General features: G+C 46.8%; 1 long non-coding RNA gene across 1 annotated transcript; it reads left to right on the top strand.

Annotated features, from left to right (window-relative positions):
• The first annotated feature begins 7514 nt into the window (after positions 1 to 7514).
• Positions 7515 to 52686, top strand: LOC135056805 (uncharacterized). The gene is made up of 3 exons (XR_010244077.1): positions 7515 to 7763; positions 47143 to 47393; positions 52554 to 52686. It is a non-coding gene; the product is annotated as an uncharacterized LOC135056805 (long non-coding RNA).
• The last annotated feature ends 19403 nt before the right edge of the window (positions 52687 to 72089 follow it).

Here is a 72089-nt window from a genome sequence, read left to right on the forward strand (position 1 = left end):
TTAGAATCTGTGCCCGGCCAGAGCTGGAAGCACCTAGTGGGCTCTCCTGAGCTTGCTAGTAAAGAAAGTATTTGTTAGGTTTTTATTTTCAGTGAGATCTGCTGGCAACAGACTCACTGCTACGAGGGACTGAGGGGAGAGAAGCAAACCTACCTGCTTGCAGCTAGCTTGTGCTTCTTAGGCTACTGGACACCATTAGCTCCAGAGGGTTCGAACACAGGGCCCAACCTCGATCGTCTGTTCCCGGAGCCGCGCCGCCATCCCCCTTGCAGAGCCAGAAGACAGAAGAAAAAGATGAAAAACGGCGGCTGAAGACTCCTGTCTTCATTAAGGTAGCGCACAGCACTGCAGCTGTGCGCCATTGCTCCCATAGCACACCACACACTCCGGTCACTGTTGGGTGCAGGGCGCTGGGGGGTGGGGCGCCCTGGGCAGCAATTTGATTACCTTTTGCCACAAATAGCACATAAAACAGTATATAAAACTATATGTGCAAAAAAAACCGCCATTAACATTATAAAAACGCGGGAGAAGCCCGCCGCTGAGGGGGCGGGGCTATCTTCCTCAGCACACCAGCGCCATTTTCTCTTCACAGCTCCGCTGGAAGGACGCTGACGCTCCTCAGGCTCTCCCCTGCAGTATCCAGTACATCAAGGGTAAAAAAGAGAGGGGGGCACATAAATTTAGGCGCAAATTGTGTTAATAAGCAGCTATTGGGAAAAATCACTCAGTATAGTGTAAATCCCTGCATAATATAGTGCTGTGGTGTGTGCTGGCATACTCTCTCTCTGTCTCCCCAAAGGACTTTGTGGGGTTCTGTCCTCAGTCAGAGCATTCCCTGTGTGTGTGCGGTGTGTCGGTACGGCTGTTTCGACATGTTTGATGAGGAGGGTTACGTGGAGGCGGAGCAGGAGCCGATAAGTGTGATGTCGCCCCCTACGGGGCCGACACCGGAGTGGATGGATATGTGGAACGTATTAACCGACAGTGTCAACTCCTTACATAAAAGGTTCGATGACGTAACAGCTGTGGGACAGCCGGCATCTCAGCCCGTGCCTGCCCAGGCGTCTCAGATGCCATCAGGGGCTCAAAAACGCCCGCTAGCTCAGATGGCAGGCACAGATGTTGACACGGAGTCTGACTCCAGTGTAGACGAGGATGAGACAAATGTACAGTCCACAAGGGCCATCCGATGCATGATTACGGCAATGAAAAATGTATTGCACATTTCTGACATAAACCCGGTTACCACTAAAAAGGGTATTATGTTTGGGGAGAAAAAGCAGCCAGTGACTTTTCCCCCATCTGATGAGTTAAATGAATTGTGTGAAGAAGCATGGTGTTCCCCAGATAAGAAACAAGTGATTTCTAAGAGGTTACTGATGGCGTACCCTTTCCCGGCAACGGATAGGTTACGTTGGGAAACATCCCCTAGGGTGGACAAGGCGCTCACACGCTTATCAAAAAGGGTGGCACTGCCGTCTCAGGATACGGCCACCCTAAAGGAACCTGCAGATAGAAAGCAGGAGGCTATCCTGAAGTCTGTATATACACACTCAGGTACTATACTGAGGCCTGCAATTGCTTCAGCATGGATGTGTAGTGCTGCAGGAGCATGGTCTGGTACCCTGTCAGACAATATTGATTCCCTCGACAGGGATACTATTTTGCTAACCATAGAGCATATAAAGGACGTCGTCTTATATATGAGGGATGCACAGAGGGACATTTGCCGACTAGCATCTAGAATTAATGCAATGTCCGTTTCTGCCAGGAGAGTATTATGGACTCGGCAGTGGACAGGTGATGCTGATTCAAAAAGGCACATGGAGGTTTTGCCTTATAAGGGTGAGGAATTATTTGGGGACGTTCTCTCGGACCTCGTATCCACAGCAACAGCTGGGAAGTCGACTTTTTTACCTCAGGTTCCCTCACAGCCTAAGAAATCACCGTATTACCAAGTACAGTCCTTTCGGCCCCAGAAAGGCAAGCGAGTCAGAGGCGCATCCTTTCTGCCCAGAGGCAGGGGTAGAGGAAAGAAGCTGCATCAGGCAGCCAGCTCCCAGGAACAAAAATCCTCCCCTGCTTCCACTAAGTCCACCGCATGACGCTGGGGCTCCACAGGTGGAGCCAGGTGCGGTGGGGGCGCATCTCCGGAACTTCAGCGACCAGTGGGTTCGCTCACAGGTGGATCTCTGGGTTATACAAGTTGTATCTCAGGGATACAAGCTGGAGTTCGAGGTGGCTCCCCCTCGCCATTACCTCAAATCAGCCCTGCTAGCTGCTCCCAGCGAAAGGGAGGTAGTACTGGCAGCTATTCACAAGCTGTACCTCCAGCAAGTAATAATCAAGGTTCCCCTCCTTCAACAGGGACGGGGTTACTATTCCACAATGTTTGTGGTACCGAAACCAGACGGTTCGGTGAGACCGATTCTAAATTTAAAATCCTTGAACACTTATATAAGGAAGTTCAAGTTCAAAATGGAATCGCTCAGGGCGATTATTGCAAACCTGGAAGAGGGGCATTTTATGGTGTCGCTGGACATCAAGGATGCTTACCTGCATGTCCCCATTTACCCACCTCACCAGGAGTACCTCAGGTTTGGGGTACAGGACTGTCATTACCAATTCCAGACGTTGCCGTTTGGTCTGTCCACGGCACCGAGGGTATTTACCAAGGTAATGGCCGAAATTATGATACTCCTTCGGAAGAAGGGAGTTATAATTATCCCGTACTTGGACAATCTCCTTATAAAGGCAAGGTCCAGAGAGCAGTTGTTGGTCAGCGTAGCACTCTCTCAGGAAGTGTTGCAACAGCATGGCTGGATTCTGAATATCCCAATGTCGCAGCTGTTCTTGGGCATGATTCTGGACACAGAACAGAAGAAGGTGTTTCTCCCGGTGGAGAAGGCCCAGGAATTGTCATCTCTGGTCAGGGACCTCCTGAAACCAAAACAGGTGTCGGTGCATCACTGCACGCGAGTCCTGGGAAAGATGGTGGCTTCTTACAAAGCAATTCCCTTTGGCAGGTTCCATGCAAGGATCTTTCAGTGGGATCTGTTAGACAAGTGGTCCGGATCGCATCTTCAGATGCATCGGTTGATCACCCTGTCCCCGAGGGCCAGGGTGTCTCTGCTGTGGTGGCTGCAGAGTGCTCATCTTCTCGAGGGCCGCAGATTCTGCATACAGGACGGGGTCCTGGTGACCACGGATGCAAGCCTCCGAGGATGGGGGGCAGTCACTCAGGAAAGGAACTTCCATGGACAGTGGTCAAGTCAGGAGACTTCCCTACACATAAATATTCTGGAGCTAAGGGCCATTTACAATGCCCTGAGTCAAGCAGAGCCCCTGCTTCAAAACCAACCAGTGATGATTCAGTCAGACAACATCACGGCGGTCGCCCATGTAAACCGCCAGGGCGGCACAAGAAGCAGGATGGCAATGGCAGAAGCCACAAGGATTCTTCGATGGGCGGAGAATCACGTACTAGCACTGTCAGCAGTGTTCATTCCGGGGGTGGACAACTGGGAAGCAGACTTCCTCAGCAGACACGACCTCCATGCTGATTGTAAATCGTTGGGAACGGCCACAGGTGGACATGATGGCGTCCCGCCTCAACAAAAAGCTAAAAAGATATTGCACCAGGTCAAGGGACCCTCAGGCGATAGCCGTGGACGCCCTAGTGACACCGTGGGTGTACCAGTTGGTTTATGTGTTCCCTCCTCTTCCTCTCATACCCAAGGTACTGAGGATAATAAGAAAGAGAGGAGTAAGAACTATACTCATCGTTCCAGATTGGCCAAGAAGAACTTGGTACCCAGAACTACAAGAAATGATCTCAGAGGACCCATGGCCTCTGCCTCTCCGACAGGACCTGCTGCCTCAGGGACCCTGTCTGTTCCAAGACTTACCGCGGCTGCGTTTGACGGCATGGCGGTTGAACGCCGGATCCTAACGGAAAAGGGCATTCCAGATGAAGTGATTCCTACACTGATAAAAGCTAGGAAGGGTGTGACAGCAAAACATTATCACCGCATATGGCGAAAATATGTTGCTTGGTGTGAGGCCAGGAAGGCCCCCACGGAGGAATTCCAGCTGGGTCGATTTCTGCACTTCCTACAGTCGGGGGTGACTATGGGCCTAAAATTGGGGTCCATAAAGGTCCAGATTTCGGCCCTATCTATTTTCTTCCAAAAAGAACTGGCTTCACTGCCTGAAGTTCAGACGTTTGTTAAGGGAGTGCTGCATATTCAGTCCCCTTTTTGTGTCTCCAGTGGCACCTTGGGATCTCAACATTGTGTTGGATTTCCTGAAATCCCATTGGTTTGAGCCACTTAAGACCGTGTAGTTAAAGTATCTCACGTGGAAGGTGGTCATGCTGTTGGCCTTGGCTTCAGCTAGGCGTGTGTCAGAATAGGCGGCTTTGTCATGTAAAAGCCCATATCTGATCTTCCGTATGGACAGGGCAGAATTGAGGACTCGTCCCCAATTTCTCCCAAAGGTGGTGTCATCGTTTCATTTGAACCAACCTATTGTGGTGCCTGCGGCTACTCGGGACTTGTAGGATTCCAAGTTGCTGGACGTAGTCCGGGCCCTAAAAATGTATGTTTCCAGGACGGCTAGAGTCAGAAAGACTGACTCGCTGTTTATCCTGCAATGCACCCAACAAGCTGGGTGCTCCTGCTTCAAAGCAGACTATTGCTCGCTGGATCTGTAGCACGATTCAGCTGGCACATTCTGCGGCTGGACTGCCACATCCTAAATCAGTAAAAGCCCATTCCACAAGGAAGGTGAGCTCTTCTTGGGCGGCTGCCCGAGGGGTCTCGGCTTTACAGCTTTGCCGAGCAGCTACTTGGTCGGGTTCAAACACATTTGCTAAATTCTACAAGTTTGATACCCTGGCTGAGGAGGACCTTGAGTTTGCTCATTCGGTGCTGCAGAGTCATCCGCAATCTCCCGCCCGTTTGGGAGCTTTGGTATAATCCCCATGGTCCTTACGGAGTTCCCAGCATCCACTAGGACGTCAGCGAAAATAAGAATTTACTCACCGGTAATTCTATTTCTCGTAGTCCGTAGTGGATGCTGGGCGCCCGTCCCAAGTGCGGACTCTCTGCAATACGTGTATATAGTTATTGCTTAACTTAAGGGTTATTGTCCTGAGCCATCTGTTAAATGAGGCTCAAATTGTTGTTCGTACTGTTAACTGGGTATGGTTATCACAAGTTGTACAGTGTGATTGGTGTGGCTGGTATGAGTCTTACCCTGGATTCCAAATCCTTTCCTTGTAATGTCAGCTCTTCCGGGCACAGTTTCCCTAACTGAGGTCTGGAGAAGGGGCATAGAGGGAGGAGCCAGTGCACACCAGATATAGTACTAGAGGCAGAACTCTGGGAGGCAACGGAGTCATCTGCCGCCGGGCTCCTGCTCTGAAGGGGGGCACCTCTCCTCCCATTCTGCGACACCATTGCATTAAGTTAATTGATAGCTGTCGCTGTCTTTTCAGTGGCTGACTTCTTCACTGGTCCCTGCAACTTACACATCACATCCTCTTTATTATACTGAATATACACATTTTACAAGTATCACACCCAGGATTAGAAACCTCTACCTATTACACCTTACTGATGAAGCTGTTTGCTCCTGTATAAGAAATATGAGAATTTTAACTATATGAAGATACTTCATTGACAATTACACGTAACTTCATATAGTTAGAATTCTCATGCTTCCCCTACAGGAGCAAATAGCTCCATCAGTAAAGTGTCTGCTGTCAGTGTAACAGGTCATGGGTTCTAATCCGGTGTATGACTGCTAAGAAATGTGTGATTTAAAATAAAAGACAATTAAATGTATAAATACAGTATATACATTTTTTTCAGAACACTCCATACATACACACACACACACACACACACACACACACACACACACACACACACACACACACACACACACTGTGTATATATATATATATATATATATACACATACATACATACATACATACATTTATCTTAATATAGGAAATAGGGGGGGCACCAATATTTATCTTGCCTCCGGGCAACTGTGACGAACTTACGCCACTGTATAGTACCTAATCTTTCTTGTAAGAGTGCCCAGTCTCCTGCGGAGCCCGTCTATTCCCCATGGTTCTTACGGAGTTCCCAGCATCCACTACGGACTACGAGAAATAGAATTACCGGTGAGTAAATTCTTATTTTCTCATTCCCTTCTGATCTTCTGTATCAGATTTCTTCTGAAGGGATTGTTCTCCCAAAAGCAGTCATCCTTCCATTTTGTCACAAAAAGATTTGCGCGAATGGTAAGAAAACGGAATTCTTAGTGTGGAGTTGTTCAAATATTTCAATTCTTTTCTATGTAGAATTCCCAGTTGAAAACCTTAATCTAATAACTCGGTCAGTTTTTTCAGTGTGGTTTTTTCAAGTTTGTAATTACTTGATGGTGTCTGATAATAGTCTTTCAGTTTCTGTGAGATACAATAGGCATCCTTGTTCATTATCACTAATCCCCTTCCTTTATTAGCTGGCTTTATAACAATGTCCTGGTTTTTGTTTGGCTCTTCCAATGCTTTCTTTTCTCCTGCATTTAGTTTCATATTTAGTTTTCGTCTCTCTGGTAACTCTTCAATGTCCTTTTCAACAAGTCTTTGGAAGGTTTCAATAGCCGCTCCTCTCACGTGTTGTGCGAAAAGGTGCTTTGTGGTTTCAATTCAGTACAGATATAGCCATGCTCATCTATCCTCCATGTGGTGTGTAGTGTGAAAAACTAGTCACATTACGTTGTCGCAGCGTGGTGTATTCAGTCACAGTATAATTAATCAAGTCTCCGTTGGGTGTAATACTGGTGTTCGTCCACCAGGTGAATGAAAACCACCATTGCGCATGTGTGAAGTCTCCATTGTAAAGTCAAACAATGCTTGAGGCACGAGGTGCTGAGGCACAGGGGTGCTGGAGGCACGAGGTGCTGGAGGCACGAGGTGCTGAGGCACAGGGGTGCTGGAGGCACGGAGATGCTGGAGGCACAGAGATGATGGAAGCACGGAGATGCTGGAAGCACGGAGATACTGGAGGCATGAGTTGCTGAGTCACGGAGATGCTGGAAGCATGGAGGTGCTGAAGCACGGGGTACTGGAGGCACGAGGTGCTGAGTCACGGAGATGCTGGAAGCACGAGGTGCTGAGGCACGAGGTGCTGGAGGCATGGAGATGCTGGAAGCACGGGGTGCTGAGGCACGAGGTGCTGAAGGCACGAGGATGCTGAGGCACGGGGATGCTGAGGCACGGAGGTGCAGAGGCACGGAGGCCACAGGGATACGCGAGCTCTGGAGATCACAACTTTAGGGAGCTCAGCTTTAAGGCTCACACATAGCTGTGTGTGACACGAGGAACTGGCCCAGTTTCTAACTCCATCTCCCAATTTATACTTCCTGGTCCTTGGTGATTGGAGAGCAGGATTAGGTGATGCAGAGAGTCTCAGACTGGCAGAGGATTGGACAACTCTGGTTCAGGTGAACAGTCACTGTCATGTGACTACTCTAGACTAGGCTGTGATGTAGAATGAGGCCTAGTAGGCCGAGAGAACACTGAAGCCTGAACTTCAGATTACTGAATTCAGCCTCTCACAGGAGATCACCACAGGTGGAGCTAATTAACTATTACCTTTCAGGTAACTCAGGAAAACTCAGTGCTGACAAGCTGTTTAACTCAGTGAGCAAAAGACAAAGGATTCGGGACAGATGGCAGGGGTAAGTCACCAAATATGAAACCTACAGTCAGGATTGTGACAGGTGGGATTGGAGGTGGGGGAGGCTGCCTAGTAAAGCAATGGGGATGCTCAGAAAGAAGTACAGTAAACTCAGTATCATAAAGATAAGACTCTTGTAATTTGAAAAGTCACACTAGTATTGTACTACCTGTTCTTTGCACGGGAGTTTCTGATTTTCATGGTTGTACGTATAAATGTGTTCAAAATTTCATAAATCTATGGAGATGTAAATTTGAGACATCTTAATGTAAGTAAATATTAATCCATGGTTTTTGCCGTTACCTGAGGAGCACCCGTAGCAGATATGCTAAAAAGTGAAAGAAGCATTTTTGGTGTTTATTAAATTCTACACACTGGAGGTGCAATCCACATTTTGATCTGATCGTCCGTTTGCTTACGGCAATTGCAGCGGCTAGATAGGTTGATTGGTGGTGTGGTCCCTAGCGTGAGAGGGCACTTCCGGTCCGGGGAGTTTAAATAGAGCACACTGAAAGCGAGCCAGCATGCAGCAGTGCGTGCAAGCAGCTCCAGTCAGATGTAAGTACTCTAGTTCTTTGCCTCCATTGAGTGATGCATGTCATGACCTGTAATAATGTTAGACACTGAAACTGTTGCTATTTGTCCAGATTGCTATCTGCAGCCGGACGTTTTTAGGCTCCAGTCTTGACAGTGATGCTGCTGCATCCATACATCCAGGCCCTCTGAGCCAGGTATCTGAATGTTTCTCTGCTAAATATGGTTTGATGGGTACTGTGTGTACATCCCATATGGGTTTATGGTTACTATATGCATTGGTCTTTTCTTGACAGCATGGATTTTCTCAAATATGATTTTGCAATCATTTGATCTTATAACCCCTGCGAGAATTTGTGGACAGCAGATCCCTAGGCACTTGTGGATTCCATCCATTTTTGCACACCTTGGTGGTCATTCCGAGTCGTTCGCTCTGTAAATTTCTTCGCATCGCAGCGATTTTCCGCTTAGTGCGAATGCGCAATGTCCGCAGTGCGACTGCGCCAAGTAAATTTGCTATGCAGTTAGGTATTTTACTCACGGCTTTTTCATCATTCTGGTGATCGTAATGACAATGCCTATTATGTCGTACTTTAAACACTCTAATAAGGTTAAGGAACACTGTACGCAATTGGCGTATGAAACACCGTAAGGGTACGCACGTAGCGTAAAGAACGCTTAGCCGTGGGTGAGACGCACGAGCGGCACGTTCGCTCATGGCTAAATGCGTAAAGGCAAGCACGCTAGGGTCTGCCGACTAACGTAATGATATGCTATCAGCGTAGCGGACGCTCGAGACCACGAGGAGATCACAAGCGGCGCTGACGCTTACAGAGTAAAACCTTTGTATCTATCTCAAAACAATGTACTTATACTGTATACCTTTGTGTAGTGATAAGGTGTAAATGCAACGCAGTGTAACCTTTGTTAGTTAAAAAGCTGTATGAGCGTCTGTGACGCTCTGAGAACACTTAGAAATATAATGAACACACTGATACCGGTCTTAGGTTCTAACACCTTAAATGAACGTTCTATTTCAAAAGAATACACATTACAAGTTATACACTACCAAACTAACATAAACACCTAACAGAAATACTACACGTTAAAACACAATATTGGCACAATCACATGTAAGGGGAAGGAGAGAGAGAATGGCTTACAACAAATAAGAGACAAATATGGTTGCAGAGAACTTACGCACAAGGGACACAATCGCAAGCGCCTTTCTGGATATCCAGCTCCCGATTATCAGTGATGAGAACCTTTGTGAAGAGTAGAATAGAGTGGGAGCTGGATCAGATCGGCTTGTCTTTATATACACTACACACAGTACAATACAATGGTCCCTACAATCTCATTATTCATTGGACACAGGAATTCGTCTCTGCATTATAACAAAAGGTCATAGGTTGGTTCATACAGGTGGGCTGTGACTATTTCAGACTGCTCAGGTTGGAGGGGAACATGGGTAAAAAAGTGCAAACAAAGTAAATGTCCATAAACTTCTTATAGTCATAACTATTCGCACGAGCGATTAATCTGTTTCTAACCAACACCGGAATATTGCTAATTAAATACTCTTCCGATGGATACTAAACACCACTGTGTAACCCCTGTCTGACCCTTCGTATCAAACAAAGAGGGATCTCTTTGTCTATGAACATGCCATATTAACTAAACTTTCAGATTCTATCAAAGGGACCATAATCTACAAAATACATTATATGGTTAAAATATGTAACGATTGAGTCGCACGCTAGACGTACACAAACTCTACCGTAAATGCGCATACCATGCGCCCGCGGGTGCACGCAACAGCGAGTATACGCACGCACGGGAGGGCTCATGCACGCGCAGCGGGGACACGCATGAGGTGCAAATATGGCAATGGGCATCATGATATTTTTCTGACTTTGACAGTCCACCCTTTGGCAGTCACCAATAACTGCCACTTCCTAAAACGTTTCAAAACGATAAAAATATATGTCATGTGTAAATACATTTCTATGATTGGGTAAGGGAGGAGAGAAGAAGGTGAGAAAAGGGTATGACCTAGTGAGATAGCAGAAGAATGTGTGTATGAATCCATGTTTGGGGGGTCATGTATCATCGTGCCGTACGTGTTTTAAATCAAGCTTCGAGGTATTGCGAAGTATACATTTAAATTCCTTCTTATCCCGTATTAAGGGTCTGTGGATGGGCTGTCAAACTTTACCGAGCTCTTTTCGGCTTTTGGTTGTAACAAAATGGGGGAGCACATTTTAGTTGATGATACATGGATGGGGGGATATGTGAGTGCTGATATCTGTGCCTGTATTCCCTATCGACTATGTGTGTCATTACCTGAAGGTTGTAGAGATGAAAATAAGAAACAATTATGGTAAATGCAGTGATAAACTATGTGAGTTTAGTATACATTTGCCGATTGAGGTCTTGTCTGATGTCTGGTCTTGATGTACATGTTGACTGTAGTCTCCTTGGGCTTTCGCCAAGTGTGCGAGCAAAAGCTTTCTCAATGTCCATAGACTTACAAAAGGTGTTGGGCTGGCGTAAAATTAACGTTACTAGGGATAAGGGGGTCTATGGCATAGTCCATCAGTTGTCTGTGTAAAAGGTTGTCAAATTCTTCTTCCAAGCGGATGTCTTTGTTCCTTGGAGGAAAACAAAGGAGAAACGGGTGAAAGAAACGGACCGTGGAATCACATTTTCATCACAACATTGTCTCTATTGTTGGGTCATAAATCAAATCCATTGGAATTACAATGTCCTCACACCTTAGACTCATCACCTTAGTACTTCGTTTACACTTCGTTAAAGCCTGAACGCATCTAAATATCAAACCAATCGATATGACGATACCCAAGATACATAGAAGAAATTTCCCTACATCCATTATAATTCCTTGAGCCCATTCTCCTAAACCGGAGAACCAATTTCGTGGGTTCAACCATGACACCCAACCGGTCAGCTCATTACCCACAGCAGCAAGGGTGAGATTGTGTCTCCTGCGGAATTCCCACTTTAATTGGAGAATATCGTCCATCTTTTGGTCTATGACCTCCTGGTCTGTGACCTCCTGGTCTGTTATGCACAGCAGACTCTACTGCTCATAAATGTGTCGAGAATAACAAGGGACGCCTCCCAAGCCACCCCACGATATCACTCTCGCTGGTGTACCTCTTTCTACTGGCCTATGGTTCCCACGTCCGTAATAAAAGAGAGAAATCTTATCTCTATACACACTCTTACCACATGTACACTTTAATTTTTATTTCTGCGCAGAAATCCTTTCATTCAGTATTAGCCTAACCCAGAAGAATTGCAAATAGAGAAGGTTTTTTTTTTCTTTTAACTTTAAACTTTTGGATTTGAGATAGATCTGTGTTATTATCGCGTTATTTCCTTATCGCCTACTAAACAATACTATCGTGCAGTTTTGTATTACGTGGGCGTATCCGTACGCTCCGTTGCGTAATATACGCTCCGTGCGTCGACCCTTGCGTTGCGTACGCCCTGCCCTTGTAAGGACACGTGTATACAACCCAAGTACGTCCACAGTAACGCACTACACGTTTATCAATATGAATGATCTTTAACAGTAATCATTCAGTGCACACCACCCAAATCTCCCTTGTCTTCCAGGCGAGATTGTGTGCGTGTTTTCTTTACAATTATTCCCTTAAATATTACTTTTTATCTTTTAACTATTAAATAACAACAGATGTCTCAGCACTTTTATCACTAGTATGTGGCAATCAGGAGAATGAGGCACGAAAAAAATAATACTAAACAAGAAATACAGGTGTGTGTGCTTATGCGTATGTTCGCAAAACAGAAACTAAACAGGTTTTAAAAGACAATAATGTACTGTTCCTACCTTCCGGTTTCGGATTCCTTCAGCACTCCTTACTAAGCGAAGCAGACGCTTATCTGGTCAGCACTACGAGGAATATTACCTCCCGCCTTTTGCTGACCGATGATGTCTGCTGAAATTATCTAGTGCAGATATGTGAAGAGCGGGCGAGTCCCCAATTGACAATGCCTATTATGTCATACTTTAAACACTCTAATAAGGTTAAGGAACACTGTATGCAATTGGCGTATGAAATACCATAAGGGTACGCACGTAGCGTAAAGAACGCTTAGCCGTGGGTGAGACGCACGAGCGGCACGTTCGCTCACGGCTAAATGCGTAAAGGCAAGCACGCTAGGGTCTGCCGACTAACGTAATGATACACTATCAGCGTAGCGGACGCTCGAGACCACGAGGAGATCACAAGCGGCGCTGACGCTTACAGAGTAAAACCTTTGTATCTATCTCAAAACAATGTACTTATACTGTATACCTTTGTGTAGTGATAAGGTGTAAATGCAACGCAGTGTAACCTTTGTTAGTTAAAAAGCTGTATGAGCGTCTGTGACGCTCTGAGAACACTTAGAAATATAATGAACACACTGATACCGGTCTTAAGTTCTAACACCTTAAATGAACGTTCTATTTCAAAAGAATACACATTACAAGTTATACACTACCAAACTCACATAAACACCTAACAGAAATACTACACGTTAAAACACAATATTGGCACAATCACATGTAAGGGGAAGAAGAGAGAGAATGGCTTACAACAAATAAGAGACAAATATGGTTGCAGAGAACTTGCGCACAAGGGAAACAATCGCAAGCGCCTTTCTGGATATCCAGCTCCCGATTATCAGTGATGAGAACCGTTGTGAAGAGTAGAGTAGAGTGGGAGCTGGATCAGATCGGCTTGTCTTTATATACACTACACACAGTACAATACAATGGTCCCTACAATCTCATTGTTCATTGGACACAGGAATTCGTCTCTGCATTATAACAAAAGGTCATAGGTTGGTTCATACAGGTGGGCTGTGACTATTTCAAACTGCTCAGGTGGGAGGGGAACTGGGTTTCCCGCCGCATGGGTAATAAAGTGCAAACAAAGTAAATGTCCATAAACTTCTTATAGTCATAACTATTCGCACGAGCGATTAATCTGTTTCTAACCAACACCGGAATATTGCTAATTAAATACTCTTCCGATGGATACTAAACACCACTGTGTAACCCCTGTCTGACCCTTCGTATCAAACAAAGAGGGATCTCTTTGTCTATGAACATGCTATATTAACTAAACTTTCAGATTCTATTAAAGGGACCATAATCTACAAAATACATTATATGGTTAAAATATGTAACGATTGAGTCACACGCTAGACGTACACAAACTCTACCGTAAATGCGCATACCGTGCGCCAGCAGGTGCACGCAACAGCGAGTATACACACGCACGGGAGGGCTCATGCACGCGCAGCGGGGACACGCATGAGGTGCAAATATGGCAATGTGCATCATGATATTTTTCTGACTTTGACAGTAATGTGATTGACAGGAAATGGGTGTTTCTGGGCGAAAACAGGCCGTTTTATGGGTGTGTGTGTAAAAACGCTACCGTTTCCGGAAAAAACGCAGGAGTGGCCGGAGAAACGGGGGAGTGTCTGGGTGAACGCTGGGTGTGTTTGTGACGTCAAACCAGGAACGACAAGCACTGAAATGATCGCAGATGCCGAGTAAGTCTGAAGCTACTCTGAAACTGCTAAGAAGTGTGTAATCGCAATATTGCGAATACGTCGTTCGCAATTTTAAGAAGCTAAGATTCACTCCCAGTAGGCGGCGGCTTAGCGTGAGTAAATCTGCTAAAATCAGCTTGTGAGCGATCAACTCGGAATGACCCCCCTTATTCAATATGTACCTTTATCACCTTCAAGTGAACATTGGTGGTGGATCCGTGTTTTTTGTGAATTGGCCCTGATAGGGGCCGGTGAGGCATATTGTTTGTAATTGTTATTACTGTCTATTTGCAGATTTATCTTATTTGTCAAAAAACTTTGAATATGTAACATATTACATCACCCGTCTTGATAAAGGCCTGTGACCAGACCGAAACGTCGACAATAAAATGACGGTGATCTAAATGAGAAGTTGATACAAGAGTTATCTTTGTGAGAGTACACCTCCAAATCTTTGGAACTTTTGCGATACATGTTTGGACCCACCCAGCCCATTGGGAGCACCAACCACTAAAAAAAGATTATCCACGGTATGGATGAGAGTGCAGGATTTCCAACAGATATATATATATATATATATATATATAGGCATTTTCCAATAGGACAATCAGCGGCACTCAGAGACTGCAGAAGCCAAAGTTAAAGTGCAAGTGCTTTTAATCCATAATGGCAAAAGGAAGGTTTTAAATATAGATACACAAATCCGGCACTCTGAGGACAGTGTTACCTCCTAGAAACTTGCTGGTGTGCCATCCAAGAGAAAGTTTCCCATAGATATTGAAAAACACAGGCGGCACTCCCAGACTTTTAAAGGTGGAAAAACATTATAGCAACGTTTTCGGGGGGTCTCACCCCATCATCAGGCTAACATTCATAATACAAAGTGAACAGATTTATACTCACCGGTCTTCTGTGCTCCCACCCATCACCAGCAGCCGCCACAGACTCCGTCACTGCACTTCCGGCCTCAGACTGCTGACATCAGCGGAAGCTACGGACAGACGCGACTTGCGTCTGTCCGTAGCTTCTGCTGAGGCCGGAAGTACAGTGACGGAGTCTGTGGCGGCTGCTGGTGATGGGCGAGAGCACAGAAGACCGGTGAGTATAAATCTGTTAACTTTGTATTATGAATGTTAGCCTGATGATGGGGTGAGACCCCCCGAAATGTTGCTATAAAGTTTTTCCACCTTTACAAGTCTGGGAGTGCCGCCTGTGTTTTTCAATATATATATATATATATATATATATATATATATATACATATAATTTTAGGACTTGCGCAAGGTAATTTCTGAGTCCAATCTTTAATGTGCAATAAAAAGTTTTTAGTGCGGCTTCATCCAGGATGCTTCAACCACGGCCCAAGTGAGTCAATGCATGCAAAAAAGGAGAAGCGCACTTGTGAGTATATGATAAAACAACTTTACTAATGTAAATGGCTCGCATACATCAAAGCAAAAAAAGCAGCATTAAATAGCTCAGTCACCAGCTCAGCAGAACATCCTCAGTTTCCTGGAAAACAGTCTCCACTCAGGCAGCCAGCTCTTATAGTATAAACACACAGTTCCTGGCAGTGTTACCAAGGACCAAACACCGGATCTAGCGGGTGATGTTTGGTTGGTTTCTCCTCCCCACCCTATCCTGCTTTGCCCTGTTTAACTGCTGTCTTCTACCACCTACAAGTTATAATAACACACCATATGCCCTAGTGAAAATCTATATCTTTACTAACACTGTCACATACAGTACAGAACTCGTTTGAGCCTGCATGATGTCTGTGTGACATGATTAACCACAACAAAACCAAATGAAACCTCATGCTTGCCGTTAGTGGTCCAGTGCTGCTGCAAAAAGATTTCATTCTCCCTCTGACACTTTACAAAACTTATTTTCTCACTGACTTCTGTCTCTACAATCACAACTTAAATGAAACAATACCCTTCAGTTAAGGAGCATTTATAATAGTCAAGCTATCTAACAAGTGAATAATTTAAGAACACAAAGACAATATATTATTAAATGGAGTTTAATATGATGAAAACTGTTACAATCTATATGATATAAAATGACATGATAAAATTACACCCTGTAAAAGGAATACAGTTATGCAAATAAGTTTCTAGAAATAAGAGGTTACAGAAACTGAAAAAAAACCTCATCATTTTATTATTGCCATAGGAAGAAGAAGCACAAATCATACAGTATCATCAATAGAAGATTGTCATCTCCCATGGATTCCTTATTGAGGTACTCTAGGTGTTTTGTCCAACACATTCTCAAACAGCCATGACAATGTGCAGGCTTAAGCCTAACTTTATGAAACAGGAGAGCGAACTCAAAGAGGACACTTATAGTACTCCTGAACAGACTTTTTTTTGATCTGGGTTTACTATACAAAGAATGTTACATGTGGTTCCACCAATAGCCAAATCAAAAGGTCCCCAGTCCTGGATCTGTACTATAAACTGCAGGAAACCTATGCAGGGGCGGATTGGCTATAGGGCTCACCAGGAAGATTCTTGGTAGGCCGACTTGTCTGTGCGGCCTGTTTTGTGCATTGCCATATGTCCCCAGCCCTCACATGTTAGGTAGCCCACCGCACTCTAAACTTAAATCTAAATTACAGTATAGAAATTAAGCAGCCAGTATTTACCATGCACATAAACGTTATAACCCACCCAAATCTAACTCTCTGCACATGTTACATCTGTCCCACTTGCAGTGAAACATGGTTTTACCCAATTACTTACTTTTTTGGCTTGCCAACAAACCTGAATAACCGCCCGTGTCCACACATTCTATATGTCCCACACTTTCTACACAGAAACACTTCCAACAGTGCCTACATATCAATATATGCTTTCCAGAGAAGTATGCAGAAAAACTTATGACCATTGTCACCCACCAACTAACCCCAGCTCAGAAACCACTCTTTGAATTTGTGTCATAATCCATCAGAACCAGCTTCATTGGGCAGGTACAGTATACTTGCGTATACTAGGAATTTGTCTTCGGTTTGCTATACAACAGCCAAGTAGATAACAGATAAGCAGGTGGCGGGGGGGGCAAGTAAAGTCATAAAGATAGGTATACAGTCAGGGCCAGATTAAGCATGGTGGAGGCCCCGGGCAATGAAGATGTGGGACAAGAAATAGAGTCCTGGGCACTTTTCTAAAGGTATTGTAAGTCTAGATCATATATGTCCAAACAAATAAAGTCAATTAGTGAAAATAGGAAAATAGTTCCTTTGGAAAAACCTGTTCAATGGACCTCATTCCGAGTCGTTCGCTCGGTAAATTTCATCGCAACGCAGCGATTTTCCGCTTAGTGCGCATGCGCAATGTCCGCACTGCGACTGCGCCAAGTAATTTTGCTATGAAGGTAGTATTTTTACTCACGGCTTTTTCATCGCTCAGGCGATCGTAGTGTGATTGACAGGAAATGGGTGTTTCTGGGCGGAAACAGGCCGTTTTATGGGCGTGTGGGAAAAAACGCTACCGTTTCCGGAAAAACCGCAGGAGTGGCTGGAAAAACGGGGGAGTGTCTGGGCGAACGCTGGGTGTGTTTGTGACGTCAAACCAGGAACGACAAGCACTGAACTGATCGCAGATGCCGAGTAAGTCTGAAGCTACTCTGAAACTGCTAAGAAGTTTTTCAATCGCAATATTGCGAATACATCGTTCGCAATTTTAAGAAGCTAAGATTCACTCCCAGTAGGCGGCGGCTTAGCGTGAGCAACTCTGCTAAAATCGCCTTGCGAGCGAACAACTCGGAATGACCACCAATGTTTTTGAACCAAGCAATCAATGGTTTTTATCCTTGTTCATTCCAATCATACCATTCTTCGGATTCCTTCAGATCGGAAACAGTATATACCCGGTTCTCAATCCACCGGGAGGAGGGAGGAGACTACTACGCTCCTGGATGTGTGGGCCCCGGGATGACCGCCCCTTTTGCCCCTCCCTTAATCCAGCCCTGTATACCGTAGAGACACAAGGGAGTTAAATCATCAATATATAAGGTGCTACCTGTTGGTATCTAAACTGCCACAGGCAATGCAATAAACCATTCTGTTGTCTTTATCCATGAACAGAATCATTGTTTCCTCAGAGTTTTCATCATCAGATTCCACATACTGTAAGTTAACTCTGCAGGGTCTTAAAAAGTTCCATCCATGTCATTATGAAGTAAATATGGAGCTTACTCTACTGTATCTAAGTGTTGTAATTCTGCATGATCTGCGATACTCAGGGTGCGGCAGGTTAGGTCAACAATAAGAACTTAGATAATCATAATATAGACCCCATAATGTTGACTGCGGACTACATGTTGACAATCAATATATAGACAGTCCACATTTTCACAAGGACATAATGTAGACAAATATATAAACAGGATAAAATGTCAACAAGGTTAAAATACAGACATAGGCCCTCACTCGGTAAGGATCGCAATTGCAGGTATGCTCGCAGGCAGCTTTACAAATGCGATCCTTAGCAGTGCAAATGTTGTAGGAGCTACATACACACCTTTGCAGCATTTGCCACTGCGTCGTAGCCTCGGATCAAATATTGTGACCATCGGCCGTGATGTTCATCTGCCTCTGGTTTTCCATTGCAGGGCGGCTTGAGAGGCCAAGGAAACTGCATTTAGCCGCCATAGTTTCCGGCAATGCCAGCCGCCCCCATCCCTCCTCCCGGACGCCCCTGCCTGTCAATTAGGCAGAAGCATTTTCAATACCGCAATGCGATCACAGGACGCGTTCTGCAGATGCCCAGTTTTCCAGATTATCAGGACCTGCAGACTGAGGATTACATAAGCGATCCAACTAGACAGTAAAAATAAAGGCAGATATATACTTTCGTTGTGGACATTCTGATATGGTAAAAGTGTCACCATTATTGTGTCTACAATGAGGTGTGGTATATTAGGTAGACAATGAGAATAAATACAATACTAATGTAGACACCACAATACAGTATGTACCTAGATGTTTATATTTTATGCTAGGTGATTCATCTCGCCCTACGGGCGCTCTTCACAACGTCGTTTGGGGCTACGCCCAGTTGACCCCCTGCACACCTTTGGACATATGCAGGGCGGTAGATAACAGAATCAGAAACACTGGGCAGTATAGAGGGCATACAAAAATGGTGTCCGGTTGAGAAAAGATAGAGAAGCGTGGGGGGGGGGGGGGGGGGGGAGAGAAAGGGAATGTACAGAAAGGCTGTGTGATCGGTAAAGGATAGGGAGAGTCAGGGTGGTAGGGAGAGGATAAAGAGAGGGAAGGTGTTAGACAAAAAATACAGTTGCAAGAGGCTACGACCCGTTAACCCCTGCACGGCCTCAGCTGTGCTATAATTGTTATTATATGGAGTTTTACCTGCAAAAAAGTTTATGCTATTGGATAAATAATGCAAGGGGGAAGGGCGTGCGATTGTCAAGGGGGCGTAGCCCTTTGTTAGGGCGTAAAGAGTGGCCGCAGGGCACAATGAATAACATAGTGTAGTATATACTGCTAGTGTATGCAGCGCAGCTTATACACACAGTGGCCACAGGTATCAGAGCCGCATATACACACAATGGACACAGGTAGCTGAGCTGCTTATACACACAATGGCCACAGGTAACGAAGCCACGTATCCACACAGTGACCAGAGGTAGCAGGGCAGCTTTTATACACAATACCCACAGGTAGCAGAGCCGCTTATACACACAATACCCACAGGTAGCAGAGCCGCTTATACACACAGTGGACACAGGTATCAGAGCCACGTATCCATACAGTGGCCAGAGGTAGCAGGACAGCTTATACACACAATACCCACAGATAGCAGAGCCGCTTATACACACAGTGCCCACAGGTAGCAGAGCCGCTTATACACACAGTGCCCACAGGTAGCAGAGCCGCTGATACACACAGTGGCCACAGGTAGCAAAGACATTGATACAGTGTCCACAGGTAGCAGAGACGTTGATACACAATGTGCCCACAGGTAGCAAAGCAGTTTATACACACAATGACCACAGGTAGCAGTGTTGCTTATACACACAATGGACCCCGGTAGCAGTGCCACTTCTACACACAATTCCCATAGGTAACAGAGGCACTTATACACACAGTGGCCACAGGTAGCTGAGTCGCTTATACACACAATGGCCACAGGTAGCAGCACCACTTATACACACAATGGCCACTTTTAACAGCACCGCTTATACACACAATGACTACTGGTAGCAGTGACACTTATACACACAATGGCCACAGGTAGCACCACCACTTATACACACAATGGCCACAGGTAGCAGTGGGGCTTATACACACAATGGCCACAGGTAGCAGTGTCACTTATACACACAATGGCCACTGGTACCAGAGCCACGTATACACACAGTGGCCACAGGGAACTGTGCCACTTATACACAATGGCCACAGGTAGCAGTGTCGCTTAGACACATAATGGCCACAGTATTACTTTTTTTTTTATTAATCCAGTGTCCATTGGTAGCAACTATACTCCCAGAAGTTCAGTGTGTGTGTGGGGTTTGGAAAGAGGGTGGGTTCAGTGAGGTGGAGATGCCTATCCATGCTGCTGATTACCCCGATTCAGGGAATCTCTTGTAGCGGCTGCGGATGGTGTCCGAGGTGCTACGTGTGGTGGAGGGGTGGGTGCGGGAGGGGGTCCAGAGGTGTTGCGGGTGGTGGAGGGGTGGGTGCAGTGGTACGGATGGCGGAAAGGGTGCAGAGGTGCTGTGGGTGGGGGAGGCGTAGGTGTGGATGGGGCGCATATGGGGGAGGGGCTCTAGAGGTTCTGCGGGTGGGGGAGGTGCAGGTGCGGAAGGGTAGTGTAGATGCTGTTGGTGGGGGAAGGGTGGGTGCGGGAGGCTGTGGATGAAGGAGAGGGTCTGGAGGTGGTGTGCATGGGGGAGGGGTGATATAGTGGGGGGGGTGTTTGGGGAGGTGGGGTTGCAGGGGGGTGAGGTTGGGTGAAGAAGGGATGCGGGTGGAGGGGTGGCTGCAGGGGAGCCGTGGATGGGGTCCGGAGGTGCTGCGGTTGGGGGAGGTGTGGTAGGTCCATGAATGGGGGAAGGTGTCTGTAGATGATGTGGGTAGGAGAGGGGGCCGGAGGTGCTGTGGTTGGGGGAGTGGCGGCTGCGGGAGCGTGGTGGGGGTCCGGATGCGCTGTGGGTAGGGGAGGAGGTGGGGGTGCTGTGGGTGTGGGTGATAAGGGTGGAGGAGGAAGCGGGAGTGCTGCGGGTGGGAGGGGGATGTGGTGGATGCTGTGGGTGGGAGAGGGGCATGTGCAGCGGTTGGGGGGCTGATGTGGTGGATGCTATTGGTGCGGCGGGTGGAGTGGAGGATGCGGGGGTGTAGCGGGGGGGAGAGGTGGGTATGGTGGTGCGGGGGTGCCGCGGGTGGGGGAGGGGTGGTGGGTGCTGTGTGTGCCGCAGTGGGGGGGAGGTGCGGGGGGGAGAGGTGGGTATGGGTTAAGGGAGGGTGCGGGGGTGTAGCAGGGGGAGAGGTGGGGGAGGTGCGGGGATACTGTAGGTCGGGGAGGGGCGGGTGTTTGTGGGTTGTGGGTGATACGGGTGGGGGCGGGAGTGCCACGGGTGGGGGAGGGGTATGTGCAGGGGACATATGTGGTGGGTGCCGTGGGTGGAAGAGAGGCGGGGGTGCTGCGGGTGGGGGCGGGAGTGCCGTGGGTGTGGGAGGGGTGGGAGTGCTGTGGGTGCTACGGGTGGGGTAGGGGGTGCGAGGCGGATGTCGCGGGTGGGGGCCGGATGTGGTGGATATTGTGGGTGCCGCGGGTGGGGGAGGGGCGGGCGGGTTTTATGGTCTGGGGTGTAGCGGGGGGGGCGGAGTGGTGTGAGTGCCGCAGGTGGGGGAGGGGCAGGGGGTGCCGCGGGTTGTGGGTGCTACTGGTGGGGGAAGGGCATGTGCTGTGGGTGGGGGATGGATGTGGTAGGTGGGGTGGAGGGTGCGAGGGTGTAGCGGGGGGAGAGGTGGGTATAGGGGTGAGGTGTGGTAGGTGCGAAGGTGCTGCGGGTGGGGGAGAGGGCAGGAGTGCAGCGCACGGGAGGGGGGCGTGTGCCGCGGGTGTGGGGCGGAAGTGGTGGATGCTGTGGGTTTTGCAGGTGGGGGAGGTGCGGATGGAGGGTGCAGGGGAGAGGTGGGTATGGGGGTGGGGGAGGTGCAGCTGTGGGGGTGTGGTGGGGTCTGGATGCGCTGCGGGCAGGGGAGGGGGTGCTGCAGGTGTGGGTGCTATGGGTGAGGGAGGGGGCGGGAGTACCGCAGGTGGGGGGCGAATGTGGTGGATGCTGTGGGTGCCGCCGGTGGGGGAGAGGCGGGGCAGGAAGGGTGGAGGGAGCAGTGGTGTATGGGGGGAGAGGTGGGTATGGGGGTGCCGTGGGTGGGGGAGGGGTGGTGTAAGCTACGGGTGGTGAGGATATGGTGGATGCAGCAGGTGGGGGAGGGGAGTGGGGGGGTGCCGGAGCGGAGCTTTTAATATTGGCTGGCGAGGGGGGGGCGGGCTGCATGTGGGCTGAACAAACTTTGTACCAATGGCTGGGGAGGGGGTGGGGGGCGTGCTGCATAGGAGTGGGCACCTATGGCTGGTGAGGGGGGGCAGAGCCGCGACGGTGGCTTAATGTGGTGCAGTTGTGTCTGCACAATCGCGGCCAGAATACAGTGTGAGGTGTTGGTCACATATAGGTTAGGGTTTGCGGAGGGGAGGAGGGGGGGTGCTGGAGCGGAGTTTGTACCAAAGGCTGGTGAGGGGGGGCGGAAGCATGGGGATATACTGGAGTTTGTAGTTACCAAAGGCTGGCGAGGGGGGGCGGGCTGCATAGGAGTGGGCACCAATAGCTGGCGAGGGGGTGCGGGCTGCATAGAAGTGGGTACCAATGGCTGGCGAGGAGGGGCGGGCTGCATGTGTGTGGAGTGTGTAGTTACCAATGGCTGGTGAGGGGGGTCGGCCTGCATAGGAGTGGGCACCAATGGCTGGCGAGGGGGGGCGGGCTGCATAGGAGTGGGCACCAATGGCTGGGGAGGGGGGGCGGGCTGCATGGGTGTGGAGTGGAGTTTGTAGTTACCAATGGCTGGCGAGGGGGGGCGGCCTGCATAGAAGTGGGCACCAATGGCTGGCGAGGAGGGGCGGCCTGCATAGGAGTGGGCCCCAATGGCTGGCGAGGGGGGGCGGAGCCGCAACGGAGGCTTAATGTGGTGCAGTTGTGTCTGCACAATCGCGGCCAGAATACAGTGTGAGGTGTTGTTCACATATAGATTAGGGATCTCCTATGGCTATCTCCTAATCTCCTATATATTAGCCCAGATCCAGATTAGGCCAGTCCGTTCAACTATGTGACTCTGCCCAGTTATGTGACTCCACCCAGCGTTAGCAAATGAAGCACAAAGTCACAGATCTGGGCTAATATATAGGAGATGTCAGTCAGCATTTTTACCATGTGAATGGGAAGGACAAGGTGGTGGTGGGGGCTGCTCCAAGGGCAGTACAGTAAACAGAATATCTGAACACACAGGGATGATCATACAGATGGGTCCTCAGTTATCTTGACTAGTTTTCTGCGTCTAGGCACAACATGATTTATTAGTATAAACCAGGCCTGGCCAAACCGGTCCTCGAGATCTACCAACAGTTCACATTTTCCAGACCTCCTAGCTGGTGCACAGGTGTAGTCATTACTAATTAAGATGTGCTGCATTCATTCCTAACTGACAATTCTACAGATCTCCAGGAGGCCTGGAAAACATGAACTGTTGGTAGATCTCGAGGACCGGTTTGGCCAGCCCTGGTATAAACCCTTCATCTATTGTTCTCAACTGCAATACAATACAGGGAACAATACAGCAGGGGATTAAGGCCCTCATTCTGAGTTGTTCGCTCGCAAGCCGATTTTAGCAGCTTTGCACACGCTAAGCCGCCGCCTACTGGGAGTGTATCTTAGCTTCTTAAAATTGCGACCGACGTATTTGCAATATTGCGATTAGACCTCTCTTAGCAGTTTCTGAGTAGCTCCAGACTTACTCAGCATCTGCGATCAGTTCACTGCTTGTCGTTCCTGGTTTGACGTCACAAACACACCCAGCGTTCGCCCAGACACTCCTCCGTTTCTCCAGCCACTCCCGCGTTTTTCCCAGAAACTGTAGCGTTTTTTTACACACACCCATAAAACGGCCTGTTTCCACCCAGAAACACCCACTTCCTGTCAATCACATTACGATCACCAGAACGATGAAAAAGCCATGAGTAAAATACCTAACTGCATAGCAAATTTACTTGGCGCAGTCGCAGTGCGAACATTGCGCATGCGCAGTAAGCGGAAAATCGCTGCGATGCGAAGAAAAATACAGAGCAAACAACTCGGAATGACCACCTAAGTCATTACAGCAGGGGATTAAGTCCGACTGGCCAGTCTCAATTAATCCTATTAAAGTTCAAGATAAACGTGGACCCATCTGTACTTATGTGACATATTAATGCCATGAGAAACATGGGAAAGAGGTGAAAAGGAGTCGGAACAATCACTCATCTCCATCTGGAAGCTCTTGTGCACTTTGGAAATGGTTATAGCAATGCTTTCAGTTGTAGCCACAGCTGAGCTATAGCAGCCAGTGCAGCAATGAGAATGTGACCAAGTATATATCTTTCATTATGTGAAAATTGGAATTGCCTGTGTACTATATATACAGTAGGTGCAATAGGGACACCACTGCAGAAACTGGGGGAACTCTATCTTCATCCAATTGTGCACGAGAGGGCAAGCACAAAAGACATGGTAGGAACCATCAACATGCCCACCGTTGCGCCAACAGAATTTGGACTTTAAAGCTAAATTTTGCTTCTTAGGTGTGGCTAGTACATTCTGTGGGCATGCCAGATGCATTTCTCAATGTGATTGATGCACCTGGGCATGTTCAAACCAGTGAGGAAAAATTTCCACCAATATTCCTCCTCCTAAGTTATGCAGATGTTCTAAGTTATACAGATGCCAGAAACAGCATTTCCATGGAAGGCTTCACCTGTGCGAGATCCAACTCATTCTCTGCTGATGCTTCAGTCCACTTGTGTGAGTTACAAGAAATGTCCTCAGGCAGCTCTGCACCCAGCAGAGAATTATTCCCATATTTGCAGATACCCGGAGACTAGTAAAACAATAAGGATTTGTGTAGCGTGACTGTTAGGCAGGACGTGTTTGCACAATGGAAAAATACAAATACTAATTTCTAAAGTGAAAGTTTATTCAGCTGCGCTTATCCTGTATTTAAATCAAAAATACACACAGCACAGTAACGCCCTCCCTGTACTGTTTTGTACAGCAGTTTGGCCGTTACACTGATAAGGGTGTGTGTGTGGGGGGGGGGGGGGGGAAGCAGGAAGTTTATAAAGGACTGTTAAATGGAACACCATAATTTAGGAATATTAGCAGCATTCGCTGTGCATATTAGGGGCTAATTCAGACCTGACCGCTGCTGTGCGTGTTGGCACAGCAGCAATCAGGTCTGAACTGCACATGCGCCAGCGATGCAGTGCACCGGCGCATGCCTGACAGCCGACGGCTGTCTTAGCCCTACGATTGCATCTGCCTGATTGACAGGCAGAGGCAGTCGCTGGGTGGCGTTTGGTTGCCGTTTATGGGGCTCAGTCTGTGCAATGCAGGTGTGCCCGGACCGTTCGAGGGGTGGGCCGCGGTGGCTGTGTGATGTCATACGCAGCCGCTGCAACCCGGGCAGCGATGAGTAGCTCCCTGCCAGCGCGCAGGAGCTGAGTATTCTGTGAGCTCCTCTTCCAGTACAAAAGCATCGCCGCTGTGCAATGCTTTTGTACTTGTGCGGGGGAAGGGGGGTCGGACCAGACCGGTGGGGCGGAATAGCCCTGTGCTGGGCATCACCCCGCATGTCAGTGTGCTTGATTGTAGTTTTTTAGCACATCTACGATCAGGTCTGAATTAGGCCCATAGTGTTCCTGTGAGGACAGGGTGCCAATGTGTTGTTATGGGTCTTCTGTGCGCACTGAAGGCGCATGCTCTTCCAAAAAGGGGACGTGTCCACCAGGGAGGGGGTGCAGCCCTGTCATTCTTGGAGGCATGACCAGCACTTACGGACATGCTGGGGTGCCCCCAAGCCTTCACCTGACTGAATAAAATCCCATCCTCGTGCACAAAATCTATTCACCCAGTGGTGATTGTCAACTGCAACTTTTCCCAGCTACGGGGCACTGTGGCCCGTGGGTGAGGAAGGCACAGGGCAGGCTGTTTTAGCAGGGTGACGCTAAAAGGGCAGGGCACATTTTGCCATTTGTAAGTCGCTAAACAAGCTGTAGTATCTGATGCAACCACGCCAGGCATGTGATTACTGTGTTCCAGGCAAGTAAGGAGTAGTCCTGGATTTCAGGGACTTCTGCTTTATTAGAGCCTTGAATACAATGAGCTGTAATCCGTGGTGTAAGTCGACATTTTTTTTGTGGTACTGATAGTGAAAATGGGCGTGGTCATGAGGGGGCGGGGTCACACAAAACTAGGGAGGTGGCTACATGAATAGGGGCATGACCACATTATGCCACACACTGTAATGCTTGTTACACATTATGTCACACACCGTAATGCTTGTTACACATTATGTCACACACTGTAATGCTTGTTACACATTATGCCACACATTGTAATGCTTGTTACACATTATGTCTCACACTGTAATGCTTGTTACACATTATGTCACACACTGTAATACTTGTTACACATTATGCCACACACCGTAATGCTTGTTACACATTATGTCACACACCGTAATGCTTGTTACACATTATGTCACACACCGTAATGCTTGTTACACATTATGTCACACACTGTAATGCTTGTTACACATTATGCCACACATTGTAATGCTTGTTACACATTATGCCACACACTGTAATGCTTGTTACACATTATGTCACACACTGTAATACTTGTTACACATTATGCCACACACCGTAATGCTTGTTACACATTATGTCACACACTGTAATGCTTATTTCACATTATGCCACACACTGTAATACTTGTTACACATTATGTCACACACTGTAATGCTTGTTACACATTATGTCACACACTGTAATGCTTGTTACACATTATGCCAGACACTGTAATGCTTCTTACACATTATGCCACACACTGTAATGCTTGTTACACATTATGCCACACACTGTAATGCTTGTTACACATTATGCCAGACACTGTAATACTTCTTACACATTATGCCACACACTGTAATGCTTGTTACACATTATGCCAGACACTGTAATGCTTGTTATACATTATGTCAGACACTGTAATACTTCTTACACATTATGCCACACACTGTAATGCTTGTTACACATTATGCCACACACTGTAATGCTTGTTACAGATTATGCCACACACCGTAATGCTTGTTACACATTATGTCACACACTGTAATGCTTGTTACACATTATGCCACACACTGTAATGCTTGTTACAGATTATGCCACACACCGTAATGCTTGTTACACATTATGTCACACACTGTAATGCTTATTTCACATTATGCCAGACACCATAACAGCCATTATTCATTATGCCACACACTGTTTTGCAGTGCCGTAACTAGGCATTTTAGCGGTGTGTGCAAGGAACGGCATTGGCGCCCCCCCCCCATGCAAGATATGAGCAGTGCGCGTCGCAGGCGCGTGAAAAATATATAGGGGCGTAGCTTCACGGGGAAGGGGCGTGGCCACAAAATAATACCAATTCATACTATGATTCACAGTAGTCTCCATTATTCAAATTACGCTGCATAGTAGCGCCACTACACCAGGCAGAGCCCCTTTTCTCTGACGTCCTAGTGGATGCTGGGAACTCCGTAAGGACCATGGGGAATAGCGGCTCCGCAGGAGTCTGGGCACATCTAAAGAAAGCTTTAGGACTACCTGGTGTGCACTGGCTCCTCCCCTTATGACCCTCCTCCAAGCCTCAGTTAGATCTCTGTGCCCGAACGAGAAGGGTGCACACTAGGGGCTCTCCTGAGCTTCTTGGTGAAAGTTTTAGATTAGGTTTGTTATTTTCAGTGAGACCTGCTGGCAACAGGCTCACTGCATCGAGGGACTAAGGGGAGAAGAAGCGAACTCACCTGCGTGCAGAGTGGATTGGGCTTCTTGGCTACTGGACATTAGCTCCAGAGGGACGATCACAGGTCCAGCCTGGATGGGTCCCGGAGCCGCGCCGCCGGCCCCCTTACAGAGCCAGAAGAGCGAAGAGGTCCGGAAAAATCGGCGGCAGAAGACGTTCCTGTCTTCAATAAGGTAGCGCACAGCACCGCAGCTGTGCGCCATTGCTCTCAGCACACTTCACACTCCGGTCACTGAGGGTGCAGGGCGCTGGGGGGGGCGCCCTGAGACGCAATAAAACAATACCTTACATGGCAAAAAATACATCACATATAGCTCCTGGGCTATATGGATGCATTTAACCCCTGCCAGAACATACAGAAAAACGGAAGATAAGGCCGCCAAACAGGGGGCGGAGCCTATCTCCTCAGCACACTGGCGCCATTTTCCCTCACAGCTCAGTTGGAGGGAAGCTCCCTGGCTCTCCCCTGCAGTCACTACACTACAGAAAGGGTTAAAAAAAGAGAGGGGGGCACTAATTAGGCGCAGTATTAAAACATACAGCAGCTATAAAGTGAAAAACACTTATATAAGGTTATCCCTGTATATATATAGCGCTCTGGTGTGTGCTGGCAAACTCTCCATCTGTCTCCCCAAAGGGCTAGTAGGGTCCTGTCCTCTATCAGAGCATTCCCTGTGTGTGTGCTGTGTGTCGGTACGTTTGTGTCGACATGTATGAGGAGAAAAATGATGTGGAGACGGAGCAGATTGTCTGTAATAGTGATGTCACCCCCTAGGGGGTCGACACCTGAGTGGATGTACTGTTGAAAATTACGTGACAGTGTCAGCTCTGTATAAAAGACAGTGGTTGACATGAGACAGCCGGCTACTCAGCTTGTGCATGTCCAGACGTCTCATAGGCCGTCAGGGGCTCTAAAGCGCCCGTTACCTCAGATGGCAGATACAGACGCCGACACGGATACTGACTCCTGTGTCGACGGTGAAGAGACAACCGTGTTTTCCAATAGGGCCACACGTTACATGATTGAGGCAAAGGAAAATGTTTACACATTTCTGATAATATGAGTACCACCAAAAAGGGGTATTATGTTGGTGAGGAAAAACTACTTGTAGTTTTCCTGAATCTGAGAAATAAAATGAGGTGTGTGATGATGCGTGGGTTTTCCCCCGATAACAATTGATAATTTCTAAAAAGTTATTGGCAGTATACCTTTTCCCGCCAGAGGTTAGGGTGCGTTGGGAAACACCCCCTAGGGGGGATAAGGCGCTCACACGCTTGTAAGAACAAGGGCTCTACCCTCTCCTGAGATGGCCGCCCTTAAGGATCCTGCTGATAGAAAGCAGGAGGGTATCCTAAAATGTATTTACACACATACTGGTGTTATACTGCGACCAGCAATCGCCTCAGCCTGGTTGTGCAGTGCTGGGTTGGCGTGGTCGGATTCCCTGACTGGAAATATTGATATCCTAGATAAGGACAGTATATTATTGCCTATAGAGCATTTAAAAGATGCATTTCTATATATGCATGATGCACAGCGGAATATTTGCCGACTGGCATCAAGTATAAGTGCGTTGTCCAATTCTACCAGTAAAGTGGTCAGGTGATGCGGATTCCAAACGGCATTTGGAAGTATTGCCTTAAAAAAGGGGACATTTGGGGTCGGTCTTTCAGACCTGGTCGCCACGGCAAAACAGCTGGGATATCCACGTTTGTACCCCAGGTCGCCTCTCAAAATAAGACGCCGTATTATCAGGCGCAGTCCTTGTTGGCAAGCAGACAAAAGGGTTCCTCTTTTCTGCTCGTGACAGAGGGAGAGGAAAAAGGCTGCAGAGATCAGCCAGTTCCCAGGAACAGAAACCCTTTCCCGCCTCTGCCAAGCCCTCAGTATGACGCTAGGGCTTTACAAGCTCAGGCACGGTGGGGGCCAGTTCTCAATGAATTTCAGTGCGCAGTGGGCTCACTCGCAAGTAGACCCCTGGATCCTTCAGGTAATATTTCAGGGGTACAAATTGGAATTCGAGATGTATCCCCCTCGCCGTTTCCAAAAGTTGGTTTTACCGACGTCTCCCTCTGACAGGGAGGCAGTTTTGGAAGCCATTCACAAGCTGTATTCCCAGCTGGTGATAATCAAGGTGCCCCTCCTGCAACAGGGAACGGGGTATTATTCCACACTATTGTGGTACCGAAGCCAGACGGCTCGGTGAGACCGATTCTAAATCTAAAATCTTTGAACACTTACATACAGAGGTTCAAATTCAAGATTGAGTCACTCAGAGCAGTGATTGCGAACCTGGAAGAAGGGGACTACATGATGTCCCGGGACATCAAGAATGCTTACCTTCATGTCAAAATTTACCCTTCTCACCAAGGGTACCTCAGGTTATGGTACAGAACTGTCACTATCAGTTCAGACGCTGCCGTAGGGATGGTCCACGGCACCCCGGGTCTTTACTGAAGTAATGACCGAAATGATGATATTCCTTCGAAGGAAGGGAATTTTAGTTATCCTTTACTTGGACGATTCCCTGATAAGGGTAAGATCCAGGGAACAGTTGGAGGTCGGTGTAGCACTATCTCAGGTAGTGTTGCGGCAGCACGATTGGATTCTCAATATTCCAAAATCGCAGCTGGTTCCGACGACTTGTCTTCTGTTCCTAGGGATGATCCTGGACACAGTCCAGAAAGAAGGTGTTTCTCCCGGAGGAGAAAGCCAGGGAGTTATCCGAGCTAGTCAGGAACCTCCTAAAACCGAACCAAGTCTCAGTGCATCAATGCACAAGGGTTCTGGGTAAAAATGGTGGCTTCCTACGAAGCAATCCCATTCAGCAGATTCCACGCAAGAACTTTCCAGTGGGACCTACTGGACAAATGGTCCGGGTCGCATCTTCAGATGCATCAGCGGATAACCCTGTCACCAAGGACAAGGGTATCCCTCCTGTGGTGGTTGCAGAGTGCTCATCTTCTAGAGGGTCGCAGATTCGGCATTCAGGACTGGGTCCTGGTGACCAAGGATGCCAGCCTGCGAGGCTGGTGAGCAGTCACACAGGGAAGGAATATCCAGGGCTTATGGTCAAGCCTGGAGACATCACTTCACATAAATATCCAGGAGCAAAGGGCCATTTACAATGCTCTAAGCTTAGCAAGACCTCTGCTTCAAGGTCAGCCGGGGTTGATCCAGTCGGACAACATTACGGTAGTCACCCACGTAAACAGACAGGGTGCCACAAGAAGCAGGAGGGCAATGGCAGAAGCTGCAAGGATTCTTCGCTGGGCGGAAAACCATGTGATAGCACTGTCAGCAGTATTAATTCCGGGAGTGGACAACTGGGAAGCAGATTTCCTCAGCACGGCCTCCACCCGGGAGAGTGGGGACTTCACCCAGAAGTCTTCCACATGATTATAAACCGTTGGGAAAAACTCGACAGGTATTGCGCCAGGTCAAGGGACCCTCAGGCAATAGCTGTAGACGCTCTGGTAACACAGTGGGTGTACCAATCAGTGTATGGGTTCCCTCCTCTGCCTCTCATACCCAAGGTACTGAGATTGATAAGATGGAGAGGAGTAAGCACTATATTCGTGGCTCCGGATTGGCCAAGAAGGACTTGGTAACCGGAACTTCAAGAGATGCTCACGGAGGATCCGTGGCCTCTACCTCTAAGAAGGGACCTGCTCCAGCAAGGACCCTGTCTGTTCCAAGACTTACCGCGGCTGCATTGACGGCATGGCGGTTGAACGCCGGATCCTGAAGGAAAAAAGGCATTCCGGATGAAGTCATCCCTATCCTGATCAAAGCCAGGAAGGATGTAACCGCAAAACATTATCACCGCATTTGGCGAAAATATGTTGCGTGGTGCGAGGCCAGTAAGGCCCGACGGAGGAAATTCAACTGGGTCGATTCCTACATTTCCTGCAAACAGGAGTATCTATGGGCCTGAAATTGGGGTCCATTAAGGTTCAAATTTCGGCTCTGTCAATTTTCTTCCAAAAAGAACTAGCTTCAGTCCCTGAAGTTCAGACGTTTGTTAAAGGGGTACTGCATATACAGCCTCCTTTTGTGCCTTCAGTGGCACTTTGGGATCTCAAGGTAGTTTTTGGGTTCCAAAAGTCACATTGGTTTGACCCACTTAAATCTGTGGAGTTAAAATATCTCACAGGAAAAGTGGTCATGCTGTTGGCTCTGGCCTGGGCCAGGCGCGTGTCAGAATTGGCGGCTTTATCCTGTAAAAGCCCTTATCTGATTTTCCATTCGGACAGGGCGGAATTGAGGACTCGTCCTCAGTTTCTCCCTAAGGTGGTTTCAGCGTTCACCTGAACCAACTTATGGTGGTGCCTGCGGCTACTAGGGAATTGGAGGACTCCGAGTTGCTAGACGTTGTCAGGACCCGGAAAATATATGTTTCCAGGACGGCTGGAGTCAGGAAATCTGACTCGCTGTTTATCCTGTATGCACCCAACAAGCTGGGTGCTCCTGCTTCTAAGCAGACTATTGCTCGTTGGATTTGTAGTACAATTCAGCTTGCACATTCTGTGGCAGGCCTGCCACAGCCAAAAATCTGTAAATGCCCACTCCAAAAGGAAGGTGGGCTCATCTTGGGCAGCTGCCCGAGGGGTCTCGGCTTTACAACTTTGCCGAGCAGCTACTTGGTCAGGAGCAAATACGTTTGTAAAATTCTACAAATTTGATACCCTGGCTGAGGAGGACCGGGAGTTCTCTCATTTGGTGCTGCAAGTCATCCGCACTCTCCCGCCCGTTTGGGAGCTTTGGTATAATCCCCATGGTCCTTACGGAGTTCCCAGCATCCACTAGGACGTCAGAGAAAATAAGAATTTACTTACCGATAATTCTATTTCTCGTAGTCCGTAGTGGATGCTGGGCGCCCATCCCAAGTGCGGATTGTCTGCAATACTGGTACATAATTATTGTTACCAAAAAATTTGGGTTATTGCTGTAGTGAGCCATCTTTTCTAGAGGCTCCTCTATTATCATGCTGTTAACTGGGTTCAGATCACAAGTTGTACAGTGTGATTGGTGTGGCTGGTATGAGTCTTACCCGGGATTCAAAATCCTTCCTTATTGTGTACGCTCGTCCGGGCACAGTATCCTAACTGAGGCTTGGAGGAGGGTCATAGGGGGAGGAGCCAGTGCACACCAGGTAGTCCTAAAGCTTTCTTTAGATGTGCCCAGACTCCTGCGGAGCCGCTATTCCCCATGGTCCTTACGGAGTTCCCAGCATCCACTACGGACTACGAGAAATAGAATTATCGGTAAGTAAATTCTTATTTTACACATTACAGCAGACGGTCCCCGTTTTTACACATTATGGCAGCCAGCGTCCTCTTTTAACACATTATGGCAGACAGCGTCCCCTTTTTACATATTACGGTAGACAGCGTCCCCTTTTTTACACATTACAGCAGACAGCGTCCCCTTTTTATACATTACGGCAGACAGCGTCTCCCTTTTTACACATTACGGCAGATAGCGTCCCCCTTTTTACACATTACGGCAGACAGCGTCCCCCATTTTACACATTACGACAGACAGCGTCCCCTTTTTTACACATTATGGCAGACTGCATCCCCCTTTTTAAACATTACGGCAGACAGGGTCCCCCTTTTTCAGAATAGAGAAATATATATAGAGAGAGAGGGAGGTAGAGAGAGAGAGAAAGAGGGATACTTACCATCGCTCCTCGTGCTGGCAGCTCCCTCGGTGCAGGCAGGTGAGAATGAGGAGGAGGGAGGGGGACTGGAGCCGCAGCAGCACTATGTAATTGGTAGAGGCGCTGCTGCAGCAGTCCCCTCTCCTTCCGTATTGGCTGCCCGATGCCGCTGTGAATGCTGGGATGAAGGAACCGCATCCCAGTATTCACAGCAGCGCCGGGCAGCCAATACGGAAGGAGAGGGGACTGCTGCAGCAGAGCTACTACCAATGACATAGCGCTGCTGCGGCTCCAGTCCCCCGCCCTCCTCCTCCTTCTCCGCTGACTCTGGCGCTGCAGCTCTCCTCCCCAGTGCAGCGCACACAGCAGAGGCGGCATGTAATCAGTCATTTTGACTCATTACATGCCTGGCAGTTGCGCCCTCAGGGCAACTGCGCTATGTGCCAGGCACATCTGGCACACACATAGTTACGGCCCTGCAGTTATGTCCATTACACATTATGCCACACCGTAATGCCCATTACACATTATGCCACACACCATAATGCCCATTACACATTATGCTAAATCAACACCCATTGAGCCGACACTGCTTTTCTCACTTGCATTTCTGCAATTCTTCAGATCTGAATCCCTTACATCCTCCACTCCTTCTTCCACTTTCCCACAACCTATTTACCTACTAAACACTGTCTAGGCTTTCTTATACTCCCCACATCACACAGTGTCTATCTAATCATGTGTCTTTATCCTTCTCTCCTAGTCTCCTACACCTCCTCCTCCTCTGTCTCCCCCCCATCTCTCTGTATTCTTTCCCCTCCTTTCCTGTCACCCCACTTTCACTAACGTCTACCCCATGGTCCTGCTACCCCACAACTCAGCCCTGTTCCATGCCTCCCTTCCCTGTCACCTCCCCACACCCGCATCCACATCACACTGACCTCCCTCCCTGCCCACCTCCTGCAGTTTCCCCTCCTAGCTCAGGCACCCGCACCATCACTACTCTCTCATCATCCCTGCCCTCAAAGTTACTCTCTCCTCATCGCTACAGCAACCCTGATAATCTCATTCACATCTTTCCCACAAACTCATACCCCCTATCCTGTGCCCTCTGGAATGCCAGATCTGTTTGTAACAAACTGGTCCCCACTCAAGACCTTTTCATTTCCTACTCCCTACACCTACTAGCCATTACTGAAACTTGGATTACGCCCTCTAACACTACCTCTCCTGCTGCTCTCTCTGCTGGGGGCCTCACATTCACACACACACCCCGACCTGGGGGTCACCATGGGGGTGGTGTTGGGGTCCTTTTACCTTCTAGTTACTCCTACCAACTCCTACCACCAGAACTATCCCTTACATTCTCTAAATTTGAGGTCCCTATTGACATCACCACACAATCCCCTGCCTCTAAACTCCTTAACCTCACCTCTTCACTTGGTCTCTACCAGTGGACCTCCTCACCCTCCCATGTGAATGGGAGCTCACAGGATCTGGTCTTCACTCGCCGCTGTGATATTTCTGATTTTTCCAATTCCCCATTTCCCCTCTCTGACCACCACCTGCTCTCCTTTAACTTGTCTCTCTCGACTTCCCCATCTCTACCTCCCAAGGCTACCATCACTAAGCGTAACATTGAGGCTATTGACACCACATTCCTTTCCTCCCTGTTTGACTCACTTCTCTCTCCTATTCTCTCTCTCTCATGCCCTGAACAAGCCACTTCCATATACAATGCATCCCTCACTTCTGCTCTTGACTCTGTTGCTCCATCAACCACTATTCACCCTTGCAAATTAACACCTCAACCCTGGCACACCAAATGCACCAGATATCTGCAAAAATGCTCACGTACTGCTGAGCGTCACTGGAGGAAATCACGCTCTAAGGCAGACTTCCTCCATTTCAAACTTATGCTCTCATCCTTCAGTGCTGCCCTTTCTCTTGCTAAACAGTCATACTTCAATAACCTCATCTCCTCCCAGTCTTCCAACCCCTGGTGCCTCTTTGACACTCTCAACTCACTCCTCTGCCCACCTCCACCTGGTCTCCCTTCCTCACTCTCTACTCTTGACTTTGCCACTTACTTCACATCCAAAATTGACTCCATATGTTAGGACATCACATCACACCAGACCATCAGTAACCAACTTTCTCCCATCCCTTACCACCCCTCCCCAATCCCTCCCACCAACTCTGACATCTTTCTCCCATGCATCTGGAGAGGAAGTCATGGCCCTCATTCATTCCTGTCCCCTCACCACCTCCCCACTTGACCCTATCCCCTCCCGCCTCCTCCGCTACCTCTCTCCTTCTGCTTGTTCCCATCTTTTCCACCTTCTCTATCTCTCCCTCTCATCAGGCACTGTCCCCTCTGCCTTCAAGCATGCACTCATCTCTCCTATTCTTAAAAAAACCTACCCTTGATCCAAACACACTCTCCAACTACCGACCCATCTCTCTCCTCCCTTTTGCCTCCAAACTCCTTGAGCATATTGTCTACAATTGCCTTATTTCCTTTCTTCCTCACACTCACTACTTGACCCATTCCAGTCTGGCTTCCGTCCTCTCCTCTCCACTGAAACTGCCCTTACAAAAGTATGCAATGACCTCCATGCTGCTAAATCTACGGGACACTACTCTATACTTATTCTACTTGATCTCTCTGCTGCTTTTGACACTGTGGACCATCCTCTCCTACTGAAAATTCTTCACTCCATTGGTCTGCGTGACACTGCCCTCTCTTGGCTGTCTTCCTACCTCTCTGACCGTTCATTCTCTGTCTCCTCTCATGACTCCACCTCCGCCTCACTTCCACTAAGTGTAGGTGTACCCCAAGGTTCTGTCCTTGGTCCTCTTCTCTTCTCTCTCTATACATCCTCACTAGGTAAGCTCAATAGTTCTTTTGGCTTCCAATATCATCTCTATGCTGATGACACCCAAATCTATCTTTCCTCTCCAGACCTCTACCCTGCTATCCTCACTCGTATCTCCAACTGTCTCTCTGCTACCTCTTCCTGGATGTCCCAGCGCTTTCTTAAACTTAACATGTCTAAGACCGAGCTGATCATCTTCCCTTCCTTCCGCATAACCTCACCTCCTACAATCTCATTATCTATTGATGGCACTACTATCTCCTCTAGGCTAGCCCCCAAGTGCGCTGTCTTGGAGTAATCCTTGACTCCTCCCTCTCCTTCAAACCACACATTCAGCACCTCTCACAAACCTGCTGTTTTCATCTAAAAAATATTTCCAGGATCAGACCCTTTCTGACCCAGGATGCTACTAAGACTCTTATCCACTCACTGGTCATCTCCAGACTGGACTACTGTAATCTCCCCCTGACTGGCATTCCTGACAAACACCTCTCTCCACTTCAATCTATCCTCAATGCTGCTGCCCGGCTCATTTTCCTCACCACACGCACTACGTCTACCTCTCCTCTCCTACTAGACCTTCACTGGCTCCCCTTCCCTTTCAGAATCCATTTCAAGCTTCTCACACTCGCTTACAAAGCCCTCACCCACTCCTCTCCCACCTACATCTCTGACCTTATCTCCCTTTACACTCCCACCCGTCCTCTTCGCTCTGCTAATGCACGACGACTCACCTGCCTGCGGATTACTTCGTCCAACTCCTACCTCCAAGATTTTTCACGTGCTGCACCACTTCTCTGGAATTCCCTACCTCTCCCCCTCAGACTCTCCACCTCTCTACAAAACTTCAAACGGGCTCTCAAGACCCACTTCTTCACCAAACCCAGCCAACTCTCATCCTAAGCCTCTGTTCCACATTCTCTATGTACCCCATCTGTGTCACCCCTGTCTGTCTACCCCTCCCCTTTAGATTGTAATCTCTCACGAGCAGGGCCCTCTTCCCTCATGTACTTATACTTTGTCTTACTTTAATAATCTGCAACTGTACCACATCCAGCAGTCTTCTGCCACCTGATACTTATTCCAGTGTCATCTGCTGATGTAACTATGTTTATTTACCCTGTACTTGTCCTATACTGTCATCAACTGTAAGTCACTGTTTTCCTGTTGGATTATTTATGTACTCTGTAATTGGGTGTTGCGGAACCCTTGTGGCGCCATATAAATAAAAGATAATAATAATAATGCCACACACCGTAATGCCTATTACATATTATGATACACGCAGTTATGCCTCTGACACCATTTTATGTCCCACACACAAAACTGCCCTTATAAATGATTACAGTACATCTGGTGCAAAAACAAAAGAAGTACAGTACTTAGTAGTTGTCCATGGTGGTACAATCCCTCCTGGACACAGAAGTGATAGTGCCGGTGACTCTGGCTCAGCGAGGCAAGGGGTACTATTCAACATTGTTCCTGGTTCAGAAAACTGAATGGATCCTCACAGCCCATTCTCAACCTCACGTCTTTGAACAAATTTGTGAAGATTTCCAAGTTCCGTATGAAAACTCTTCATTCTTGGAGCCCATGGATTTTATGGTTTCCCTGGAGATACAGGATGCTTACCTACATATCCCTATTGCCATTTCACATCAGCAATACCTGCGTGCGGTTTGCTATTGGTAACCTACATTATCAATTCCAGGCCTTGCCTTTTGGCCTGACCGCGGCTCCAAAAATCTTCACCAAGGTCATGGCAGTTATGACCACCCTACTCCGCCATCAGGGTATCAGGATCCTGCCATATCTGGACAATTTGTTGATCCTGGCGATCTCCCCAGAGGTTCTCCTCCATCATCTGGATCTGACTGTCCAGTTCCTGCAAGCCCACGGGTGGCTCATCAAGTGGAAGAAATCCTCCCTGGTCCCTGCTCAGAGCATGGTGCGCCTGGGGGCATTGTTGGACACACTCAACCTATGGTTGTGCTTGTCTTCAGAGAAGGTCTTGAAGCTTCAGGACAGGATAACATGCTTCCTTTCTCATCCGCGAGTGTCAATACACTCTGCAATGCAAGTACTAGGCCTCATGGTGTCAGCTTTTGACATGGTAGAGTACACTCAATTTCACTCTCACCCTCTGCAGAAGCTAATCCTTGCCAAGTGGGATGGCCTGCCTCATCGGATCAGATCTCACATGATATCCTTGACTCCGGAGATTCGTCTGTCACTGATCTGGTGGCTACAGGATCAGCAATTGAGCAGGGGTCGTCCCTTCTGGATCTCCAACTGGGTCCTTCTGACGACAGATGCCAGTCTGCGGGGTTGGAGCACAGTGCTGTAGCAACACTCTCTTTAGGGTCGGTGGACCCAGGAGGAATCTCTCCTCCCCATAAATATTCTGGAGTTGCGGGCAGTGTTCAATGCTCTGAAACTTGCTCTACCTCTTGTACAGAACAGGCCTGTTCAAGTACAGTCGGTGGCGTACATAAATCATCAAGGTGTCACGCGAAGCCACATGGCAAGGATGGAAGTGTTAAAGATTCTTCGATGGGCGAAACGCCATCTGCCAGCCGTATCGGCAGTGTTCATTCTGGGGGTCCTCAACTGGGAAGTGGACTTCCTCAGTCATCAGGATATACATGCCGGGGAGTGGAGCCTTCATCCAGAAGTATTTCAACTCCTAGTGGACAAGTGGGGCCTACCAGATATAGACCTGATGGCGTCTTGACACAATCACAAGGTTCTGGTCTTCGAAGCAAGAACAAGGGATACTCAAGCAGCGTTCGTGGTTGCATTGGCAATTCCATGGAACTTTTGACTGCCATACGTGTTCCCTCTGGTGTCACGCCTGCCCAGAGTAATAAGAAAGTTCAAGCAAGATGGAGGAATCCTACTTCTACTTGCTCCAGCGTGTCCCAGGCAGCATTGGTTCTCAGACCTGCATGGTCTATCGATAGAGCATCCTCTTTTACTTCCACAATGCCCAGACCTCTTCATTCAGGGCCCCTGTGTCTACCAGGATTTGGCCCGACTGGCTTTGACGGGATGGCTCTTGAAGCTTTCATCCTAAGGGCCAAAGGTTTTTCTGAGGCGGTCATTCAAACGTTGTTGAAAGCCCGTAAACCGGCTTTGGCTCAGATTTATTATAGAGTCTGGAATTCTTACTTCACCTGGTGTTCGGATAAGAATTATGATGCATACAAGTTCAGTACTGCCAAGCTTCTGGCGTTTCTGCAACAGGGCCTGGACTTAAGCCTTCCTCTGGCCTCCCTCAAGGTTCATATTTCAGCCTTGTCGATATGGTTTCCGAGAAAAATTGCGTCTGCCTGACGTTCATACTTTCACTTAGGGTGTTCTCAGGATTCAACCTCCCTATGTCCCTATGTCCCTCTGGTGGCTCCTTGGGATTTGTCTGTTGTTCTGGACGCCTTGCAAGAGGCTCCGTTTGAACCTCTTGAGTCTGTGGACCTTAAATGACTTACGCTTAAGGTCTTGTTTTTGCTGGATATTGCCTCTGCTAGACGGGTTTCAGACTTGGGTGCCTTGTCATGTCGATCACCCTTTCTGATTTTTCACCGTGACCGTGCGGGTCTTCGAACTCACCCTGGTTATTTATCTAAGGTGGTGTCATCTTTCCACCTTAACCAAGAGATTGTGGTTCCAGCCTTAATCTTTCCTGATTTGTCTTCCAAAGAGTGGTCTTTGGATGTGATACGGGCTCTCCGTATCTATGTGAAGAGAACTGCTTCTCTTAGGAGATCTGATTCTCTCTTTGTTCTTTTTGTCTTTCACAAGTGTGGCTGGCCTGTAAATAAGCAAACTTGGCCAGATGGATTAGAATGGTGATTGCACAAGCTTATGTACAGGCTGGTCTTCCAGCTCCTGCTACTATCAAGGCCCATTCTACTCAGTCTGTTGGACCTTCTTGGGTGGCTCGGCATGGCGTGACCCTCGAACAATTGTGCAAGGTGCTACGTGGTCCTTAGTGAACACATTCGTAAGGTTCTATGCCTTCGATACTTCCGCCTCTCAGGATGCTTCCTTTGGACGCCGGGATCTTGTGCCCGCTACAGTGCGTCCCCTCCCATGAGGAACTGCTTTAGGACATCCCCGATGTTATTCCCTGTGGAATACCAGTGTACCCAGCTGCAGAAAAGGAGATTTATGGTAAGAACTTACCTTTGTTAATTCTCTTTCTGCGAGGTACACTGGATTCCACAGGGTGCCCACCCTGACGCACTTAGCTTCTTTCAGTTTGTATGGCATTAGCCACTGGTACCTTCTCCTGTCGTGAGAATGTGGGTCTGTGTGGCTTCTAACTGTTATCTTCTCTTTTACCTGCTACTGCATTGGACTGGTTAACAAAACTGAGCTCCTGTGCAGTGGCGTAACTAGAAATTTTTCTCCCCCAAGCCAAAAAATTCTTCGGCGCCCTTCCCCCCCCCATCCCCCATAATTGGCACTATTAAAGGGATAAATGTGCGCGTGCCGCAAAATAGGGTGTGTGGCTTTGTTGGGATGGGCGTGGCTTCACATAAAGGGGCGTGGCATTGCAGGAAAAGACTACGTTATACCCCAGTTTTCCAACCTGCACACCCAGATGTTAGCCACCACGGGAAATAAAAATAATCCTGATTCATTCCCCTTACATTATTTGTCATTTTTCCCCCTTTTAGTAATGCCCAGTATACATTATGCCACATACTGCAATGGCCCTTATACATTATGCCACACACAATAATGCACATGACACAATATGCACACACCATAATGCCCCCGACACATTATGCCACACACCGTAATGCCCCCGACACATTATGACAGGAATCGCAATGCCCGTTATACATTATACCACATACCACAATGCCCGTGATATAGTATACAATACACCGTAATGCCTGACACATACCGCAATGCCCATTATACCCTATGCCACACACTGCAATGCCCGTTATGACCCCGAGACATTATACCACATACCATAATGCCCGTGATATAGTATGCCACACACCGTAATGCCTGTGACACATTATGACACACACCGCAATGTCCGTGATACATTATGCCACACACCATAATGCCCATTACACATTAAGTCCTACAGTAAGGCTTCTAATTACTTTTAAATTACCTGCTCGTTGCCAGGGGTTTCATGCACTGGGTGTCATGCTCGTTGCCAGGGGTTTCATGCACTGGGTGTCATGCTCGTTGCCAGGGGTTTCATGCTCTTGGTTCCATGCACGGTGCCAGGGGTTTTCATGCTCAGGGTGTCATGCTCGTTGCCAGGGGTATCATGCACTGGGTGTCATGCTCGTTGCTAGGGGGTAGTGCTTGTTGCTATGGCTGTGCTCCCAGTGCCACATATGTCCCCAGTGCCAGATATTACCCCAAGGTGCCAGGTACTCACATGACCCCAGTGCACAATATAGCCCACCCATATGTGCCAGGTACACATATACCCCCCAGTGCCACATATGCCCCCAGTGCCAGATATCCCCCCAGTGCCAGATATTCCCCCCCAGTGCCATATATTCCCCCCCAGTGCCAGATATGCTCCCAGTGCCAGATTTCACCCCCCCCCAGTGCCATATATTCCCCCCCAGTGCCACATATGCCCCCAGTGCCAGATATTCCCCCCAGTGCCAGATATTTCCCCCTCCCAGTGCCAGATATCCTCCCAGTGCCAGATCCCCCCCCCCAAGTGCCACATATGCCCCCAGTGCCAGATATTCCCCCCAGTGCCAGATACCCCCCAGTGCCAGATATGCTCCCAGTGCCAGATTCCCCCCCCCCAGTGCCACATATGCCCCCAGTGCCAGATATCCCCCCCAATGCCAGATATGTTCCCAGTGCCAGATTCCCCCACCCCCCCAGTGCCACATATGCCCCCAGTACCAGATATTCTCCCCCAGTACCACATATGCCTCCAGTGCCAGATATTCCCCCCCAGTGCCATATATGCCCCCTCTGCCGCCGCTCCACCGCTGGTTTGTGTTGGAGGGACACGGAGGGCACAGCGTGCGCCTCTCCTGTGTCCCTCCTGCATCATCTCCGCCGGCCGCAGGTCTAATAAACGAAGTGCCGGTTCGTGAGCCAATCAGAGCTCACGAACGGCACTTCGTTTATTAGACCCGTGGCCGCCGGAGATGATGCAGGAGGGACACAGGAGAGGCGCGCGCTGTGCCCTCCGTGTCCCTCCAACACAGCTGGGAGGGTTAGCAGGAGCAGATTGACATGCGGACGCTCGTCCGCATGTCAATCTGCGCTAAATCAGTGGCGCCCACGCAGCCCCTCTCCCCCAAACACCGCGAGGGCTGCGGGGGCAGTAGTTACGCCACTGCTCCTGTGCATGGTGGCGGGGTTGTAGAGGAGGCGGTGTAAGGCATCCTGGGAACAGTCAAAGCTTTAGCCTGTTGGTGCCTCAGATCAGTGCCGTTTCTTGCGGCGGGCAAGCCGTGCAACCGCACGGGGCGCCCGCCGCGGCACTTCTTCGTACTTTGAAACCTCCTTCTTTCTCCTCCCGAGTGTCCAGCTCGGGGGGCGGGGTCGCGCGTCATTCCACGAAACCCCCCCCCCCCCCCCCCCCCGAGCTTGGCACTCGGGAGGAGGGAGAAGGGGGAGCCGCGCAGACAAGGAGGGAGAGGCGGCTGAAGAGCGTCGAGAACCGCTTCAAATGTAAGTCAGCCCCTCTCCCTCCCTCTCTCTGTCTCTCTCTCTCTCTCCCTCCCTCTCCCCACCACCTGCCGGAATGTGTAAAATGGGGACCTGTCTGCCGCAATGTGTAAAATGGGGACACTTTTTCCTGCCGCAATGTGTAAAATGGGGACACTTTTTCCTGCCGCAATGTGTAAAATTGGGACACTTGCCAGCGTACTGTGTAAAATGGGGACACGTGCCTGCCGCAATGTGTAAAATGGGGACACTTTTTCCTGCCGCAATGTGTAAAATGGGGACACCTGTCTGCCGCAATGTGTAAAATGGGGTCACTTGCTTGCCGCAATGTGTAAAATGGGGGCACGTTCCTGCCGTACTGTGTAAAATGGGGGCACGTGCCTGCCGTACTGTGTAAAATGGGGACACTTGCCTGCTGCAATGTGTAAAATGGGGGCACATGCCTGTCGTACTGTGTAAAATGGGGACACTTGCCTGCCGTACTGTGTAAAATGGGGTAGCGTGCCTGCTGTAATGTGTAAAATGAGGACTTTTTTTTTGTATTTTCTTTTTTTATATCCTGTGGTGGCCGTGTTGATGAGATCAGATGAGGCCACGCCCATCTTAACAAAGCCATGCCCATTTTAATGAGGCCACGGCCCCTTACCGAGCGCGCGCGCATGCTTTTCCTCTTTATATCTATGGGGGGGGGGCGCATATTTAAATCTCGCACTGGGAGCCAAATTGGCTAGAAACGGCCCTGCCTCGGATCAAGGTCCAACTCTACACCCCAATGTTATTCCCTGTGGAATCCAATCCAGTGCACCTCGCAGAAAGGTAAGTTCTTACCATACATCAATCTATCTCTCTCTCTCTCTCTCTCTCTCTCTCTCTCTCTCTATATATATATATATATATATATATAAAACCTCCATAGGTGTGGCACTCATGACTCATTCAATAAAAAAAACAACCAGCGTGTATTCATAACGTTTCAGATTAATCAAAAACTGTCATCAAGATGCAATGCATGCTGGTTGTTTTATTGAATTCACCCTGAGTGCCGTACCTACTGAGGTTATGTGAGTCACAATGTGGAGGCATCGGGTTTAGATGCTGCATGCTGAATGAGTGCCAGACGTGCGCGTGTGTGTGTGTGTGTGTGTGTGTGTGTGTGTGTGTGTGTGTGTGTGTGTGTAAATATTTCTTTATTTCTTTATAGCACTCAGAACAATTTTTTATGGACTCAGTTTCTCAATCTGGATGACTGTATTATTGTGTAAGTTAGTCTTGTTCGATACTCTAAATGAGGATGATACAATACATGTTGTCCCAGATGAGCAGATTGCTGTAACTTAATGTCCTTAGGTTTATGAGCGGCTACAATAATACTACATTCAGATCGCAAATGCCGGCTCCTACCCGATAAGAGAAACGTGTACTTACCGGGTGGGATCCGGCATTTGCGCTCCGTTGCTGGCTTTCCGACCCGGCAATATACCGGGTCGGTTGCCATAGCAGCGGAGGGCGCAGCAGCAGCAGGGGCGGGGGTGGAGGCGGCGCCGGGAGATGAGCTCATCTCCTGCGCCGCCTCTGCCTATGCTGTGAATGGGAGCCAACTCTCACAGATGATACATTTTACTTCAACTTGAGCCGTCTGTTATTAACCTCCCCGCACTCTTGTGGCTTCTCTAGTTTCTCTCTGTATATATACAGTAAGTCTTGGAATGCAGCTGTGAATAAAGCTTGTAAATGAGGTCTCTCACACTATATAGTTATTATTGAATAATAGCTTCACTTCTGTATTTTGCTTCTGCCTCGAATATATTAATAGCAAGTATACAATTACAAATCTTTAAACTGTATTTCAGACAGTAAATTAGCAGGTTACTGTATATGCTAATATATTTTTATTATCCTTTATTTATATGGCGCCACAAGGGATCCGCAGTGCCCATTTACAGAGTACATACATGAATAATCAAAACAGGAAACAGGGACTTATGATGCCCATACACTTGTGCGACACGACATCGTGGGGCATAGCACCGGCAGTTCAGGTGAGATGAAATCGCACCTGAACTGCTAAAGTGATTACCATGCGATCATGCGATAGATCGCATGGTAATCACGTGATGGGCACGTCACCGCCGAGTGGGAGCGGCCTCTGGCCACTCCCGGCGGGTACCCATTACAGTGCCATATATAGCACGTGTTTTTAAAAACACATGCGATCGCACTGCGATTCGATAAATATTAAGTGCAGCACATACTATCTTGAGACGTGAGATTCAACCGGCGTGCTCGCGTATCGCGTCGAAAGGTAACTTAAATGTGCATACAACCCTTCAATTTCTCTCACAGATGCGGTCAAAATCGAAGGTTAGCACCGATTATCTCACAAGTGTATGGGCACCATAACAGTTGTAGACAATGTAGGATATGTACAGGGTATATAAACATACTGTATCTGCATCAGCAGACAACACTGACATAAGTATCAGGGTGGCAGATAATCACAGGATTTGGTGCCATCGCAGATGGTTTAAATAAGAAAAGGATAAGGACATGAGGGAAGAGGTTACATTCTAAAGGGGCGGGCAGACAGATAGGGTGACACAGACGGGGTATATGATAATATTGTGACTGGCAGTCAATCCCTATAGCACAGTTTCTGGAAATGCCACTCACTAGTACCTCCTTCTCTATAATATAAGTGCTCAATACAGAAGGGGAATTATTAAGCCCTTATCGTAGGGTACTTCTTTATTTATATATATATATATATATATAAAAGGAACGCAGCGGCACCCAGAGTCTTTACAAAACAGAATTGTGTATTTAAAAAATCACTACATGATATCTCAACGTTTCGGGGCTTACATGCCCCTTTGTCAAGTTCAGTTACTCACCTTGACAAAGGGGCATGTTAGCCCCGAAATGTTGGGATATCATGTAGTGATTTTTTAATACACAATTCTGTTTTGAAAAGACTCTGAGTGCCGCTGTGTTCCCTCCTGACTTTGCCTAGCCTATCTTTGCGAGCGGGCACCAGAGCAGCATATTTTGTGGGAGTGCTGGTCCATATGATTACTGTGTGTGTGTGTGGGTGTGTCGGTGTGTGTCGGTGTGTGTGTGTGTGTGTGTGTGTGTGTGTGTGTCGGTGTGTTTGTGAACCCTTCAGAATTTTCTCTATTTCTGCTGAAATTTGGCCTAAAACTTACTCAGATTTTCAAACAAGTCCTATAAAGTAGATAAAGAACCAAATCAAACATATGAGACAAAATAATTCGATGTGCTAATTTTTTTATTGTGGAAAATGTTCCAATATCACATATCTGTGAGTGGCAAAAGTATTTTGCATTTGGATTCCTATACACTGGACGAAACATACAACTTCCGGCATTTAATTTCCGTCCGTGGCATGTGATTCCCGGCCGAGGCACGTGACTTCCGGCACTGGCATGTGACTCCCTACTTATGACTGCATGTACGAGATTGATATACAACTTCCGGTTGCGGCATGGTAGTTCCAGCCGTGACGGGTGATTGTGCGGCACGTGACTTCCAATATTTGCTGATACTGGAAGTAGATATTGTGTTATGGGAACATCATTTTAGCCGGCTCCAAAGGTTCTTAATGTTGTGAATATGTGTTTATTTGGGATGGGTTCATTCAAATGTATGTAAATGGATTCCGGGAGTTTTTTACTATGGGGAATAGGTTGTTTAGAGCAGAATTTCATGGCTAGATTTAGGGTATACTGATGTGATAATCTTAAATTAGTGTATCTATTTAAATTAGTTTATCTGTAGGGTCAAGGTGTAAGGTAAGTATTTTCTTTATTTTAATTGGGTCTATTTTTGATTACCTGTTAATCTTTGATTTCTTTTACAGCTTCCCTCGATATTTCTGGAACTCGTTACATGGATCATCACCGAATGGAAACCAACAACTGAAGCTAGATAACCCTATGTATCTTATAAGGACGTTTGATATGTTTCTATACCACTAACTGTAATTACACCAATATTTCAACTCTAAAGGATATCACACGAATTCACTCCATCGGAACTCTTTTGAGTTAAAGAACAAATTTTATTAAACTGGATTCTTCAATAACTGCCGATGTTTACCTTTAAATGAAGGTTAGTATTTCATGTATTGCATAACATCAATAAATAACAATTTTGTCACAACATACAATATGAATGCTACTTATGCGATACCTTATTTTTCGTACAATACTGTAACATCTATAACCCCACAGTTCAGCTGATTCTTCGTACGTTGGTGCACTTATATCCCTGAATCCATTGTCTATCTTGCTCTTACTGATGGTAAATTGTAAATGTATCAGCCCTATATATATATAGAAATATTGCAGTAACAGAACTCCTTTCTTTTATCTGCCTTTCTTTTTAATCCTTCTCTTCATCAATCAATTAAATTAGGTCCCTTCGCTTCTGTGGCTCTCTATACTCTTGTAATCCACTGAAGAGGATGTTTATAATAAGATTTCCGCATTACAGGAATTTTCTCTCAACGCTGTTAACTAATCTTCTATCTTTGTTATATATATTCTTATTAGTTGTACTCCTATATGGCTCATAGACTTAGCTGCCACAATCTGTCTGAAGCAGAGCTCTAGATTAATGTTCTGTCCGAAGCAAAGATCTATATTGCAGGAACGTAAGTTAATTATCTGTGTATACCAAGAGGGTACCTTACTTCTAGGCAACTGAAGAGGTAACTGAGGACTCTATCTGCAGAGTTGAAAGAAACATTTAATGTAGGAGCTCACTAACTCTGCTTACTAAATGGCTGCTGGCTGGGAAGGTCTTTCTGAGGGAGTCCCTTAGAGAGTTCTTTCCAAACAGAGTTGCACTCTACAGCTTTATATCCCAATATCTCTCTGTTCTAGAATGTTCTGAGGCCAAATCTTCAGGGCTAGAGGTCTGTGTCTGATATTTGCAATGTGAGCTAATTCTGGCTATTATCACCGATAGGTTGACGTTGTCTTATGTAAAGTAGGTGACACCTTCCTTTTATTAATGGCCACTACCTCCGCCTCCTGACGTTCCCCTGGTCTTTTTATACTGAGCTGAATTTATTAGCCTCCTCCTTCTTCCCCTGCCCGTCACTCACTGTGATATTGACTTCCCTTTTTACAGTCAGCGTGACCCGCTCACCATGGCCGCCAAGGTCTCTCCCGCTCTCAGCGTCGCTCTGTCCGGATTAAGTTGGACTCCTGTCGTGGCGCACTCACTGTTGTATTGGAGGGTGGTGAGTACTTGGTCCGGGTCCCCAGTGATATCCGTCGGGCTCTGGCGGTACGCTCTGTCGTCTGTGCGGCAACCACGTTGTCAGCTCCCGTCTCCTCACAGCTCCCTCTCGTGCTCCTGTCTTCTCACAGCTCTCTCTCGTGCTCCCACACACCCTCTCTTATATCACCTCCCTGGTGAAGTTCCCGTATCTCTCCCGCCAGCGGCGCGGGCCAGTTCAGTTCTCTCCGACACGGACTCCACTGGGTCCTAGTGTTCCCCGGATTCTTCACTTGTATAAATAATTAAGGCAGATACTGCAATCAGCAAGTCTATAGTGACCCCGGTATAACTAACATCCCCAGTGATACCAATTTAATTAAAGCAGTTCAGTCTCTAGTTCTGGGTATCACACTGAGGATTTCAGGAAAAGGGGTATAAATGCCCCGCCCTGCAACACTTTCCTTATACTGTACATTGAGAAAGATACATCAAGTATCGAAACACGTTGGTGAGGAGATGGAGGATTCTGGACAACTACCCAGGGGCCAGGAGGACGTTTCCGGGGACACCTGAGGTTCTCCATGGTTCATGCATTTATGTCTACCTTTTAAAAGTAGACATCTCCATCACATAGGAGTCCCGTTGTCTGCATTGTTGTCTGGATGTACTTGATTGTTATACACTCATTTGTCTGCTTTTGCTGGTGGACAGAGGGGTCTATTTACTAAACCTTGGATAGAGATAAATTACACAGAGAATTAGCGGTCTATTTACTAAGCCTTGGGCAGAGATAAAGTACTAGACAATCAGCTCATAACTGTCATGTCACAGGCTAGGTTTGAAAACAGACAGTTTGGAGCCGACTGGCTGGTACCTTATCTCCAGCGACTTTATTCCCATCTAAGGCTTAGTAAATAGACCCCAATGTCCAGTGGTGCAAGTAGAAACATATTCTTAGTGGTACTGTGTGTGCATGATCAATGGGCGTGACAACATGCCATAAAGTCAACATGACACGCCACTTAATTTCTCATCACTCTGGAAACATTCCTTTACATTCTAAATGCATCTTACCTATTTGGTGGTTTCTAACAATGGGGAGATGTATACTCCCTGGTCAGATAGCGTCTTCAGCCGGTATTCACTATTCATGTAGGAAATCACATGGTCTGGAAGATGCTTGTTTGCATAGGAATAAAACCAAAGTCATCATCATACAACAGAGATTCAACCAGACTCATGCCACCTGTGTCACCTTCTACCCCTGCATCTCCCAGCTACACCATCCTCCCCCCTTCTTTCAGCCACACCATCTTCTACCCCCCTACATTTCTCAGCCACACCATCATCTGCCGCCTGTGTCTCTCAGCCACACCATCATCTCCCGCCTGCGTCTCTCAGCCACACCGTCATCTCCCATGCTACTCTCAGCCTGCCCCTTTTACATATGTGTCTGTAAGCCTGCCCTCCCTTCATTCTGTGTCCCTCAGTCTGCCCCTCCCCCCCCACTGCTACCATTTCACTCTTTGTCTCTCAGCCTGCACCCTTCACTCATAGTATTTTAAGCATCCCCTGAATCCCCCTCCATACATTGCCTGGCAGCTTCCCTCACCTGTAGATCTGTGGGAGCCAGCAGACAGTAAGGCCAGGCAGACGCAGGAAAAAAAAAAAGACAATGGGATCTGCTATACTGCACTGCAGACAGACCAGACAGCATGTCGGTGTTGCGCTCCTGCCTCTTGACATCCCTGGCACAGTTGGAGGTGAACATAGCAGTAAAAGTGGAGCAGGCACAGGTGCACTGCAAAGTATACAACAAGCGGTACGGTGTACCTGCTGTCAAATTTTTAAGGGTACGCAGTACCCACACTCTTGCACCACTGTGTGACATGGCACAGTGTGGTGGGGGGCTTAGCATGTGTGTAGTGTACATAGCATAAGCAAGTGTGTACTGTGTTACACATGGCACAGTGTGGTGGGGGGCTTAGCATGTGTGTAGTGTACATAGCATAAGCAGGTGTGTACTGTGTTACACATGGCACAGTGTGGTGGGGGGCTTAGCATGTGTGTATTGTACACACAGTAACATGCTGTGTACTGTGTTACACATGGTGCAGGGTGATGGATGGGTTGGCGCTAAGAATGTGTGTACTCAACAGTACAGAGCAGGCTGTGTGGGGCTGCTGCTGTCAGTGTCTGTGTGTGTGGCTATGCCTGTGCTGCTGCTGTACCTAATAATGTCATCCGGAACCCACCACACACACACATTCAGTGAAAGATTCGGGCACTATGCTGTGCTTGATGCCGCCAACTCCTCTCATGAGCGTGATCTTCCCTCTCTCCCTGCGGTGTCTCAATCAGTCCCCGCTCATGGGAGCTGTGTGCCAATCACCGCGGACACCTTCTGACCCCCGGACATGCACCCACCCAGTCTAAGAAGCAGCAGGAGGATGAGATAAGGCTCCGCCTCCCGGCAGCCGTGGCAATGATAGCGGGGTGGATCACAGCTCACAGGTGCACTACAAAGTGTGTGGCGGTCGTACGGCATACCTGTTGCCAAATTCTTAAGGTTACGCCCTACCCAAGCGAACCCGCACACTTGCACCACTGCCAAAGTCCCAACCAACCAGCTCCTAACTGTCATTTTTCAAACACAGCCTGTGACATGACAGTTATGAGCTGATTGGCTGGTACTTCATCTCCGTCCACTTTATCTCCATCCAAGGCTTAGTAAATAGACCCCTTAGTGTTTTGTAGAAGTCCATTCTGTTGATTTTAAGTGTTTTTAATAAATATACAGTATCATATGGTTTTACATTATGGAGAGTCACCTTTTGAATAGCATATAATCTGGAGTGAATAGCCCCTAAAGGATTGAGAAAATGGTGGATTGGTTCTCTACAAACATCAGTTTCTGCTCCCATGGGCTTTAATTGTCTACCATTTACCTGGTAGACTACACGTTCTGGTACGAGTCTACATCATATTTATCCTATCTAATGAAGTCATGAGAATTACATTGGCCCTCATTCCGAGTTGATCGGTCGCAAGGCGAATGTAGCAGAGTTACACACACTAAGCCGCCGCCTACTGGGAGTGAATCTTAGCTTCTTAAAATTGCGAACGAAGTATTCGCAATATTGCGATTACACACTTCTTAGCAGTTTGAGAGTAGCTCCACACTTACTCGGCATCTGCGATCAGTTCAGGGCTTGTCGTTCCTGGTTTGACGTCACAAACACACCCAGCGTTCGCCCAGACACTCCCCCGTTTCTCCGGCAACTCCTGCTTTTTTTCCGGAAACGGTAGCGTTTTCATCCACACGCCCATAAAACGCTGTGTTTCCGCCCAGTAACACCCATTTCCTGTCAATCACACTACGATCGCCGGAGTGAAGAAAAAGCCGTGAGTAAAAATACTATCTTCTTAGCAAAATAACTTGGCGCAGTCGCAGTGCGACTATTGCGCATGCGTATTAAGCGGATTTTCACTGCGATGCGATGAAAAATACAGAGCGAACAACTCGGAATGAGGGCCATTATTTTTGTGTATCTGCCTATTCCCGTTAAGGTACTGAGATTGAACGCCAATGAAGGATCTTCTATGACATCTAAGGATTCAGAAGGAAATTTTTCTTATTCTCATCTACACTTGTATCTTCAGCCAAGAACATTTTTGTAGCCTCTATTCCTCCTTTATGAGGATTGCTTGTGCAGAGTGCCTCTACCTCTACTGTAGGCCACTCATAGTCAGAATTCCACTTACTATAAGTAAACTGTGAGGCTGTAGCCACACCTCCTGATGAAGTTGAAAGACAAAACGCATTGGCCAACGAACAAGGACAAAGTGATTTCTCCCGCCGCTGAGCCAGAGTTTGTCTGTGGACAATCAACGGTGGAGCTGGGGATCCAGCCTGTATTGCAGTGAATTGCTCCTATGATACACACTTGATGTTTTAAACTGAAATGTACATGGGCATTTAATTATAAGTAAAGTTTTTTTATACCTGACTCACGAGTACCCTCTCCATTGTTATTACAGTTCCGTAGTGATTTGACCTTGTGGCTTGGAGTGAGGAGACAACAGTACAAAACATATATGGAGAAGCGCAGAGCAACAAAAATGTTAGGGGTCTATTCATGAAGCAGTGAAAAGTGTGGAGAAGTGAGCCAGTGGAGAAGTTGCCCATGGCAACCAATCAGCATTAAAGTAATATGTATTTATTTTTATTTTTTTTATAAATACTGTTTATTGAAAAATTTTGTCAATGTACAATAGACAATGAACAATTGGAAGGGGGGGGAGGGGAAGACAGAAGGAAAAAGAGTGGGGGGGGGGGGGGGAGTACAGCAATGCATACATACGTTATCAAACATCCGGATAAGTAGGAATTCCAAATATTAATGTAAAGAATACAAAAGTAGTTGCGTCAGAAACCGTATGTCAAAGGAAGGGAGGCATTTATAGTAAGCCAACCATGGAGACCAAGTATCAGTAAAGGCTAACGCATTGTTATCAATCAGACTGGAGAGGAATTCCATATGGTAAGTATCCCAGATGGCTGCAACAACAGCTGCGATGGAGGGAATCGTGTGCGATTTCCTATGGTAGGTAATTTTACATTTCACTGCGGTCGTGATATGCCAGATGAGCTTCTGTAAAGGTTTAGGTGTCCCAGGTATGGACCGAGGAAAAAGAAAGAAAGAAGGGGAAAAGGGCATGTCTACTCCAGTGATTCGTAAAACCAATCTCCAGATAGCCCTCCAAACCGAAACCATCCTGGGACATTCCCAAAATATGTGGAGCAGGGTACCCCTCAACCCACAACCCCTCCAACACACGTCCGATGCGGAGGGGAATATTCTACTTAATCGTGTCGGAACTAAGTACCATCGGACATATAATTGAAATTAATTTTCCCTATGTCTAATAAAGGTCGCAGAGGCAACTAAAGGGGTCATTCCGAGTTGATCGTAGCTGTGCTAAATTTAGCTCAGCTACGATCGTAAACTCAGACATGCGGGGGGACGCCCAGCACAGGGCTAGTCCGCCCCGCATGTCAGTGCCGCCCCCCCCCCTTCCCCCACAGAAGTGCAAAGGCATCGCACAGCGGAGATGCCTTTGCACTTCAAGAGTAGCTCCCGACCAGCGCAGCTTTAGCGTGCTGGCCGGGAGCTACTCTTTCGCTCCCAGACCCGCAGTGGCTGCGTGTGACGTCACGCAGCTGCTGTAGGCCACTCCCCGCATGGTCCGGCCACGCCTGCGCTGGCCGGACCACGCTCACCGCCGCCGTTTTGCCCCCTCCTGCCCATCGACCACCTCTGCCTGTCAGTCAGGCAGAGGCGATCGCCAATCAGGCAGAGGCGATCATTATACAGCGACGGTGGGCCATGCGCCGTGCAATTCTGCAAAAAACTGCAGCGTGCGATCGGGTCAGAAAGACCCCTAAATTCTGTCTAATCCAGTGTTTCCCAACCGCGGTCCTCAAGGCACACTAACAGTCCTGGTTTTAGTGATATCCAGGCTTGAACACAGGTGACTTAATTAGTACCTCAGTTATTTTGATTTAACCATCTGTGCTGAGGCCTGGATATCACTAAAACCTGCACTGTTGGTGTGCCTTGAGGACCGCGGTTGGGAATGCCTGGTCTAATCTGTTCCCAGGTGTCTGCACCCATGTGGTCTTGCAAGTCATTTTCCCAAGCCGTCTCGTGTAGGGCCAATGTGGGTAGATTACAATTAAGCATGAGGTGATATATTGTTGATAAAAGGCCCTTAGAGGGAGAGTGAAGGAAGCATAATGACTCCATAGGGGATCTGGTCAAAGAACTATGCGACTGAAGAAAAGCTAAGTGAAAACTACGTAATTGCAGGTACTGGAAGAAACATTGTGGTGGGAGTCCATATCCATATCTGAAAAGGGTGGAAAAGAACGTAACAATGCTATATAATTGATAAACAGAAGATCATGAGCTAACCAATGCTGAAAGGCTTGTGTATCCATACCTCCGGAGAATAGTGGATTATCCCATAGGGGAGAAAGAGAGCAGGAGGGGAGGACGATAAAGAGAAAGTCTTAGTAAGCCTATCCCAGAGCAAGATGGTGAATGCTATGGATGGGAAATTAGTACAATCAGGGGGCCTTTGAGAGCGAGGGATCCAAAGAATGGTGGAGATGGAACTCACATGAACAAGTTCAGATTCCAATTGAACCCATCTACGAGAAGATATGTGTGAATGCCAGGGAACAGTCTGGGAAAGATGGGCCGCATAATAATACAAGTTGATATTAGGCACCCAAGTCCACCCTCTCTGGTCTCGTTATATAGAGTTTTGAGTCGAACACGAGGTCTTTTGCCCGACTATAAAAAGCGTGAGAATTTCTTCTGCAAATCTAAAAATACATGCGAGGGGATCCATACTGGGATCGATTAAAAGAGGTATAATAGGCGAGGTAGGACATTCATTTTCAGGGCTTTGGCGTGACCCGTCCATGAAATGAATTGACGAGACCACTTTAGGAGACCACTAGTGACACTATGAATTAACCCAGGATAATTAGCCACATACAGCTGAGAGTATTGTCTGGTTAGATATATGCCTTAAGTATTTCAAGCGGAGATGCCTTTGCACTTCAAGAGTAGCTCCCGGCCAGCGCAGCTTTAGCGTGCTGGCCGGGAGCTACTCTTTCACTCCGAGAGGCCAACCTTGTAACTAGAAAAGGTTGCAGTCTTAAGGAAACGACATACACATCGTCATGGAACCCCATCTGTACAGGGGAGATCCAGATGTTGTGGGGGCGAGGCCGTAAGGAGAACAGAAGTATGCCATCAGTTCATTAACAAAAACAACAGTAGAATGTGGGTCACTAACATGGGCATGAGGGGAGGGCCTGCAAGGCAAAGGGGGAGACCCCAATTATATGAACATAGGGCACGACTAAAAAGGGTCCATTCCGATATCGGAAAAACCTGAGCAGGAGAACAAACTGTACCCTAGCGTGTCAGGATAAACTATCACAACATAATAAACAAACATAGAAGGACAAAGACATGTAGCAGGTAATAGAGATAATTGCAGATATCATTCGTTTTTCGTTCTAAAGTGTCCGTTCGAGATCCCAGAGAGGAAATTTCCCTTTTAAGTACTTGGCTGGCCGCTCGCAGTTCGACTCGGAATGTGGTCGCAATCCTTTGTACTAGGGAGTCATATGGATCAGCATCAACAGTGAGAGCGGAATCGGATCTGGATGGGGAGATTTTTGCCCTGTTTAGGGCCGAAAAAAGAGGATGAATCTCCAGCGGGAGCTTTACGATTTCTATTAGACATGTTCAGAGTAACTCAGAGCAACAATGTATAGATATATAGAAAAAACTGAGAAGAAGATGGGGTAGACCCCAATACCTTGCAGTGAAACAGGTGTTTCTCACATGGACATCACAGAGGAATAACACAGGAAAAGATAGAGACCTGACCAGCAGTGACTCCTATTTCCAGAGAGCAGAGAGCTAAGCTGTGCCAAGCCCAGTAGTCCCACACTGTATTGAGGTATGAGAGTCCACTTATGAGGGAGAGGTTCCTAACAAAGGACAACTTCTTCCAGAGGAGCCAGGGGGTAAAGACAGAGCACAATGACAGCATCGCTTAAAATGCACAGGATGGGATATGTTAAATATGGGCCAAGCAGTGTCTTCAGTATGCTCACTATGGGCTGCAGTGTGTGCAGAGACAGGCTGCCTTTCCATATATGGGCTTTCAAGATGGCCACCGCATGCAGGGATTACATAGCAGCTCATCTCACTGTCAGCTCCTGGCCGCCGCAGCACGATCCCCAGGAGCAGAGGAGTCCTCTCTTCAGAGCTAGGCAGCCACAGGTATGCAGAGGAGCTCCAGACAGCCCTCCAGGCAGCGTCACGGCCGTGCATGGGAACCGTGCCGGATGCAATGAAAAATTGAGTCCCCGGCTCTTGAAGGGAGACAAGGCCACAACCTGCGTGAGCGCACGGGTCGCACCCCGGCTCAGCAGCTTCAGCTCGCGGTAGGGTTCCAGGTGCAGGGAAGCCTATTACGGGTGCAGGAGCCCCAAAGAGCAGCTTATGAGGCACGGCAGACACAAATAGAGTGGTCCAATCAGGGAGCTTACAGAACGCACATCCACATCAGTCTGCATCCAGGCCACGCCCGAGCATTAAAGTCATATTTATCATTTGCATACTGAACGGAGCAGCTGGTTGTCATGGGCAACACTTTTCACTGCTTCATGAATAGACCCCTTAAGCGCAATACTGAATACTATGAAGTCTGAATACTTGCTGTTATCAGAGCGTCATTTGGTTTACTGTTGATGTTTTTTATATTGAATAGATTTTTATTGTTGAACTATTTGTTAATCCTTCGGTTATCTCCATTTAAGAATGGCTGTTATGAGGTCAGATAAAATTATGAAGGTTTCAGGAATGCCATAAAGTAATTATTGAACAATTACATATTGCATATTGTGGTTAAGCCCAGATGATTAGTACACATGAGGATATTGATTTGGATACTTTTTGTGAAGGGTTTAGTATGAAATACCTACAATCAAAATCCCGCTGATAAAAATACCGACAACAATTGACCAACGGTCAAAATACCAACAAGGTCATAATCCTGACAAGGTCAAAATCCCAATATTTAAAATACCTACAAAGTCAAAATACTGACATTTAAAATGTCGACAGGTCAAAAAGTCGACATGCGGTTTTCATTGATTTTTTGTGTGTTTATGTCGACATGGACACTGTATAAGTGTGCCGTGTCCCTTAGCATTGATTGCTGCACTCACCATGCTTCGGTCACAGTATTATATTCCCCCTACAGGTCCACTGGGATGGTAAAGTATGAACAATTCGGTTTCAATTAAAAAAACATGACAAACTCATGTCAACTTTTTGACCTGTCGACATAAATGTTGGTATTTTTACCTTGACAGTATTTTTAGATGTCTGTATTTTGACCTTGTCTGTATTTTGCCCGTCTGTCAAGGGTTGTCGGGATTTTCACCGTCTTCATTTTGATTGTGGGTAAATTGACCACATCCCATTTATGAAAAGTCAGAAAAACTTTAAAGGTAATGAAATTAAGTTGGAAAATAACGACATTTGAGAGATATACTGTATAGCGTTTAAAAGAGTACCTAGAGGTTTAGGAATTAACAAAACCCCTACATTTAGAAATGAGAGGAAAGAGTTTTTAAACAAATGATCTGAGATTCTTGATGAATGCTCTTTTGAACTTATGAAGTTAATTATAATAGGAAGGAAAAGGGAATTGAGTGATGTGGATAAAGATATTGTAGAAATAGAGAAATAGATTGAACCAATCAAAGAAGTAGAAGAGTATAAGGAATTAAAACAGTCTAGCGAAGAAGAAAAATCAGGAAACTAGAGAAAGAAATAATAAATGCCAACAAGGTAATATAAGAAAATGGCCCAATAGTGAGAGATACAGAATTGATGATATTGCTGAACGTAAAATAAATCAGGTACAAAGTACTTATAGATATAGACTTAAGGAAAGTAAAAGAAATGACCTGAGGTTATCCAATAGATATAAAACATTAGCCTTGACCCAATTATACAGTTCAAGATAGACGTTTTTTTCCGGAGGGGTACAAATTGGAGAAACAAAAAATATAAGGAGAACTCGGATACACAGTCCAGGGGGCAGTTTAAAAAGGAAAAAGAGGAGCAAAAGAGGAAGAGAATTAATAAAGGCAGAACTCCAGATAAAAGTAGACCTATCCTGAGTTCAATTAAAATTAAATTAAATTACTGTTACAAGGTTTATCATTTGCTCTTAATGGATTGAAATTATTTATAGATACCAACAAGTTTGGTAGAAATGTGACTTTAAAAAGGCGTTATGCAAAAAAATCAAAAGGATAGAGGAAAATAACACTGAAAATAAATTAAACACTCCTAAAAGCAAATCTACATTCTATCCAATAGAATTGAGAGGGAGTTATAACTTTATCATCATTGGTCAGGAAAGATTTAGATAAATTGTCAAAAACAAGAGGAAAGTTTAAAGATAATCTGAACAAAGATGAACGTGAGGCAATGAAATCACTGGAGCAAAATGTTATTAAAATGGTAGACAAGGTAGGGGGGATAGCGCAATTAAATAGAGATGATTATATCAATGAATGTCTAAGGGGTAGGAATCGACAGTTTCCTGATTCGACAGCATTCGACTGTCGATACCCTCCTTCCCGGGCACTGAATTAGACATATTCAATTTGAAATGGATTCGACATGCCTCCGATCGGAAAGTGGCCCATGCTCAGATTGTGTGCTGCTGGGATTTGACTTCATGAATATCACAATCTGGTCAGAAAAAGGCTCCGTTATTGTAGTCAGTGTAAAAAAATATGATATATATGTTAAAAATGCAGATTGCCCTAATAAAAAACAATTCCACAAGTCAGCTGACTGTGTAATGGCTGCTCTTCACCCTGACGTCTCAAGCATAGGAGTTGTTTTGGTGAAGTGCAACCTGGGTAGAAATGTTGAATCATGGGTACATTCCTTCCCTCAGCTCGGTAAAGAAAACAGTATTCGGGGAAAAAATCAAAATATAATAATGTGGCTCATAAAAATAAAAAAAATAGTAGTAGAAATCTAAAAACGTAAAAAAAATTAAAGCATTTAAAATTTCTTGTCAGCTCACGATAGAAAACACAAAAAAGAAAATCAAGAGAGCGCTAGTTCACATTTGATGTGGATATTTTATTTATATTAAATGAAAAAAAGTTATAAGAAAAATTTATTATTTCTCTAGCAATGTTTAAAACATTTCAACTTATTGCCGGCCGGCAGAAACACTCTCACCACATAAAAAATAATAATAATTCTAAAACAGGACAATTCCCTTTCTTAAAAAAGAACAATTTGCATGAATCCTAAAAATACAGCTATTTATATAGTAATCAGTGAATGCTTCACAATTTTTCTCACAGATTGTATATGTATTAATTTTAACCATGGATGTAATACTAGTCACATATTTTAAGCAAAGTCTCTCCAGAGAATTGAAACCTGTATTCAGTTGCTTTTTGAAATCTTGCTACAATGTAACAGTCCACGTATCAAAATTGTGAAGGAATGCTGAAGATATTCCTGGGTATGTTTATGAAACAATGAAACAACATTCAAATGAGCTATAATGATTAGTGGCAATTGCTTTCACTGGTAATTATTTGCTCTTAGATGAATATGCTCGTTAAGCCAATATACTTTCACAGATGTTTGAGCCAGTTATCCGTAGCCTGTACTAAATATATAGAATGAATGTTTTGTCATGCAAAAATGTCTCCGAAGCAATCACCGTGCGTGTGATAGTGCTCCCGGCTGATTGACTCACCGATCACCTGTTAGCTGTGGGACTTAAATTTCTCATCTATCCACGGCAGCAGACAGTTCGTCCTCCCGGCTTTTAATGGTAATATCTTGTACCTTTAGCCTTATCCGGAGTCCGTGAATTCAAGCTGGTGGTAGTTTTCCCTTCTCAGGTGGTGTCGGTTTACACCGATCAGGCTGGTGTGAGTTCCTCCGTATGGATTCCTCCGCTAACTGTGCGGGCAATGATAGACAGACGCGTTTCTCCGCCTACTCCTCAGTATCGGCGGCTTCCTCAGTGTCATGAGCCACCTGAGAAGGGAAAACTACCACCAGCTTGAATTCACGGACTCCGGATAAGGCTAAAGGTACAAGATATTACCATTAAAAGCCGGGAGGACGAACTGTCTGCTGCCGTGGATAGATGAGAAATTTAAGTCCCACAGCTAACAGGTGATCGGTGAGTCAATCAGCCGGGAGCACTATCACACGCACGGTGATTGCTTCGGAGACATTTTTGCATGACAAAACATTCATTCTATATATTTAGTACAGGCTACGGATAACTGGCTCAAACATCTGTGAAAGTATATTGGCTTAACGAGCATATTCATCTAAGAGCAAATAATTACCAGTGAAAGCAATTGCCACTAATCATTATAGCTCATTTGAATGTTGTTTCATTGTTTCATAAACATACCCAGGAATATCTTCAGCATTCCTTCACAATTTTGATACGTGGACTGTTACATTGTAGCAAGATTTCAAAAAGCAACTGAATACAGGTTTCAATTCTCTGGAGAGACTTTGCTTAAAATATGTGACTAGTATTACATCCATGGTTAAAATTAATACATATACAATCTGTGAGAAAAATTGTGAAGCATTCACTGATTACTATATAAATAGCTGTATTTTTAGGATTCATGCAAATTGTTCTTTTTTAAGAAAGGGAATTGTCCTGTTTTAGAATTATTATTATTTTTTATGTGGTGAGAGTGTTTCTGCCGGCCGGCAATAAGTTGAAATGTTTTAAACATTGCTAGAGAAATAATAAATTTTTCTTATAACTTTTTTTCATTTAATATAAATAAAATATCCACATCAAATGTGAACTAGCGCTCTCTTGATTTTCTTTTTTGTGCTTTATATTTGGGGCATATATACCAATAGCCCTATAGAGAGCAGCTTCAAAACATTTGTGTAAATCACAGCGCCAGGTTTGGTTCATTCTCACGATAGAAAAACTTGCCGAAATGAAAATGTCGAAAAAAACACTGATACCAATTCGTCTTCAATTGAATATACTTTTGTCGAAAAGCCGGATTTTTAACATTATTGTCGAAAAGTCAAAAGTCGAAACGGATCCAACAGGTTTTTTGTCAAAAAGTGGCGTATTGAATTGTCGAATGCAATTCAACAGGTTTTTTTGTTGAAAAAACCCTGTTTACCAACAAAACGATGGATTCGACACCAATTGAATATACCCTTAAGACTTCTAAATGATTCTGTCTCATGATTCTAAATCATTTAGAATCATGTGACAGAATCATTTAGAAGTCTTATGGGTATATTCAATTGGTGTCGAATCCATCGTTTTGTCGGTAAACGGGGGGGGGGGTTTCGACAAAAAAACCTGTCGAATTGTGGGTAGGATGATATTCCACTCAACTAGTTAAAAATGCTGCAGTGCAAGTAGAAAAAAAATTCTTAGTGGTACTGTGTGCGCCAAAATATGGGTCTGGCCACATGATGCATGGCCAATGAAAATAGGGGCGTGATGCACATATGGGGGGCCAGATACACCTATGACCCCAATTGTGCAGTACCAGATACAAATATGCCCTCAATAGTATCAGATACACAAATGCCCCCAATAGTGGAGTGCCAGATACACATATACCTCCAGTAATGCAGTGCCAGATACACATATGCCCCCATAGTGTCAAGTAAAAATATGCCCCCATAGTGCCAGAAATACATATGCCCCCACAGTACCAGATACACATATGCCCCCAGTGCCAGATATGCCCCCACAGTGCCAGATACACATATGCCCCCAGTGCCACATTTGCCCCCCAGTGCCAGATACACATATGCCCCCAATACCACATATGCCCCCCAGTGCCAGGTACACATATGCCCCCAGTGTCACGTACCTCCCCCCAGGTGCCAGGTACACACGCTACCCCACTCACTGCAGCACGTGCCTCTCCTGTGATCCTCCTGTGTCTGGCGGCGGCATGTCTCTGAAATGAGGCACCAGTTCGTGAGCCAATCAGTGCTCACAGACCGGCAGCTAATCAGGAGTTGCAGCTGCCGTACCACAAGCTCTGCTTGGCTCACCCACCGGCGCCTCATTTCAGAGACATGCTGCTCCTGCCAGAGACACAGGAGGGACACAGGAGAGGCACGTGATGCGCAGCGGCTGCAAGCAAAGAGGTCAAGCCGGCCATACTGCGTTCCGGCTGGCAATTTCTTACCGGTACGCAGTAACGCCCCGTACCGCCATACTTACAGCACTGTCAAAAAGTATATCACATTACAACATGAATACAGTTGGACTTTATAGATGGTTATTCAATGTGAGCCTGTCTTAACAGCAATGAGACAAGCTGTGGTATAACAAGGTCAACCACTGCCTGTACAGTATGACTGCACTGGAAGGTGGTTCGGTGCCATTTTTTTATTGCAGCGGCTGCATGTGACTTCATCATCGGGGCTGCAGTCTTCTGGTGGTTGGTGTATCTGCGGGAAGGGGGGGGGGGGGGGGGGGGGTCCAAGGTGCAGCTCTGTCAGGAGAGGCTGGGACTTGCCCAGGATGCTGGCAATCAGCATCGCCTGTCTGCTTTGGGAACGGGGCACGACCATATTTGTCGGAGTCAGCTGGCCGGCTCACTGCCAATCCAGATCTGTTTCTAATTCAGATGACCTGCTGTCCATGGGGGATAAAAGGGGCAGGTCAGGAAGTCTCAAGCTGCCAGTGCCCCTGTATTCACAGCCCTTGCTGCGTGAGGAGAGAGCGCTTCAGTGTTAGATCCTCAGTGTGATTCCTGTACATTTCCATCTAGCACCTCTGGCTCCATTGGTTCCAGCTGAAACTGTCAGACCATCGGTTCCATATTCACAGAACATTGGTTCCAGCCGGTACTCAAAGTCCATAGTTTCCAACTGATACTCATATACCATTGGTTCCATCTAATACTAATAGACCATTGGTTCCATCCAATACTCATAGACCATTGGTTGCAGCCAAAATTCACAGGCCCTTGGTTCCAATTGATATTCACAGATCATCGGTTTCAGCCAATACTTATAGTCCATCAGGTCCAGCCAACAATCACAAACCATCATTCCCCAGCTGATAACCAGAGTCTCTCAGTTTCTGCTAACTCGATTCTTTATCCGTTCCTGTTGTTCTTTTGATCTCCATCCTTAAGTGATTTACTTAAGTTGCTCCTAAGTTCTGCTATCCTATTACTTAGTTTCATTGCTAGTGCTAAGTGACCCAGCCAGGGGGCAGCGACCTGGTCATCGAACACAGCCCAGTCCAAACTCCCTTGCGGCGGTCCCTGGTGAAAACCACTGGTGGGTTAGACTGTGCGCCCCTGGTCTGGGTCTCTGCCAACACTCAGTGCTAGTATTAGTACCTCATACTGCATATGAGAAGGAACTATATCCAACCAGCAACTTTCACGTCACTGCCAGCTGACACCTCACTGAACCTAAACCCAGAACCGAATAAACTTTTGACTTTGCCTGTACAGTTTAAAGCACATCCCAGCCCCGTTCACACTTTAATTTCAGACAAAGGGACAGTGTCACGATTCTCGCACTACAATTCTATCAACATCAAGGGGTAAATATACTAGGATGGGAGTTCTATTTAAGATGAGATGTTCACTTTTGGTTCCAGCGTCTATGTGAGGAGACGCTTCTCACACAAGCTCTCCTGCACCCCCGGCTACCGGACCTCATAAAGCCAGCACCCCGGAGTTGTCAGTGGCGCTTTTTGCCGCTAACTACAGGGGAACATCTAGGGAGCTATATGGACAAATTTCTGTCCGCCTCTATGCCCCAAAAAGTGCAGCGCCACAAGGCAGAAAAGCGGGTCCCAGAACCCAAGATGGCCACCGCTCCTCCACAGCATGTGTCTGTAGCCTCTCCCAGCTGTACCAACACAGCGCCCTTGATATCCCTGGAGTCTGCAGATTGCCCAGGTCAGTTAACTGGGTCTCCGGTTACATATACTGATGTGGTCCGTGCGGTGCAAGATGCCATGGGGCCTATAATGGAGGCACATACTGCTAAATGGCAACAGGCTTTGCTAGATGTTAAGTCACAGATGAAACAGTTGTCTAAGTTGGTAGGGGTCACAGAACAGCGCCTAGGAGAAACTTTTCAGGATGTATTCGTTTTAAAATCCGATTATGCGTCTTTGCAAAAGTCACACTACCAGCTAAGTACTAAGGTCGATGACCTTGAAAATCATATCCTCGGTCTCTCTGTGGACATGAAAGGTCCTACATTGTTTACATTTTTACAAACATCGCTATTAGAGTTGCTGGACATTACTGGCTTTTGCACTGGGATTGGTGATTGAGTGGGCACATAGACTGGGTCCTACCCGCACTGCACCTAATAGTCGCCCACGTGTTGTGATTTTCAAATGCCTCTGCTTTCTGCATAAAGAACTTATATGGACAGCGTCCATATGCCATAGAGACTTGCAGTGGGAGGGTTCCCGCATTTCCATATTTCAGGATTATTCGTCTGAAGTGTCCAGAGCTAGGAGAGAATTCTCCCGACTTTGCTCCAGGCTAGCCAAAGCAAACAGGAAATTTGCACTAATATTTACAGCACACCTCCGCTTATTTGATGATTCCACTTTCAAAGACTTCTCCACTGTGGCAGATGCGGAGGGACACCTCCTGGAGCATACTTGCCTACCCTCCCGGAATGGCCGGGAGGCTCCCGAAAATCGGGTGACCCTCCCGGCCCCCCTGAAAGGTGGGCAAGCCTCCCGCTTTCCCCCTCTGCCGCCCGCAGCAGAGAACATGCGGGCGGGCCGAGGGGATCCGATGACGCGATTCACGCTGAATCGCGTCATCGTAGCTCCGCCCCCGCTATGCAGCGCCTCGTTTCTCGGCACAGCACAGCGGGGGGCGGAGTCACGATGGCGCAAGTGTGATGCCACGCCCCCAGACCGCCCATCCTACTGCCGGTCACGCCCCCGAACCGGCTATCCTGCTGCCGGCCACGCCCCCCATACACCTACTATTGTATTAATCAGCTCTCTATGCTATAGGTTTTGTGACAAACTTTTCAAATCACTGTAATGCTGCTTATTTGCAGTATAATGCTGCTTTACGATGGTCCACTCTACTATTTTCGATGTATTATTTTCTCTCTCTAGCCGGGGGATACCTTGGGCACCCCATATTGGTAAATCTTCTGATTTGTACACAAATTTGTTGTCGTGTACACTATTGTTACCCGTTGTTGTTATTCACCTATGGTGTAGGACTGTGTATCCATTTCTGTTTCCACATTCCTATATGGTTTTTGTTTTTGCATTTGTTTAACCCCCTCCCTCCTCCTTCCTTCATTATTCTTCCCTCTCCTTTTTGTTGTGTCCTGTGATCTGTATCCCCATGGTATTTCATTGGAGATTCTAATGTTGGTGGTCATTCCAAGTTGATCGCTAGCTGCATTCGTTCGCTGAGAAGCGATGCAACAAAAATTGGCACTTCTGCGCATGCGTATGCGGCGCAATACGCACGCGCGTCATACTTTTACAACGGCCAATGTAGTTTCACACAGGGTCTAGCGAAGTTTTTCAGTCGCACTGCTGACCGCAGAGTGATTGACATGAAGTGGGCATTTCTGGGTGTCAACTGACTGTTTTCATAGAGTGTTCGTAAAAATGCAGGCGTGCCAGGAAAAACGCAGGCGTGGCTGGGCGAACGCAGGGCATGTTTGTGATGTCAAAACAGGAACTGAATGGTCTGAAGTGATCGCAAGCACTAAGTAGGTATTGAGCTACTCTAAAACTGCACAAAAAAAACTTTGCCGCCGCACTGCGATTCTTTCATTCGCACTTCTGCTAAGCTAAAATACACTCCCAGTGGGAGGCGGCATAGCGTGTGCACGGTTGCTAAAAACTGCTAGCGAGCGAACAACTCGGAATGACCACCGTTATTCTAAGTAGACTTATGGTTTCAGACTCGCATACATGTTTTCTCATTAAGTCATTATAGCAAGTTTAAAACTAGGCACATTTAATGTCGGGGGCTTCCATTCACCCATCAAACGGAAGAAGATTTTAATATACCTCACCAAATTGCAATTAGATGTGGTTTACTTACAGGAGACACACTTACTCCCTCCTGAAATTGAAAAATTAAATGCATTACGCTGGAAAGTGTTGATTTCAGCACCCTATACCTCCAAGGCTACGGGTGTAGTTATTTTAGTTAGACAAGCTATTGCCACTACCTTACATTCCTCCAATATTGACCCTCAAGGCAGATGTTATTGCCGATGTAACGTTAGACCAGACCAGATTGATTTTATGCAACATATATGCCCCTAATGTGTACTCCAGTGTCTTCTTTTCGCAAAGTTACATACCTTTGGTAATATCCCCTTGCTGCTATGAGGGGATTTTAATATTGTATCTTCCCACATGCTTGATAGATTCACGTCCCGGTTGACTCGGAAACAAACTCCAAAGATAGGTATCCCATATACTGTATACTACAGTCTTTACATGTGATTGATGCCTGGAGAGCATCTCATCCTGTGGAAAGAGACTATACCTGTCTCTCTGCAGCACATGGTTCCCCTTCCAGATTAGACTATTTGTTAATATCTGAGTCCCTCTTTACCAGGATTATTGACACTTATATTGAACCTATCTGTCTCTCAGACCATGCAGTAGCATGGATCATTATTTCTTTGCAGCGAGACATAGAGAGGCCCCCATAGACAATGAAGATTTCCTTCACATTTGGCTAACTCAGTAACCTTTCGCTCTGCTTTGGAAGCTTCCTGGAGCAATTACAAATTTAGCAGTAAGGATTGTGAACTAGACTCTCCTTTACTATTTTTGGCAAGCATTCAAGCAGTGTGATACGTGGAGATATTTTTCTTTCTGCTCACATAGAGAAAAAATCTCAGCATGCAGTTTACATTGAGCCATACTTACCTACTTTCTGGCAGCTCTCTCCGGGAGAGAGCTGCCAGGACGGCTCAGTGGAGGGGCTGGGCTTGACAACGTCGATAGGAGGGGGCGGGAGGAGGCGGAACGGGGCGGGGAGGAGGCAGAACGGGGCGGGGAGGAGGAGGAGAGGAGGCGGAATAAGGGCGGGGTTACAGCGTCACATGTTTAAACCAGTCTGGATTTATTACTTGTTAGCATTCGGTTGTCAATGTCTGTAAGGTACTTGCTACTATGCAATGGTTGGAGTCGTCTGGGATTCCAGACCATCGTGCGATCCTTTCTTTCGATGCCGAGAAGGCCTTTGACATTGTATCCTGGAAACATCTGTTTGATGTCATGGGTCGGTTCAGTATCCCAGACGGCTTCATATCAACCTTAAAACGCCTATATCACAACTCTTCATCACACATTTTAAGTAATCATTATCTTTCACCTCCCTTCCCAATCTTGCAAGGCACGAGGCAGGGCTGCTCCCTTTCTCCTCTACTACTTGCCATGACACTAGAACATCTGGCAATAGCTCTGCGTAATTCTCAGTACTTTAAGGGTATAACAGTCCACAATACAGAAGTAAAACTTAGTCTATTTGCGGATGATATGTTGCTTTTCCTGTCCAAACCTGCGCAATCTATTGTTGTTGCAATGCATATTATTGCTAGTTTCAGCTCATTTGCTGGCTTTCAGGTTAACTACTCCAAATCCAGATTGTTACCACTCTCGTCAGATGATACCTTTTTTGCCTCCAACCCGATATTATCTGAATTCGCTATTTGCCAGACCCCCCTGAAGTATTTAGGGGTTCTCATCCCTAGGCAAATTTCTCTGCTCTACTCAGCTAATTAAACCAATATTACTTTCTATTCAGAAATCTATAACTAATTGGATGAGATTACCATTATCTATGTCAGGCAGGAACTATTCTTTTTCCCAAACTTTCTTATCTCCTACAAATGCTCCCTTTGATGCTGTCTATTAAAGACGCATCCTCCCTTAGGAAAATGTTTTCCACCTTTATTTGGAATGAGAAGAAAGCACGCATGTCCTGCATGAAATTGATATTACCCAAGTCTCTAGAGGGCTTTGGTCTTCCAGATGCCACGATTTTTTCTCAGGCCGCGCTATTTAGACATGTTATAGACTGGTTTCTTCAGCGATCACTTTTTTCCAATTACACCTTGGAAAAAGCCCTATTCCATCCTTACTCCACTAGTGCACTTATACATGTCCCTTTTAAACAACTTCCTCCAGGCATTATTTTGAATGTCCTATTCGCATATACTTATAAGGCTTGGCGCACCATCAACAGTAAACTGAATAGCAATTTTACATGTTCTTCCTATATCGCGTTTTGGGGTTACCCTGCCTTCCCTTCTGGTTCAGATAACTACACATATGTGCAATGGAGAGACAGAGGCAGTGTCGGACTGGGGCATGAAGGGCCCACCGGGGGAATTCAGTTATAGGGGCCCATACTTAGGGGTGTGGCCAGCCTACAAAGGGGGTGTGGCCAGCCTCCACAGAGTCTTGAAATGCACAATAGTCTAGTGCAGTATAATGCAACATATCTACCATGTATAATACAAGTGCACAGACTGGGACCTGATCCCTAGAGGAAGGAGTGGGTCCTCAGGCAGTGGGGCCTGCCGGTGGTTTCCCTGGTACCCCTGTGGGCCAGTCCGACCCTGGACAGAGGTATATCTGCTATTAAAGATGTGTTCGATCCTGGAGGCAAATTATGTCCATTTGATTATTTTCGAGAAACATGGCAGATAGATCATAAATGCTTCTTTACGTATCTTCAAATTCGGCACTTTGTCAAAACTAAACCTAAAGCTCTAGTGGAGGGCCATGATGTAGATCAAATAGTAGCTGTTATGTCTTTTATAACCTCTAAACCGTACAAATTGAGGTATCTTTGGGGTTCATTCTGAGTTGATCGCTAGCTGCTTTCGTTTGCTGCGCAGCGATGAGGCAAAAAACGAACTTATGCGCATGCGTATGCACCGCAATGCGCACGTGCAAAGTACTATTACAACAAACTATGTAGTTTCACACAGGGTCTAGCGAAGCATTTCAGTCGCACTGCTGGCCGCAGTGTGGTTGACAGGAAGAGGGTGTTTCTGGGAGGTAACTGACCGTTTTCAGGGAGTGTTCGGAAAAATGAACAGTCTGAAGTGATCGCAAGGGAGGATTAGGTTTTGAGCTACTCTAAAACTGCACATAAAAATTTTGTAGCAACTCTACGATTCTTTAGTTCGCACTTCTGCTAAGCTAACATACACTCCCTGAGGGCGGCGGCATATCTTTTGCACGGCTGCTAAAAACTGCTAGCGAGCGAACAACTTGGAATGACCCTCTATATCCCTATCTAATTTAACCCACTGCTCAGAAAGCTTGGACACGTACTGCATACCCTCCAGCTGTACCTTTTTAGCAGGTACAGTACCTTTTTTTTAAAGTCTGTACCCATTTTTGGCTCTCCAAACCTCCATTGAAAGTATAGGAAAAGGGGCATTGCCACACCCCTTTACCCGTGGCCATGCCCTCTTTTGTAATTTGTACCGATTTTTATGTGTAAAATGTTGGAGGGTATGGTACTGTGGACGCTTGGTCTTCTGACATACCTTTTATTCAGTCCCAAGAGGATTTACTTGTCCCGATAGCGACTTCCTTAAATTTTCTTACCTCAGCGGCTCTACAAGAGGAGCATCTTAAGGTAGTGAATAGAGCCTTCATTTCCCAATCCCAGAGGAAATATATGGTTCTTAATGAGTCAGGTCAGTGCCCTAAATGCCACTCCCAGTTCGCTACCTTCTTCCACAATTTCTGGAGTTGTGGGAAGGTAATGCGTTTTTGGAATAAAGCTATACTATTCATTAATACTGTCTTTTCTCTATCATTAATCAAGCTTCCTGGCAGTAGCGGATCTTGCCACGGGCAAGCAGGACTTTTGCCCGGGGCGCCGCCTTCCGGAGGGCGCTGGCGCCTTCCGGAGGGCGCCGCACCATGGCAAGATCTGCCACTGCTGTGCCCTCCGCTGCCCGCTGTGTCCCCCCGGCTCCTGCGGCTGTGGTCCCGTGAAGGGAACTAGACGCGTAGCGTCTAGTTTCCCTTCGCGGAGAGGACCTTTGCTGAGCGTCATCACGCACCGCACAGCAAAGGTCCTCTCTGCGAAGGGAACTAGATGCTACGTTTCTCTTCGCGGAGAGGACCCTTTGCTGTGCGGTGCGCGATGACATCATCGCGCACCGCTCAGCATTTAAGCGGCGCTTCTGCTGTACAGGGGGCGTAACTGACCACGCCCCCTGTATTAAGCCACGCCCACATTCCCTGCCCGGGGCGCCCAGGGCCCTCGAACCGGCCCTGCTTCCTGGGCCTTGTTTACTACTTAATTTTGCAGGTTGGGATCTTGGACCCAACTCGAAACATATTAAACCTGTAATTATAGTTATCCTCACGTTAGCAAAAAAAAGTCCTATTGAACCATTGGATTTCATCTGCCCCTCCTATGCTACTAGAAGTCAAACAGCTGCTTTTGCAGGTTTTATATTATGAACGGCACTGTGCATTTCGTGATATTGAAAAGGGGGTGGTCCGTTTTTATAACAAATGGGAAATATACATTGAGCATCTTCCTCATTTGGAACAATTAAAAACACAGAAGATTTTTGAATCCACTAGTTGGTATTACCTGAAACAACTGTCTTAGCTAATATTTAACCTACTTGCTTCTTGTTATTTACTCTCCGATTTTATGTAGCGGGATGTGACCATGTGACACTTCTCTCTCCCCTCCCCCTTGGCTCTTTCTTCATGTCTACGTGTGATCTCTCATCCTTGTTGTTTTATCCTTTGCCATCCCTACCCCTCCTTCCATCCCCCCTCTCTACTACAAATTTTGATGTTATCTGATTGTTTTCCTTCTTTTTTATTTTTTGATTATATACTAAAAATTTACTGTGTATAGAGACATGATGGAATAGAACAACATAATTGCCATATTGGTGATTTTGGTCTCGTTTATCGATTGCCATGATTGCTGAATTTTTCTGTATCTTATTTTTCATATGTGCCTTGTCAAAGTCAGAAAAATGTCTCAATGCACGTTGCCATATTTGCACCGCACACTGGTCCGCGCTGCGCGTGCGTACGCTCTCCCGTGGAAGCGCATACCCGCAATAGCGTGCACACGCAGGCGCGGTATGCGTATTTACGGTAGAGTTTATGTGGTCGTAGCGTGCGACTCATTCGTTACATATTTTCACAATTAATGTAGTTTATAGATCATGGTCCCTTTGATAGATTCTGAAAGTTTGGTTAAAATACAATGTCCCAGAGCTGAGGAATCCCTCTTTATATCGTACGAAGGGTCTAACAGGAATCATACAGCAGTGTTTGGTACCCATCGGAAGAGTATTTAATTAGCAATATTCCGGTGTTGGTTTGGAGCGTATTAATCGCTCGTGCGAATAGTTATGGACATAAGAAGTTTATGTCCATTTCTATTATTTACCCATACTCAGGTATGCGGCGGGAAACCCAGTTTCCCACCCACCTGAGCTGTTGGAAATCGTCACAGCCCACCTGTATGAATCACCCTATGACCTTTTGTTATGATGCAGGGCCGAATTCCTTCGGCCAATGGACAATGGGATTGTAGGACCAGGAGATTGCATTGTGTGTGGGGCATAAATAGGCAGGCCGACCACATCCAGCTCTCACTCTCTCATCAACGGTTATCTGCTGATAGCCGGGAGCTGGATATCGAGGCGCAGGCGATCATACCCTTTGTGCGTAAGTTTCTCTCCGTAATCATTGTCTTTCTGTGAGCCAATTTCTCTCCATCTCTCTCTCACTCTCTCTCTCTCTCTCTCCTCTTTTCTCTTATATCTCTCATAGTATTATAGTATTGTACTGTATTGCATTTAGGTCAGTGTAGTATTGTCTTTTTGTATTTATTGTTTAGTTCTGTGG

The sequence above is a fragment of the Pseudophryne corroboree genome, chromosome 3 (assembly GCF_028390025.1).
Source record: "Pseudophryne corroboree isolate aPseCor3 chromosome 3, aPseCor3.hap2, whole genome shotgun sequence".
NCBI classification, from domain to species: domain Eukaryota; kingdom Metazoa; phylum Chordata; class Amphibia; order Anura; family Myobatrachidae; genus Pseudophryne; species Pseudophryne corroboree.